Source organism: Diorhabda sublineata, chromosome 3 (genome assembly GCF_026230105.1).
Source record: "Diorhabda sublineata isolate icDioSubl1.1 chromosome 3, icDioSubl1.1, whole genome shotgun sequence".
Taxonomy (NCBI): domain Eukaryota; kingdom Metazoa; phylum Arthropoda; class Insecta; order Coleoptera; family Chrysomelidae; genus Diorhabda; species Diorhabda sublineata.
In genome coordinates, this window is record NC_079476.1 from 5,895,412 (window position 1) to 5,967,500 (window position 72,089).

Consider the following 72,089-nt stretch of genomic DNA (forward strand, 5'->3'; position numbering starts at 1 on the left):
TAATTAAAGCTAATTCAATAACAAATTTTTATTGTATGTATTCAATTCTGCTCAGCTCCAAAGATAATTTTTTCACATATCGTTGTTACAATTCATCATTACTAATGGCACATCCTGTATATATAGTGTAATATATATAGTATAGTGTAATAATTATAGTCCTTTGTAAACCAAAATATTATTTCTATAACAGAACCTAAGAATATATATATTATAAACAATGTATTCATATCAAAAACATAAACAATAGTTTTGTTGTTTAATAAAATTAAAAACATTGAAGAACATCAAAAGCATTGAGGTATACAGTATATTTTGCATTTGCAACAAGAAGCATATTTTCACGACATGGACATCCAACAGCCAGTCAGCTTACCCTCCGCATAACTCTTAGAGAAAAAGAAGATGTCTTCATGGTGACTTTGGGACTACTAGGGAAGTGACAAAGTTTATTTAAAATTAAAAAATATGATCCTGGTTGAAGTGAGAGAACGTGTAAACAGGAGAAGAGCACGGCGAACACTGGAAGCTGTCAGTAGTTGAGAATTAGAGACACGAAGTTGAAAAACTACGGTCAGAATTCCACTATACATGTTGCCAAATTTCATTTATTCATTTCAATGGTAAAAAGATTTTTAAGATACATATATCGAAAGGAGGATAAAATCTAAAGACTGTTTAACTGAACCATGATTTTCCAATAACACTTAACATCATCTCCTCCACTTACTTAAGCGTTATATACATAGTTAAATTTGTTTGTTCATTTTATTTTGAATCAAACAAAATAGCAAACGATCCATCCAATACATCAAATTGATCAAACTTGTCCATATTTCGGATTTGTCCTTACCGTGAAATAACGTTCTTATTTTTGTTATTCTCAACAGTAAATATTAATGAAGATAAGGGATTTTAGCATTGACTCTAACGCTATGTATGAAGTAGAAGGTAAAGCGTTGGTCTAGACCTAGAGAGTAATTGATACGAGATAAATAAACACAACTACTTGGGCGTAGAAACAACGAGCAGCAGAAACATAACGGACGAGGTAGATAAGCAGATCAAGAAAGCAACTAGAATATCGGGATTTTTACGGGACATTATATGGAGAAATAAATATGTGAGCATAGAAAGTAAGACGCGAATCTACAAGAACTGTATCAGACCCATACTAACCTATGCCGCAGAAACAAGGGCAGACACAACACAAACAAAGAGAAAAATGAGAACAGCAGAGATGAAGATATTACGAACAATAAAGGGTACCACACTCCACGATAGAATACCCAACACAGATACCTTAAGAGAACTGGGAGTACAAGATGTCGTTAGATGGGTAAGAGCAAGACGCCGCCAATGGAGAGACCATGTAGAACGAATGGCTCCAGAACGGATTGCCAAATGGGCCAAAACACAGAAACCAGACACAAGACGCCCAATCGGTAGGCCCCAAAACGCTGGTACGATAGCTGGACATCGGCGTCACAATAAGTCAAATGACAGACCTGACAGGACCTCGTCCTACTACAAGAAGAAGAAGAAGAATAAATAAACACACGAAAAAGTGTTCAGAAGAATAATCGCATGAACCATAAAACATTCAAAGATTCATTGAAATTCTCCATCCTGTTGTTCGTGGAATATTATTCATCTTCTTCAATGATTTCCAGGGAGACATTTTGTAGTCTTTTTGATTTCATTTACCACACCTTAGGCTTGTCGATTTTTCAGTTTCCGTTCTTATTTTCCTTCACTGTCAATAAAAATTTCCATCAAACACGACAAACATTTCGAGGGAGACATTTTGTAGTCTGTTGATTTCATTCACCACAGCATCGGCAAGTCTCCATCTCAGTTTCCGCTCTTATTTTTCTACACTTTAAATCAAAATTTCCATCAAACACGACAAACATTTCGAGGGAGACATTTTGTAGTCTTTTGATTTCATTCACCACAGCATCGGCAAGTCTCCATCTCAGTTTCCGCTCTTATTTTTCTACACTTTAAATCAAAATTTCCATCAAACACGACAAACATTTCCAGGGAGACATTTTGTAGTCTTTTGATTTCATTCACCACAGCATCGGCAAGTCTCCATCTCAGTTTCCGCTCTTATTTTTCTACACTTTAAATCAAAATTTCCATCTAACACGACAAACATTTCCAGGAAGACATTTTGTAGTCTTCTGATTTCATTCACCACAGCATCGGCAAGTCTCCATCTCAGTTTCCGCTCTTATTTTTCTACACTTTAAATCAAAATTTCCATCAAACACGACAAACATTTCCAGGGAGACATTTTGTAGTCTTTTGATTTCATTCACCACAGCATCGGCAAGTCTCCATCTCAGTTTCCGCTCTTATTTTTCTACACTATAAATCAAAATTTCCATCAAACACGACAAACATTTCCAGGGAGACATTTTGTAGTCTTTTGATTTCATTCACCACAGCATCGGCAAGTCTCCATCTCAGTTTCCGCTCTTATTTTTCTACACTTTAAATCAAAATTTCCATCTAACACGACAAACATTTCCAGGGAGACATTTTCTAGTCTTTTGATTTCATTCACCACAGCATCGGCAAGTCGCCATCTCAGTTTCCGTTCTTATTTTTCTACACTTTAAATCAAAATTGCCATCTAACACGACAAACATTTCCAGGGAGACATTTTCTAGTCTTTTGATTTCATTCACCACGGCATCGGCAAATCGCCATCTCAGTTTTCGTTCTTATTTTTCTAAACTGTAAATCAAAATTTCCATCTAACACGACAAACATTTCCAGGGAGACATTTTGTAGTCTTTTGATTTCATTCACCACAGCATCGGCAAGTCTCCATCTCAGTTTCCGCTCTTATTTTTCTACACTTTAAATCAAAATTTCCATCTAACACGACAAACATTTCCAGGGAGACATTTTCTAGTCTTTTGATTTCATTCACCACGGCATCGGCAAGTCGCCATCTCAGTTTTCGTTCTTATTTTTCTAAACTGTAAATCAAAATTTCCATCTAACACGACAAACATTTCCAGGGAGACATTTTCTAGTCTTTTGATTTCATTCACCACAGCATCGGCAAGTCGCCATCTCAGTTTCCGTTCTTATTTTTCTACACTTTAAATCAAAATTGCCATCTAACACGACAAAAATTTCCAGGGAGACATTTTGTAGTCTTTTGATTTCATTCACCACAGCATCGCAAGTCTCCATCTCAGTTTCCGCTCTTATTTTTCTACACTTTAAATCAAAATTTCCATCAAACACGACAAACATTTTCAGGGAGACATTTTGTAGTCTTCTGATTTCTTTGCCATAGCATCGGCATAACGCTTTTTTTCTTATTTTCCTGCACTGTCAAAATTTCCATCAAAGACGACAAACAATTATATATGTCTGAAGGACACATCAAACAAGCTTGCATATCTTCAAAAAAATTGACAGGCACGTGAAATTTTTCAAATCACCCAAACATTTTTTATACGAAGTTCTGCAAAGTACGAATTGATATCTTCCACCACCCCTTCATTTATCTGACAATAAATGCAGTTTGTTTCTTTGCAACAATACTGGGGGAATGAGCAGACGTATGGTCATGATGAATCAGAATTCATTTTTTCACAAAATTTCGTTATTTTTTCGTAAGTTTTGCATTAAAATGTGTCATCGTATCAGGATAATATTGGCCAGTTTTCGTTTTCCTTTTCTATATAATCCATAGGGATTAAATTTTTGAAATCACTGGACATGATTCGTCCCCTAATGGCCTTCTACTCTTAAATTCCGCATTCCAATCAAACAATGTTGGCGCGAAGATTAAGACCATACAAATTATCATTTTACAAAAGATTGATGAAATCCTTCTCGTCTTCGCGGTTTTTGAACATCAATCGAATTCCAAAATCACCTTGTATGATATTACAACTCAAGATATGATCGCTTGAGATACGAATTTCTTCATAATTGTGAAATAGTAATAACAGTATGGTGAACAATATAGAAAGTATCAATGTTGGATATGAAAACAAACATATAGTATAATCTGTGATTAAAATTTTGAAGTCTTAAATAGCAGTTTTAATAAAGATGTTTCGTTGAATATGAATCAAATGATGGAATGTTACCAAAAATCAATGGATCTTCATTTCTAATTAAGACCACCTGCAAATTATGGTCGAGAATGAATTTCATGAGCTGCAAGATGTGAGAAAAACTATGATATGAGTGGCTTTAAAAATGGTTGCTCAAATTTTATTGTGATCAAAGCCAAAGATTCAAGTGAAACCAATTCTAAAACTCGGTTAGATAAACTGTAATAAATCCTCTTGATGAAGGTCTTAATCCAATTTAGAATCTATAACTTGTTGGTGTGGTCATTGGGTGCAAAACCAATGAAAAAGTAAAGTTTAAACAGCTTGCAAATGAAAAATTACACTGGTATGCAAAAAAATGAATGAACCCCAGCCGTTATCCGCCAATATGCTTGCAGTACACTCCCCTGAAAATCTCTTCTGCATCTTGATGTCTTGATGGAACCGTTTCCCGTGTTCATCGAAGAGTGCTCCTAAATTTTCAGTTAAGAAGTCCAGGTGCGAGTGACGGAAGTGTATTTTAAGAGACATCCCATGACTCGACGTGAGCGACGTAATTATCAGTTTTGTGAGTAATCAAAGTTCTAACACACTTTTTGGAAAGCAAGCCGAGCACGATTTTCTTTTCGATTTAGGTGTTCAATAAAAGTCGAATCTTGGAAAAGTCTAATTTGAGGACCCACTAAAATTCCCTCATAAATTTTAGGGAAGAAAACTTTATATTCCGAGAAAAGTTATTTAAAATTTGACTGTCTCGTACCTGTAAGAAGGTGTTTTTTAGACCCCTCAGAGATTCCTCTGCTGAAGTGGCGATCCAAAAAGTTGTGATTTAGTCTTAGGTAACTCCAAATCTCTGACGAGATAATCTTATTTCGATTGAGTGAACAGGTGAGATTGCAGAGAAACTGAATACTCTTCATCATAGGTGAACGTATCATTCGATGCCCCAGGTTGTAACTCATAGTCTTTCAAATTCATTTCTGTCCCTAGAGTATGAGTTTATCGGGGCACTGTGATTGGGAAGGACTTGTTCTGAGAAACAGGTCTCAAAGCTGAATGATGGATCAATGGGATACTGAAGTAACTGTAAGATGACAGCGACGGCAAACCATGGGTACAGCAAATGGCATTGATTTGAGCCATTAGGTCAATCTACAGCTAATTGATGGAGCCCAAGTCTTATCGTTCTTTGTCAATTTGGCATTTAAACTAAAATTTATAAGCAATTTCAAGAAGCGGACAAAGGTGTATTCGTTGTGCTTTTCAAGAAAATTCCTCGCAGACATAGCAGAAGTTATAGGGTTAATTTTTCGTAATAAATCAATACCCAATATTAACCACAAATCACACTTGAAACAAACTCAGAGTATAGAGATGTTTACTGTTTTATACAAATAAACACACAGAAATTACGCTGAAAACGTCGACAAGTTACCTGTACAACGGCAATGTACTAATCGAAGCAACGTAAAATTATAACAAAAAGAGCACTGCAGGTTTAAGCTTGTCAAAAATTCCTCCGCGAACATATGCGCTGGTGGTATTAACAGCGCAAGCGTCGTGCAGTGAATGTGCCTGTTTCTTTACATTCTTATTAATGTTCTCACATATTGGTATTTCATTGTGGTTTCTATATACTTTAATATGTAGGGTCCGTCACGGGAAACGGACGTTTTTTGAGTTGGTCTGACCTTGCAATTTATGCTTGTTCATCGCAAAATGGTGCTTCGGCTCGGTATGTCTCCATGTCGAGGAACGTTAAACCTTCGACGAAAGAGGCGTTGAACTGATTCGCCACTCCGCACAAAACTGGCATACACGAAAACGCGATGCTCTACGTTCCACAGAGGCACGATGGCAACTGAACAATGAACAAGGATAAATTGCAAGGTCAGACAAGTGACGTAGGGAATCCCCTACAAAAAGAGGATGCTTGGGGGAAACTAAGGTCAAGAATGGAGTCAGGGCTGATTTTCATGCAGACCAGTGATATCTGACAATTATGATATTAAGGAAATTGGCTCACTAAATCCCCGACTAAGAATCTCTAGACTCTCAGAGAAGCATGGACCAATAGCTTAACTAGTTTTCTTAAGTCGCCAAATCGAAACATTTTTTCGGATACTGCTATTTACTGCTATTTTTGACGTAATACACATTTGCCCTCTAAAAAAGACGAATAAAATCTTTCATCATGCGAATTATATCTAGATGTAAGCTCCAACAAGAAGCTATGCAAGGAGGTAGTTTGATGGTGTATGATTGCTGCCCAGTTTATGATGCTATTGAGTTCAGAATGTATTTTAAATGTTGTGATTTTGTGCATTTCGCAATAAATCTCAATAATATCCCAAATACGCTGGTTATCACAAAATTGATGATTGTTGTCTATTCTCCTTCAATAAAAATGCAGTCGAAACAAAAGACTTAATCTGAGGAATGTGCATTTTGGTTGTTTAGACTGTTACGACAATTGTGTCAGAAAAATTAACTGAAAAGTGCTATGATTTACTGCCTCATCCTCCTTATCAACTTGATCTAACTTCCTAAGAAGCGCGTATTTTACGAAAAGATTATTTTTTGGATGGTTACAAACAAATTGGGAACTCTCTGGACTAACCCTGTAGAGTTGAAAGGAGGTTCCGATGTAAAATAAAATATTTTTTATATTACTCATATAGCTTACTCATATTGAAAACTACTATTACTACTAGTGCCTTCGAGTTTATCTGGAATGTTCGATTACGGCACAAAAAACCAGCACGGGCACACGCAGAGACCGAAACGTTTTAATAAATAATTAGTACAAGTGAAGATTGTATAGAAAATTTGTTCCTGTAATGTAATTGAATGATTATTAAAAGATTAACAGGAAATAAAAGGATCTATTTCAAACTATCTTGATTAAATTTTTAAAGTTTCGACTTGTTTTTTTTTGAGTTTATCTGGAAAGTTGGAAACTGGAGAAAATTATTCCATAGTTTACAATCTACTCGGATGTGGCAATAGAATTATTTTATAAGGATGAAACTTGACAACGCCGCTCTTCATATCCTGACCCAGGACGATCAACAGACATGTTTCTGAGTGTCGAGATACACCGAAAGGGGAGATGGATGAAAATTTCAGTTTTAATTGAAGAACTCGAGGTAGTCGAGAACTAAGTCGAATTACAGAATGTGGAACTCTCGACAGTAACATCAGGGGCGTCGACAATCTTTTGAGAGTAGATTAATGAGCAGGATTCAATCTATAATGGTTTTCTTTAGTTTGAATGGTTTCTATTTTCTTTATTTCGTGTTATAAGATCAAGTATTCGGTCAATAGACATCGAAAGCGGAAAATTAATTCCTTGAATACTTCTAAAATCGTAGCATTCGTCAATATTCTGGTGATGTCTGTAATATACATGCCCAACTCTCAATCCAGAGGATTTTCATTTCATTCTACCGACAATCTGAGTGATAAATTTTTTGATTTTTAAAAAAAATAAAAGTGTATTTCTTTTATAAGATGTATTTTTACATCATTGTCCAGTTATCAAAGATTTCAGAAATGTATAATGCATCGAAGTTTTATTTTATATCTTTTATTTATTTTAAGTTTTATGGGAATAGTAAGAAAAAATAAACACCTCAGTCACAAAAAAAAATATATTCATTAGTTATTATGTAAAATCAAATTTTCAGTTTTTCTTTAACTTTGCTTAACTAGAATGCAAGCATTTATTATTATGTAACTCGATTTATAAGAATTTTTATTACAAATATATAAAAAATAACATTTAATACCACTCTGTCACATTTTTGCTCGTTAAGATAATAATTTTTGAAATATTTTGCAAATAATTGAAATAAACATAGTCGAAATTCTGTCAATACCTCATATGGTCAATATGTAATAATATAATACGTTATTTTAGTATATATGTTTTCAATAAATAGAATCATATGGTACATTGACGTTTAGTTACAAGAGGGACAAAATTGTGACAGAGTGTGATAGAGTGGTAGATATTAATAAGCCAACATTTGAACTTAATTTTTTAACATTTTTAATGTTTTTAAAACGACAACAAAACATAATGCTTCTCTTATAATGATACATAATATATTATGTCTTGGTAGAACTATTCTTTGGATCACGTAAAATCAGACTAATTTTCTCTTTTCCTTATTCTACTTTTCAAATACTTCTATTGGTTTATCAAATTCGTAATAAACACGCTTTCCTCTTTTGACTTCTTTAGGATTTGGAATTATTTTTATCAAGTTTTCAAACATCACATCTGATAGATCTGATTTTACTAATTTAAATATTTTTCCAGTGTCATCAACAGTTTTATAAAACATTACCTGAACATCTCCATCTTCATCCACACAACTTTGTGCTACTTATATTATGTAATAAGTTATCTTTTTTATTTTTTTGACGTTGAAGTCTTTTCTTGTATTTTCGTATTTTTTTCTGTAATTCTTTTACATTGTCTTGGAGTTTCATATTTTGCCTATAAATTTTCGATCTGTCTCGTCTAACTTTTTTTCTACCCCTTGCTCTAGCAGTGGATGAGATTGAAGTTAGTGAACAAGATCTAGGACTTAAAGGAAGTAACCTGGGGCTTGAAGGAACAGTTGTAGAAGCCGGAGCATTCATTAGAACGTTCTGCAAAGCTTTCTGTTGTTCTCTTCTCTTCTTGTTTCTAACTTGCCATTTTCTTTTCATTTGTCTGTGTTCCCTAGGTGTCATATCTTTGACTAGCTTTTTGCGAGTATGGTATCTTTCTAAGTCTTCTCGTTTCACTTCTGCAGCTTTTTCGGGGTCTTGCTTCCTTTTTTCACGTCGCTGCCTTTCCGCCGCAGATAACGCCATTTTTAATTACCCCGATGATAATACCTTAAATGAATAAAATAATCGATAATGTAATATATAGAACACAAAAAATATTAATTAACTTTTGTAAAAATCAATCAATGCAAAGTTCAAGACGAAAATTACCACTTCGTCACGAGTTATGCCACTCCGTCACATTTTATTTGTGACAGAGGTGCCTTGTGACAGAAATGTAAAATAATAGTGTTCGAGAATTTTAGCGTTCACAAAATTACAAATTGTTCGTAAAAGTGGGTGAATATGACAGATTTGCTGGAAAATAATAATATTACATATATAAATATTAATTACAATAAAATTTTAAAGTAGTAACTTACGTGACAGGGTGGTGGCCGAATAAACACACGCACCTTTGTTCACTTCCTGCGGGCAAATAACTCGGCTCGCTCCCGGGTGGGGCCTCAGGGCGTGAGGCCAAGGGGGAAGAGGAAACCGTACTGTTGCTTAGTGTTGAAGGTCAAACAGCTAAGAAGCGTTTTTTGTTTTGCGAAATGCGTGACAGAAGATAGCAAGAAAAACCATACGTAGCCGGACCCAACGATAAAATATTTTTTTGTTTAATAATGTAAACCTTTACGTTTATTATATTCTAATAAATTTAATATATATACTATGTCACAATGATTTTGTAAAAAGAAAAAAAAAATAAAAACGAAATTTTAGTATTATTATAATCTCTGTATGGTCCAAAAAAATCTTGTGGAAGTAAAATTTGAGAAACTGCAATTTTGGACAAATACCGATTTTTTTTCAAGAAGAGACACGTCATTGTCGGTAGAAAAGTAGAACGCCCCATATGTATGATTGTATATGGCTTTATTCTTTTTCCAAATACTCTCCATTAAGATCAATACAATTTGCATGCGTTTCACCCAATTGTCGAGGTATTTTTTCTATTCCGATTTAGGCTTCTTCAGGTGTAGAAAAACGTTGACCTCGCAGTTTATTTTTAATTTGGGGGAATGAGAGGGATTCAAAATACGAGTTTATATCTTCCATCACCTCTTCATTTGACTGAAAGTAATCAGAGGAAGCCAGATCAGGTGGATATGGCGGATTAGGCAATTAATCGTAGTGCAGTTCGTTTTTTTTGCAACAATACTGGACGAATGAGCAGATGTATGGTCATGATGACACAGAATTCATTTCTTTACAAAATTTCGTTATTTTTTCGTGAGTTTTGCATTAAAATGTTGTTGGTGTGGTCGTTGGGTGCAAAACCAATGAAAAAATAAAGTTTAAACAGCTTGCAAATGAGAAATTACACTGGTATGCAAAAAAAATTAATCAACCCCAGCCGTAATCCGCCTATATACTTGCAGTCCACTCCCCTAAAAATGTCTTCTCCATCTTAGCGATGTCTTGATGGAACCGTTTCCCCTGTTCATCGAAGAGTGCTCCTAAATTTTCGGGGGAAAAGAAGTCCGGAAGTGTACTTCTTCATACATATTACATATTACATCCCATGACTAACAGCAATGCCTCGACGTGAGCGACGTAATTATCAGTTTTGTGGGTAATCAAAGTTTTAACACACGTTTTGAAAAAGCAAGCCGAGAACTTTTTCTTTTTGGTTTAGGTGTACAATAAACGTCGAATCTTGGAAAAGTTGTTTAATTTGGGGTTCCAATAAAACTCCATCCTAGATTTTAGGGCAGAGAACTAGGCCTTTATCTTCCGGGAAAAGTAATTTTAAGTTCGACTATCTCATCCTGTAAGAAGATGTTTTTTACTGTTGAAGTTGTGATTTAGTCTTAGGTAACTCTGAATCCCAGACGAGATAATATTATTTCGATTGAATGAACAGGTAAGATTGCAGAGAAACTGAATCAGCCAAATACTCTTCATCTTTATAGTCTTTCAAATCCATTTCTGTCTCTAGAGTATGAGTAACAGTCTGTAAGATGACAGCGAGGTTCACTGCAAACCATAGGTAGAGAAAATGGCTTTGATTTACGAGTACCTTTGATCCATTTGATCGAAATATTGCAACAAGTCGTACAGCAAACTGATTGAGACCAAGTCTTGTCGTGGTCGCCAACTTGGCAATCAAAGTAAATTGCCGACAAAGCAGAAAATTAACTCCTTGAATACTTCTAAAATCATAGTACACAAAAATCTTTTTAGATCGCCGAGTATGTAGACTCTTGATTTAATCTTGGAGGTCATCTTATTTTCATTGAAATGATATATAGATTTGAAGTTAAAATAAAAAGTTATATTTTTTATCCAACTTTTTTAATTTAACTATTGTTTTTGAATGTAGTGCGAGAGCTGCTTCTCGAGTTCTAAAATAGATAAATAAAAACAAATATTCATAATTTGATATGGCTTTATTCCTATTCAAAATATTCTCCATTAAAATCAATACAATTTTGCATGTATTTGAATCAATTGTCGAAGTATTATGTCCATTCCGATTGGGGTACCTCTAAAACATGTGATTTGAACGTATCAATCGCTTCTTTAGGTGTAGAAAAACGTTGACCTCGCAACTAGGCGGTATCGGACGCGAACAAATATTTTGACAGCCAAATGTTTATATAATGTTATATATGTTTATATTGGAAGTATGCAAATGGAACTAATGCCCAAATATGCCTCAATCTCACGGTGTACCACATGACGATCTTGCAATATAAGTTTACGCACAGCATCGATGTTTTCTAGCACAACAGCCGATTTTGGACGACCTTTGCGAATTTTATCCACTAGCAAAGTACGATCACGACTCCAAAGAAATAGAAAATCATCGCTCGAAAATGTTCGCGATTTGATTCCATTTTTTGACAAGGTATATGTAAACAACTCAAATAGTACTAGTACGACACGTTGTTAGTACGTTCACCATAAAAAACATCAAACTTTATGATGACAATGTCAGATTTGATGTATTCACATCAGTGTTGCCATATCTCAAAACTTAATAGCAGCCCTCGGAAAAGGGAAAAATATATTAAAGATTTCTATAGTCCGAGTGCCGTATACTTATTGACAAGATAAAGTGATTTATCACAATTAAGTACTTTGAAAATTAAAATTGTGTAGTTACTAAATTTGATGTGTTACTACTCGTCACTAATTTAAACTAGAATATCCTCTGTTCCTGAGTCGCTTTTTTGTGATTTTAATACCAATGTTAGTTCTTTTATGTATATCGTCCTATTTATTTTCATCGGTATAAGTTTTTAAATATCGGTATCGATTGACTAACATTCGCCTTTGACGCATTTATTGATTGATAAGTTTTGAATGGATCAAACTTTCTCGGTTCAACTGAAATTGATCAACATAAGTGGAGGACATGGTTCGCAAGCATACATTTATTCCATTTTGTTTGATCAATAAAAATCGTTGAACTAAAATAAGTTCACGAGAATGCGCCCTTAGAGAAAAAAAAATGATGATTCCACTTCTGTCATTCATGAATTTGAACTTTTTACCGACGATTTCGTAACATTCAGGTCAGATTGTAAATTTGAATCAACAACTACCAAAAGTGGCGGTGGAGTTTTTGTTTACATTGAGAAAGTACCCCACTACGCCAACACTTTCGACCTGTCGGAACGTGCTTCCTGTGGTTGATGTTATTGGAATCAAGACTGTTTTGTTGGTATTTTTTTTTAATCTATTTCCCCCAAATTTGAGCTCAGATGTATACGATACATTCTATAATACTCTCACAAACTGTGTTCACTTGTTGAATAATGATGGTCTTGTTATTATTGACGATTTTAATAATCCCAAATACTAAAGGATGCATGCTGATTCAACTAATGATGATAGTTTTGTGACTTCCTGAAACAACTTCACCAAATTTCTTAATGTTACAAATTGAACAAAGTTATCAACTGTCACAATCGTACTCTTGAGTTAGTTTTCAGTAGGAACTTTCCGCTTCACCAGCGATTCCGAGGTACAGTTTTCGAAGGGCTAATTTCCCCCAACTCCACAGCGATTTACTCAATATCAACCGGTATCAATTATTGTTTCAAAAAATTCCCTCATGGTTTGACAACGACATTATTTGCATCTTTAAGATCGTCGTCGGTTATAAAAATTCACTAATTACCAATAATAATGTTGACTACATTGAATTTAGTAATCTGCGAGCCAAAATTGTTATAAATTAATTTTATCATTTTATAATTAACATTGAGGAGTATAAATTAACTTTTGTTTATGGGAATAAACTAAAATTGTTATCAATATTTATCCTCAAACCTCACAATAAACCGTTAGAACGCTTTAACCAGCGACTAGACGTTTGTGTTCTTGCTTAATACTCCTTCACAAAGAGTATTAGAGTGAACTTTTTTGAAAGTCATAACTACTTCAAAGAAACTATTAATATACAAATTCTTTCGAACATTGTACATAAAATATATAACTGCTGAATTCATATCGTTTCCACTGGCTACACTAGCGCTATTTTGGCGAGTCTTCGTATTATAATTTGCTGCTTACAGCTGGACACTTTCTCAACTAATCCCACATACAAGACGGTTCTACTTACCTCTCATCTCCACAGTCTATTGGATTAGTATTAGATTTGTTCTTGTTAGCAGCACTGGCAGAACTAGTTCAGGAAGTGTACACTGAAGCGTTTTTTGTAGCAGAACCCGCGCTAGTGTCGCTGTTCTTAGTAGCAGTGCAAGAGAACAAGTTCACCCAGTTCACTGTACTGCTTACAATGGATCTAGAGTCAGTTAAGCCAGTGCAGTTCACGACAGTGCAATAAGTGTAATCTGGAAATGATGGCACTACATCTTCGTCATCGGATGGATGTAAAATATCAAAAATCGTTTTCCATTATTGTTAATACTACGATGCCTGAATCACATCAAATAACCCCAAATACAACAATCAACAAATGCTCCATTGCTCTCTGCACTATATCGTTCTTTGTATCCGAACTAATTCTATACCTTCATGAACTGGCCTGCACTGGTTCCGTTCAATACAGTTCTAGTGCAGCTACCAAGAACAAACCTATTAAACAAACAGACCTTACCAAGTCTGGATATATTTTATAACGCCTAAGATCCGTTCCAAATAGGTACTACGTCATCAGCGCTGATTGAATTGTTGATCCTGCAAATTCCTAAATTTTTTCGAATAAAAATTTTTGGTTGAAATGTTCGAAGGAGGTGTAGCTTGAGGTAACCCGAATACATGTTTTCGGACATATTTTCAACCCTCGATAAAAATTCTAAATATTGGCCATGCAGATTTTTTTAAGGAAATTTCCTTCGCTTTTCGAATCTTTTTTTTTTCTTTATTTGTTTTATAACTTTTGTAATTTTTGCGAGCGCATCCTCAATTTTTTCAAAAACTTCTTACATGCGATTACGAATCGAATGTTACCTAAATCATATTTTCAAAAGCTTGCGAAAAAGTTTTGACCTAAAAAGCACTTGTTGACTAAACTTTACTTTGCTGATCATTTGTGGTAAACTGAACTTTCATTTTAAGCGCTGTTGCCGCTTTTACTAACAATGTTTAATATTATACACCAACAGTCTGTTTTGACATAATAATTTCATATTTAAAATTATTCAATTCTAAAAACAATGCACAAATATAACCCACACAGAGATACAACCTCTTGTGTGTAAATTTACTCACATCCTGTTGGCAACCATTAGGATCTGTTAATCATCGTGTTGGGTGATACAAAGCGTTCCTTAGTAAGCTACATAACTTAAGGATTATTGTATTCATTAAGATTAATGATACGCGATCCTAATGGGGACCCACATCATAGTTAATTGACTCCAAGTGTTCCTTAGAAACTTGAAGTTCCATTAAGGTATCAAATTACTTTTATTTTATATCGACGTGACTTTAACGACCATACATATAATTATTTATAGCCTTTTGGACAATAGGAGTTTAGTATTTAAAATCGGTCTCTAAACATACGCGAGGACTTCAATAGTCTAGCATTCGTCGAGTATGGTCGTCGAATTATTGCAATCAACTTTAACTAATTATTTTATTATTTAATAAATAGTTTATTCGAAAGTACTTTTAATGTTTCAGTACAAAGAATATGGTCAACCATCCATTAGTTTTAACATCCATAATAATACATGTAGGGAGTACAACTATAACCCAGTGATCATTCCCGTCCATTATTCCCGATTGGGGTTAGTCCTTATTTAGATTAATTACCAACGTTATCCTTCCACATAATCATACACTACAGTGGTGATCCTGCAATAATTGTTGGGTAGGTTCTCTTAAAAGATTATAGTGAAGTCATGGGTAGAACTCCAAAGTTCAAAATATGATCAGAACAAATTGCTGGAACAGACCTATTGAATCATTGAAAGATTCTCGTGCTAATCATAATTCATGAAAATGTATTTGAAATAAAATGCATTTTCCTGAAACAAATTTTAATAAATCAACTGGATTCAAATGAATAACATAATAAATATATATTGCACAATAAATTATGATGCAACCTTTATTGGATTCAAGATTAAAACCAACCAGAAAAATAACCTTTTTTTACAGGCGACTTTGGCGTTTCTGGAGGGGTTATACCAAGTGTATTATTGAAAATTCCATTATCTCCTCCGCCGTCGTTTCCAACCAATGTCGAAGATCCACCACCATCTACAAAAAAAAAAATAGAAAAGTTTATTAATTTGACAGATTTTGAAGACAACAAGAATATTGTTGCGGGTGGTCCCGGAATTTTGGCATAAAAAAAAACAATAGAACGTGGAAAAAAATCGTGTAGTAGCGAAAATTACAAGGATTGTTCAGAAGTTCATGCTCTTTCAGATAATCGCACAACAGAATTTGTTTCTAGAGCTGTGAAAACTTAATTTCCTTTGACAATCATCTTTGATCAGTTATCATTAGTAGGTGTTTCTACATCAGGTAGTTGATATTAAAGAAACAAAATGGACGACTGCGGAAACGTTCCCTCTCCAGAAAGCGACAGGTACGTGTCTAGTGCTGTGAAATTTTTTGAAATTATTATTGTATTGTCAATATTATTGAGCATGTAAGGTCTGCTATACTGAAAACTTTTATCAATAATAATATTTAATTCGTCTTGAAAGTTTAAAAGAATATTTGCCTTAATTTTTAGTTATAAATTAGTTATTTTTTATTCATAGAAAAAGTGTTCTTTTTAATCTACAAAGTCTGACAAGATTTTGGTAAGAAGCAGAGGTGACAAAAAATGTATACACAGCCTCTCGTGGTGAAAAGGAAGATTTAACAGTCCTGGTTACTACAACTGCTGGGAATATGGTGTCACCAATGATTATTATCTCTCCTTACAAGCGTGTTCTTGGAGACATTGCCTCAAGTATTCCAGTTAAATGGAGTATCTGAACCTCAGACAATGGTTGAATATGTACAGCCACATTTTAGGAATACATTAATGCAATTTCGTCAATCCATGGCTAGAGAACTAATTTTCGTGCTCAAAATGGAATACAGTTAGTAGCTCTTTCCAAATTCCACTCATTTACTGCAGCCACTTGATGTAACTGTATTCAGGCCACTGAAAGTTGTACAAAATGAAATTCCAAAAAGAAGAATTGAAAATTTAGGTATTAGAATGCAAAAAAATTTTCATGAAGTTTTTTAAAAAGCACTTGCCCACATAACAACCGATATAGTCAAAAATGGATTCCGTTGTACTGGATTTACCTTTCGAGGTAAAAAATATGCAATTTCGAAAAAAATAGTTTCAGTTGTGTGTCTTAGGAAGACAACGTGAATTGGAATAAGGCAATCGAAGATACAAGTGTTTGGAGAAGACCTAGTAATGAAGATGTATCAGAAGAAAAAAAATCAACAGACAATCAAAATAATGAAAATGCAACCCAAAATCGAATAAATTAACAGGTCAAGTACTAACTTCATTTACAAAAAACTTTATTTTGTCCGGATCCAAAGCCTTCAACATCAAAGAAAAGAAAACATTTCCAGCAGTTGTAACATCTGAAGCATTACGGTAATATTACTATAAAAAGAAAATTAAAAAAAGAAGTTAGAAGAGAGAAAAAAATGAAACTGAGGCAAGAGGAGATTCGGGACAGAAATAATCTTAAGAAATCTGAGAATACATTAAAATGGAATAAAAAGCATGACGAAGAGTCTGAGTTCAGATGAAGAGTGGCAAGAAAGTGGCAGACATTCTGTGAATGTTCACAGAGTGGAAATGTTTTTGTAGAAGATTTTATTCTTGCATCGTTTTTGGGAGGAAAAAGAAATAATACAAGCTTTAGATATGTATCTGTAGTTCAAAGGATCTTCAAAGAAGAAGTTGAAATTATTTGCATGAAATCTGTTGAACACAAAACAATTTTTGAATTTAATGGGAAAGCCATTTCTTTCATCCATAAAAAGGCAATATTGGGAATTTTACCAATCCCTGAAATTTATGAATCAAAGAAATAAATATTAATTTTCTTTACCAGTAGACATATTTAAAGTTTAGGGATTTTTGGTCAAAGTTTGGATGTTTTATTTATTATATTTGATATATTTTGTCATATTTCATTCAAATAAAATTGTTTATTTCAATAAATTGTCAAGCTTAGTTAGCTCACCATGGTATTATTTTTAATTTTGTTAAAAACTAATATGTCCATGTATAGGATGTCAATAAATAGTTTCCCATTAAAAATTGATGTCAATACGAGAGTTGTTACTTAAGATTTGAGATATGGCAACACTGAAGTGAATATGTCAAATGTGACAACGGTCAATTCTGGTACATCGTTGTTTGATTGACAGAAGTGTTAAAAAAATCAGGAAAACCAAGCGCAGAAGACGAATCATTCTCCACCACGACAATGTGAGCTCTAATGATTTCTTATTATTCCCGCAGATCAATAATAAATTGCAATGTCAATGCATTCAATTCACATGTTTTGGAGGTACCTCAATCGGAATGGAAAAAATGCTTCGACAATTGGTTCAATCGCATTCAAAAGTGTATTGGATCTCAATGGACAATATTTTGAAAAACAATAAAGCCATAACTAATTATAAATATTTGTTTTTATTTGTCCATCGTAAAACTTAAATAGCAACTCTTGTAATAGACTTTTTGTAGTAAAATTTTTCTGAATCAAAAAATAATTTCAAAAACAAAACAAATGGAAAATCATTATGGCACATCTACAGTGAAATATCCATCAAATATTGCAATTATTTGTGTGCAATATTTTGACACACATTGTTCATACGCTAACCCAAAAATACTAGCAGCTATTTTATTTGTGTAGCCTCCAAATACACTGGTATTCTAAGGAAGTTCTAGAAAAACGGTACCTGCAGCTGTTATAGGCGTTTCTGCTTGCTTTAATAGAGAATTTGTTTGCTTCTGTAAATTTGCTTCATATGTTCTAACATCTTCCATAGTCATATCAATCCATTCATCTATCCAAGCAAATGCTTGTCTATGACCTAATAGCAGTACTTCTCTTATACACTGAAATAATAAGACATAGTTCTTTGTTAATCAGAAGAAATATATTAAATGTACAGTTTTTCAAAATAGTAGCATGCTAATTGAAAGTAAATAAATACCTCAAAAAGCAAAATCTACTTTACTAAGGGTGAGTTTCACTTTAACTAGAAGATGAAAATTTTTATGTTGAAATTGATAGAAAACAAAAAATTTTCTTAGCATCTTTTTTTAAATCAATAGTTTCTTAATTATGCGCGATTGAAAACTTGAATGTTTTTAAACAATGTTTCATGAATAACTCAAATATTTTTGATTTTATCAGAAAAAGTGCAAGAATCTTGAAAACTGGAAACAGAATAAATAGTACTCAGTAGATTTTAGTCATTTATAGAGAAAGCATAACTGAATAGAAGTCCATTAAAAAATATATCCAAATTTATGAATAACCATCAGGAGCACTTTGTCTTGGATAACTGAAATGACTGTGTCGAACGTTTTGTATATTTTATTAATTTTCAAATATTCCACTAAATCCAGGACTTTTTTATTCAACTTTTTATTATAGCAGGCGGCTTATTTACATTGCTTCTTTTGAATAATTTCTAAGAAAGTCTACTTATTTATTTGTTTGGTTTGTTTATTTTCTAGAATTTTTGGAATTTTTTAGAAATGTATATATATATATATATATATACAGAAACTCTATATATATATATATATATATATATATATATATATATATATATATATGTATATATATAAATATATATATACATATATATATATATATATATATATATATATATATATATATATAGTTCTGTTTATAACAAATAATCATAGTAAACAGTCAAAAAGATGGAAAGTAATCGAAGAATTTAAATAAATTATTTAAGTTAGTTAAGTGAGAGTGATAAGTGATTTATATTATGAGTTAGTGTAGTGTAAAGTATTTCAATAAATTAAGAACGTAGGAGACAGTGTTTATCAATTCACCTCACAAATAGAAACCGTTTAAATAAAGAATAAAATATTACAATACTTACAGAATGAATAAAATCTTCCACTTTTGTTTGTAAACCAAAAACTTCAAAAGAAGCATGAACCAATTTATAAGAACACATAATTGGTTGAAAGTTGTTTCTCCATCCTTCTACTAAAGGTCCTCTTTGTGTTTTTCTTGACTGAAAGAACCTGGGATCCTCCTCTTCTTTGTAATGTTTGGCAGATACTTCATCGTAAGCAATATCTATGTAATCAACTGTTCTGTCCACTAATTTTTCTGGAGTTAAGCCAAGACACTGTAATTAAAAGTATAATTACATCCAAATATGTACAGGGAATCCCGCATAAGAATCGACACAGAGCAGAGTCGTATAGGGGACACTATTGGGATTTACCAATTTACCTGTATACCAAATTGTATCCCTTGTAGTTTGTTTGGAGAGTCGTTTTGGCTTTACAGCCGCTCTGCACCTATGCCTAGAAGATATTTTGTACAAGACATCTCACTATTCTACTTCCAAAATGCGAAGAATTCTTCCAAAGGAGGACTAATGACAAATTGCTAAATTTTATTCAATTAACATTTTTAAAAATGTCTTTGAATATTCGATTTTTAGTTGAAAATGACACAGTAATATGGAAAATTATAATAATAATAATAATAATAAAAGTTTAAAAGCCAAAGTATCCACAGTACAAAATAATTTTTTTAAATGAATTGAGAGATAAGAAACTTCTGTGAAATTTTTACAGGTCACCCCTAATCAACTTCTCAACATGGTTCGATGGCCTTCTACTTACAATTACTTAATACCCTTAACAGTCTCATAGTGTGTGACAAATTCGGTATTTTTAAGTTAAAGGGTTGTAAAGAAATTTATTTTTTGTTTCAAAGTTTCAAACCACCTATAACTCCTCAGGGATGCAACTTAGTATAAAGGATATTTCTGGCGCATCAGTATGATGCAAGATTCAATTGCTCTTAATGTTTAGTCCCATGCACATTATTGTTTTTCGAAGTCTTAAGAGCCTCATGGTAAAAGTGTTGGTTTACTGGATCGTAAGAAAATAATTCTAGTGAGTCATTCCCTGCCTGTCAAAAAATTAAAAATCAGGATGGATGCCTTGAGGTATTTTGCAGGGGCCATTCCCTATCAAAAGACTTACTTGTTCATTTTTCATGGCCTTGAGGTATTTTGTGTGGATCCTCCTTTCCTGTCTAAAGGATATAAAACAATATGCTTGCCTTGTGGTATTTTGTACAAGCCCTCCCCTGTCAAAAAAATACAAATCAGAATACATTAGATCTTTTTTTGACTTTGAAGTATTTTGTGTGATTCCTTCCTTGCTTGTCAAAATACAAATGAGATGCAGTAAATTATTGAGTTGCTCTTTTCTTTTGTTTTTTTGTCCTTGAGATATTTTGTGTGGACCATTCTCTGCTTGTCAAAAGAATGGAAATCAGGATGCACATCTTGAGGATTTTTGTAAGGACCCTTCCTTGCCTGTCAAAAGAATATAAAACAGGACGCTTGCCTTGAAGTATTTTGTATAGGCCCTTCTCTATCAAAAAAATACAAACAAAGATGCATTAGACCTTTTTTTGGCCTTGAGGTATTGTGTGTGGGTCCTTCCTTGTCTGTCCAAAGTATACAAATCAAGAAGCATTAAATGTTTGAGATGCTCATTTTTTTGTCCTTGAGGTATTTTGTGTGAACCATTACCTGCCTGTTGAAAGAATACAAACCAGAATGCATTAAATGATTGAGTTGCTAATTTTTTTTGCCTTAAGGTATTTTGTGTGGGCTATTTAATGGTTTGGAGTTTTGTTTCATGGGGTAAACGTTTCAAAGAATGAAAATCTTTATTAATTGATTAAAAGATGTCAACGTAACTTTCCCTAGCTAAAATCTATTGTACGGCTCAAATTCATCTGTTACTCAATCAATCTGATCGTCAAGCAACGACCTGAAGGAACAAGTTAATAGGTTTTGACTATATTTCCGTCGGTATTTGTAGTTCAAGATCTTCTCTATCTTGCATTGATTATCATCCTCTTGTAAATACCTTAAAACTTACTCGAAATTATACCACTCATTTTTAGAACGTACTTTAAAATACAGTTGAGCGAAAACAATGCATAACCTATTGACTAGATAAACTTCAAACTTATAGTAAATGTCTAGCACATCCCCAGCTATTGCTTCTCCAAGTTGTGTACTATCCCAAATCATCAAATTTTGAGCTCCCTGATATACCTCTGCTCTATGTCAGTTCTTATGGGAGACACTCTGTATATGTCATTAGTTTACAGAGTACTTACATTTTCAGTACATCCATTATTGTTATCATATTTGGTTTCAATTGATATGTTAAATCTTGGAATGAAAGAACACTAGAAGATAAACAAGTATTAAGTGATTAAAATTCAGTCATTCACCTAGTTACTTACTGTATATTCAGTTATAGTGAATGGATAGAAATTCCATGATTTTTCAGTCACATAAAATATTTTTGGTATGACGGATTGTATCCAATAAGGGAGTCGGCTATAATAAGAAATTTTCGATTTAAATAAATGATGTGGTATTTTGTCTTCATCTACATTAACCTATGTTTTAGATAGTTTATAAATAATTTATTACATATATTATAAATGTACCTAGACAGATGAATTCTCTTTTCTGTAAACTGCCCTTTTCCATGTTTGTCATCTAGACATTCTCTGTTTTCAATTACTTCTACTCCTTCCCCATCTCCAGATTGTTCTAAACTATGCCTTGCTATCATATACAGTTGTCCAATATGATACTGTTAAGAATAAAATTCAAATTATTTTATTGATACAATTAAACTTTATTTTTACCTCTTCGACACTCATGGGCATACATATCCTGTATTCTTTAGTTAAAACCATTATAATAACGAATCGTCAAGCAAATATTTTATATTAAAAAGGGATATATAAATAATTAATCAATATTAACCCTGCAAAATTAAATTCCTTTATATTTCTTTGTTGTGAATAACTCTCCTTCTGTCAGTGTTATTCACAAAACATACTAATGTATAGTGTGTATACTAATGTTTAGTATGTTCTGTGGTGTTAGTAACTGTCAGTATTGTCAACCGAAATAATCCAGTAGAATCCATAGAATCAAAGTACCATCAACCACAGAATTATATATAAAACCTGGCTGTGTTCTCTAAATGTGCTGGCCACCAACTAATCAGACACATAAACTGTCAATACCTCTAAAGCCATTTGTATTGGAATTTAATTTTTTGATTTTTAGTTTGAAAATATGTTAAGTTGAAATGGTTAGACGGAAGAAATCTAACGCAGAAGAATTATCTGCAAATATATCCGAGCAATATGTAAGAATGGATATTGGTAAGTTTATAGAATGCAAGGTGGAATTTGGGTATATACACATTCATATGATGCCTCAACTGATTTATTTAACTTTATGAACACTAAACAAACAATTAAGTAATTTATTTGGCAGATGATTTTAACGTCATTATATGTATTTAATCTTTTTAAATATGTAATATCCTATTTGGTTACGTTTATTATTATTTGATATTTATTAGTTGAAATGAATCAGACACAGAAGCAATGAATAATGTTGTTCATAAGTAATAGGTTATCTAATATATATTATAGATTGATACTTATGCATAAATTTCATCTTTTTGTTTTTGGTAGTTAGCACAATGCACAAGATTTCATATTATAATGCTGCTGACTAATACTTTTGAACAATATTTTTTTCATCAACAATAAGATACATCTTGCTAAAGTTTATAGAAACTGATGTTCAAAACTAGGAATTTGCATGGTTTTAACCCCAAACTTCACTAGTAGATTTTCCAGACAATTTTATACAATATTTTGGTATTTTAAAGTGATTAAAAGTAATTCTTTTTAATAATTGCATGTTCTTTATACATAAAAATTGTATTCAATTAGAGAGAAAAGTATATTGATAGGGAATATTTATTATGATAATTTGTACAATTTGCTAACAAAATGTCAACAATGCTGCTAAAACTCAATGAATCATATTAATGGGTATTCTAGAGAAAGCTGCTAGAACATCTCAGAAATATTATACATGTTTTTAGGTAATCTTTTTTATATTTGTTAAAGCATATTGGAATCATGCTACAATATCAAATATCGTAAAAATTATTTTGTGCGTATGTAATATAATATGTTTAATACTCATAGATCTCTGAAGTACCTTATAGGTTTGACATACCATATAATATATTGGAATTTATTCTTTTCTTTTCACATTTTCAGGTGTCTGATTAGAGTTTTGATCCTTTCTGTATTTCTTCCACTATCTTCTGAAATCTTTCTTTCCATTTTATTTATTTTTGCTTCATATTGTGTATTAACAGTTTAATATACCAGATATATCTCTTATTTTCAGATATACAAGCTCTGAGAGAAAAGAATAAAAATTTGGTACAAAGTGTGGCAAAACTTCAAAAAGAAAAGGCAATGATTCAGAAACAACTTAATGAAATGCAAGAAGAATATTTTAAATTAAATTCTAAATATGTAGTAAGTAAAATAATAATAATAATCACAATGTTTTAAAGAGACTTCCATGGAGTGAATAAGATAGTATTTAGGTTTCAATATTTTCATTCTACTGCTTTAATACTCCCTTAATAATTAAATTAATTGGATGTATATACAAGGCTATACATGCTATTTAGAATTGTAGCCGCTTAGTTTGAACTATGTGCAATACTTAATTACAGCTTATCACATTTTTTGAAGCATCTACTTCATTTCTTTCTGGCCTGCATCTTCATCATGAATATCAAAATAAGGATGAAATCAACTTAGAACTTAGAATCCTAAATTTTAGGCACTTTTTCTGTCCAGTTTTTCATATAATTATTTACTTTTTATGAATATAAAAAAATTGTAAATGAAAATCAGAATTTCAATAAATTACATGGGACATGATTCCAGCCCTTGCAGTGATCTTGGAAAATTCTTAATCTGTAAAGATGTCGCTATTGCATTGACCTTAGCCAAAAAACATCACAAAATGGCATTGACATGAAATATCAATTTTTTCTGCCACTTCTTTGGGACCTTTTCGAATTCTTTAAAAATACTCTAAATTAAATATCGAAGGCAGACGGGATAGAGAGATATATAAAAAAGATTACAAATTTCAAAGGAATTGGTTGAGTAAAACTTGAAATATCATGTCAACCACTTAAAAAAAAATAGTTTCCAATAAAAACGTGTTTAAAGTTTGAGAAACAATTCTAGTAGAATAACTCGTTCTACTGGGCAGTTTAAGGACAATTCTTAAGGGTCTAAGTTTTGAAAAAACTTTCAAAAAAAATTTTCAAACAGCAACACTAGAAATAAAAACAGTATTTCCGATAAAATTAGAAAAGTAAATTGTAGGAAATGGAAAAAAATCACAGCTCCTAATTAAAAATAAATTATTCCTCAATACATTTTCTAAAAATAATTTTCTGTATTTTATGAAGCACACCGACATATATTCAAAGCTGTTTCATTGTAACATTTTATTTAACAAGACTCAATTCAATTAAAAAAAATAACAAAACTTAAAAAAAACAGTATTTCCGATAACATTAAAAGAGTAAATTGTGTAAATTGAAAAACATCACAGTTTCTAATTCAAAACAAATTATTCCTCAATATGTTTTTTAGAAATTATTTTCTGTATTTTATGAAGCACTCCGACATATATTCAATGTTGTCTCATTGTAACATTTCATATGTGTAGACTCAATTAAATTTTTTCTGGAAATAGTGGATGTCCAAACATTATTTATTGTTTCAGAATTTAAAAAGTATTTTTAGTACAATTGACAACACAACCAGATTGACTGTGCCAAAGATGACAGATGGTGTTAAACACTTGGCTAAAATAATGCAGTTGTGTGCTGTTGGTACTGCAGTTTGTGGCTTAAATAAGGGTGAGTGTAGTTTTTCTCAAAGTTAGTTGCCTCAAATAAGTATTACATTACCCAATTTACAGTTATATTATATGATGAGTATACGTTGTAGAACCACAAACACTGACAGTGAAACCTCATATGGTTAATGGGACGATAATAAATAATCCAACGATAACGCTTTCTCGATTTAATTATTTAGATTCCCCAAATAATTCTGAACAGCCATCAATTACACCACAAAGACAAAGCCGAAGTGACGACCAAGTACCTGGCCATGCAACTCCACTAAGAACAAGTGTAGATTTGAATGAAAGCTTTTCATCTTTTTTTAATAATAGTAATAATGAAAATGATGGGGTAACTGGGATAGTGGTAAGTTAATGATACATAAATATTAAAATATCTTTGTTACTTAAAATGATCAACTAAGCACAATAATGCAGAATGAACTCTTCATAGAAGGTATCGTAATGTTAACCTACATATTAAAAGGTTTTTGTGATTTTAGGATTCTCTCCTATTCTTCTTCATATTTTTTCTAGATTGTTTTATTATCTATGAGCCTTGCTACCTGATATCTTCTTTTTTGGTCGAACCTTTTGATTTTTCATATAATTTTTTTTATTTGTTACTGAAGATAACTTTAGTATGGGATCCTTCATTTTTTACACTGTGATTATTATCGACAGATCCATTTCCTTAATCTCTTCCATCATCATGATCAATGTCATTACACTCATTATCTTCATACTTAGTAGTATGAAGGTAAACAATTTACTTTCCTTCTCTGAAGACGATAACTTGGTTATCAAAACGCGCATTAGTGTAATTGTGAGTGTGGGTGTAATGCTGGTGTAAACAGTGTATTCAGTATGAATATTGCCAACGGTTCCATAATGTTCAACTTAATTTGTCTACAGTATATTCCTTGGTAACTATTTGAGTTTCTAAAACCACTATGAGTTGCTTCTTTCTGTAATGCTCTTCGAAATATAATTCTTGTTCAAGTAGAAACTCCTGTATGTCTGCTTTGGAAGAATATTGAGTTGGAATTTTAAGAATTTGCCTTGATTGATTCAACACATTTACACTTTGCATGTAGTGCTGGTACCAATTTTTCTTTGAACCAAGACTCAAAAAGGGTCCCTTCAATATCCTGGTGGTAATCTAAAGAGCTATTCTTAACATGCTTTGAACTTAATGTTAATTACAATAATTTTTTTATGAAATTAATTACTATTTTGTTGAAAACCAAATCCAAAAGCGTTGTTCATGCAATAAGCTGAAGAATTTTGTGGTTTTTTGTAGAATTAGTTTTGTATTCCATTGATCCCTAACATTTAAACATTATACACTACTGGTCGAAAGTTTTTGCCAACCCTATAGTTTGGATGATACACAACAAATAAAAACAATACGATCGATTTTGATATTTATATTTTAAAGAATATATTATATATATTTTACTTTTATTATTTCGGTGCACAATGTTGGCATTCTCTGTAATAATTTTGACAAATAATCATCTATTTAGTTCCATTTGTTCCACAACAAATCAATTTAGTTGAGGTACGGCGACTGTGATGACCTTTAACCAGATACGGGGAACACATGCGATCGTTGTCATGGTGGTAGCTAAATATTCTGTCGATTATGCACTGGACAGAACATACTAGATTCCTTTAAAATTTCAATTTCTTCAATGTTGACCAGGTTTCCAGTCACTCATCCTCCAGAACATCCCCAAACCATACCGAGGCCTCGCCTTATTTTACACATGGATCTAACATCCGCTCTTGCACACAAAAACCTCGTACTTTTATTCATTACTCCATAAAACTCTCTTCCACTCTTTATGCGTCCAATTTTAATGTTCTTCAGTCCTCTGCAATCTCTTAATTTTATTTTGACGTCTTCAAAGAGTTTCTTCACTGCCACCCTTGCAAAAAGACCAACTTGTCTCATTTTTTTTTTCACCGTAGAAGTACATGCCTAGATTCATTGATCTGAGCTGCTATCTCTGGGTCCATGAGTCATCGATCACGTTTACTGATCAATAAAATACGTTACTCTTCAGTGGTGCTGGATTTTCGAGGCCTCCTTAAACATGTTATATCTCCAAAGCTCCTAGTGGATACATATTCTTTCACATTGTAGTCTACGGTACTTCCAGGTATTTCTAGTCCGGCTGTATTGGTACGGTTACTTTTGCCTAGATTTATGGTTAATGCACGAGTTTCAACTGATAGTTCCTTGGTATACTAACTTTACAAAAAGATGTCTTGGTGCAAAAAGTACGTTCTTGTGTCTCACAGGGCTAATTGGGACTAAACTGCAATCATAAACGCCAAATAAATCATTCACAGATAACAAATTATGAAAAAATAAGCTAATACTTGCAATTTTTAATCGCACTCGCCGATAAATAACAACGGAAACTATTATTTATAGCTGATAAGAAGTTTTCGTTTGACAATATAGAAAAGAAATTTGTTAAAATGTCTTATTTTGAATTGCAATAAGTGTATTATGGAGTGTGCAAAACTTTTGGCCGGTAGTGTATTTCATTATTATATAATCTTGATACATTTATTAAATATTTCAAACACAGGGTATAGCTATTAACTCTTAATATTACATTTATATATTTTTTCAGAATGATAATGTCTCTCAAGATCGAAGAAGAAATACTTTATCAGAAAACGACGAAATGGAGGATGTACAAGAAGAAAGTAAGTAGTTTCATGACAAATAATAAGTATCTATGCATTATGTCAGACGAAACTTATTGACATTTGCTATAAATAATACAATTTTATTAAAAAATAGAATTATCAACTAATTATTGTAATGTTACGAACTCGTTCACGGCATGGACCGCGAAGCCGGTCCTGTTCGGTTATGATGCAAGAGTCTAAAGTTTGGCGAATGCGGCATCTTTGATATTGTTTTTTACATGTTTGTATATTGCTTTTAAAAACTAATTTATATGAAGGTTTTTTCATTTGTGGTTTTGATTACTTTATGTTTAGCAGCGAGTACTCAGTATCTAATTTAATGTTATATTGAACGAAAAAGTAAATAGTAACCAGTGAATTTAAATAAATTATACAAGTAGTGAACAATTAAATATTATAAATAGTGAGTAGTGTAAGTGTGATATACTGAGTAAGTAACACACAATGTGTATAAATTCATCCCACCGTTAGAAATAGTTTAAATAAAAAGAAAAGAAACATCAAAGTGCGTGATAAGTATACACTAAAATGGACATGATTTGGTTTCCAGGTATATATAACAAAACTGTTTGCCTCCATTTAAACTTTATCATCAGAAGATTTTCAGACACTAAGCTATCCAACAAAAAAGCATTTGGATCCCAATAAAAAACAAACGTAGTGACAACAGTGTTAACTGAAGAAAATGAAGGTCTTAATATTGCTATTTTTAAAAGATAAAATATACAAATAAGTAAAACACTGCAATATATCTAATTTTGTCATTACCTACTGAGGAAATGTAGTATTAAGGTTAGCAATAAAAATTGCAATAGAGAGAATGCTTGGTAAAAATTGATGGTACATAGCTGAGGATTTTATTTTTTTTTTTTTAAAAAAAAGGAGAAGAAGAAAGTTTCGTCTACCATATCTTACCATAACAACAAAAGAAATCAGAGCAAATGAAAAAAGATGGAACATAGAAAAACTGAAAGATAGTTCACAAGAATTCATTAATAAGATGAATAGACTTTTAAAGATAGACTCCGATGGAACAGACACGAACATAAACTGGCAAAAGTATTTTGGACATAGCAGATAGCACACTACAAATTAAAAAAAGCAAAAGAAAGAAAAATGGCAAGAGTAACATGGCTAGCTACCAAAAAGATTGAAACATTATGAAACAAAATACTGAGAAAGAGAATTGCAAAGTTAAATAAAAGTAAAAGAGAAGTGTGGAACAATAAAATAATGAAAGAATTAGAAAACAATAGAAACAACATAAAAATCAACAATTATCAAACATGAAAATAGAAAAAAACTACATTGAAGAGAGATAAATTATGGGAACAACAAAAATATTTTAAGAGAAAATGATTTGAACAAAGAAGGGGCTTTTATAGACGGTGAAGAACAGCCACCATGCTCAATGAAGTAGATGATACCATTAAAAAATTGAAACTAAACAAAGCAGGATAACCAGATGAGACGGTAAAATACAGAAGAAAGTAACTACTGAATAGACTACACCAATTAATAGAGCTACTCTGAAAAACAAACAAATGTAAGACAGATGGAACAGTGGAGCCATATTCAAAAAAGGAAATCCAAAAATGTGCTCTAATACAGACTTGTCACCCTACTAAATACGGTCTACAAGATTTTACTTCCATCGTTAATACAAGATTGAAAAAGTATACGGAAACTCATCTTGAAGAATGTCAATATGGAGTTAAGTCCGGGATGCTATTTATATTTTAAATAAAATTATAGAAAATGTTAGGATCAAGATATGGAAAGAGACATACTACGAAAAGACATGCCAAAGTCCCAAAAACATTAATAGAACTCACCAGAATGATGATGACTGAGTGTAAGTCACATGTAATTAGGAAGGACGAAAAAATTCAAGATTTCGATATAAATCGCGGAGTCAGACATGGTAACGGACTATCAACAACTCTATTTAATATAGCACAAGACAGAGTAATGAAAGACTGCAAGGTGACAGCTAGAATTTTTACTAAAAACGTCCAAATATTGGTATAAGCAGATGAACTGGCGATAATAACGAAAAGTGTAAAGAGCCTAAAAAACATTCATGAAGGTCAACAAAAAGCTAGTAAAAGATGACTAGAATTAAATGAAGGGAAAACTAAGTATATAGAGTCGAAAATAAAACAAAATGACGTTAAACATGAAAATAAAGCGATAGGAAAATATATATTTGATGGGGTTAACAATTTTAAATACTTGTGAGTAACAGTTAACAAGCAAAATGAACAAGGAGAGGAAATTACTCAAAGGATCCAAGTATACCATAAATTCCGAACTCTAATGCTAGAACAGCAATAACACCAATGGTATAGCCATAGGGAAATATATATTCGAGGGGGTTAACAATTTTAAATGCTTTTAAACAGTTGACAACCATAATGAATGATGAAAAGAAATTACTCAAAGGTTCCAAGCAGATTACCGAGCATACCATATGCGGTAAACTCCTACAATATGCGTAAAGGGCACGGTATCAGCATATGACAGCCAGGTATAAAAAGCGTGTTGACTCAATCATAGAATGGTGCTAATAATTCATTATTTTGTCGTTTCTTGTGAAGAAGAAATGTATGAGATATTTATCATAATTAAAAAAATAAATGTTACCACCAATAGTGCCTTGATATTTATTATTCGACTATCCAACTACACATAAATTCTGGCTGCTAATGCCAAGCAAAAAATGCAAATATACAGAACAGCAATGAAGCCAACGGTATCCTATGGTGGAAAAGGGATGAAGGGAAACTTAACGCTTTCGAAAGCAAAATGATACGAAGAATTTATGACCCAAAATAATTTGGAGGTGGACAATATGAATAAATACTATCACCAAATATATAAAATACTAATTAATACGATAGCTAGGACACATAAAACGAATAAAATAAAAATTATAAAATAAAAAAATAGTAGTGAAGTTAAAACAATTTCAGAATGGAACTCTTAGGAAACTGGTCTATAGGAAGACCAAAAAGCAAATGGAAAAGTCAAGTAATAAATGATCTGAACAAAATGGGAGTCCGCGAATGGTGGAGCAATACCCAGGACACTTAAAAATGGAGAAAAATAGGAAGAATCGAATACAGAGATATTACACGTTAAACTGTTAAAATGTTTCAATGTACAGTAAACTACAGAGCATTGATTTATCCTCAATATTCACATAAAAGTATCGAAACTTTTTAACTAAAAATTATACAATCTGTATAGTTTGAGATCATTGCACAATATTCATTTTTAAAAACATTACTTTTTATATCGATAAAATTTTTTTAAGCCTCGCACAAAAAACTACATATACACTATTCACACCACCACTATACCAACACGCGCGTTTCGATATCGTCTTCAGAGACTGAAGGTAAATTGTGTGTACAGTCTCCTCACCCACCCACTCCCTCCATTTCTGTCTTAACAGAACCTGGATTGCATAACCATCGATATCTCGTTGAATAACGAGACAATCACCTTCATTTCCTATTACAAACACCCCCACCAAACACTTTCTATCGACCTCGTCGATAGAAAGGAGCCATCATAAAGGGTGACACTTCAAGTCCAAGAATTCTCCCATATCCATCAGATAAAACTCCCATACCCACCCTACACACTCTTCGTCGGTGTTGCATGCTTTCTGTGGTTTCCCTGCAACCTGGTGAACCGGTTTCTGAGCCAAATGGCCGACCATAGGGAATAACGCAGCTGCAGTTGTACTCCCCTTTTTAAGTTTAAAATAAACAAAAAAAGTTTTTATAGTTTTTTTCTAGCCAAAAATCCTAAGTCTTCACTTTTCCTCTTCCAGAAAATTTAGCAAACTAAACGCAACCACCACAACCCCTGCCCTGCAGAGAAGCAATTCCTATGTCAAGGCCCACTCCAACAAACCCTATAAAAAAATTTCCTTATCCTACCAAATTCTATCAGACGAATCTCTCTCTCTCTCTTTATCCACGACTATCAGTTAGCCATAAAACGTCAACAGATACACATCTCCATTAACAACAAAGAAGAATTATTTCTGAAAAAAGACACAGCAAGTGATAAAGTAGCTCAAGCTGTCACCCTTTTGTGACAAGGCCAGAATTAGCTAGAAGTGGCGCGTGCGCTCATTATGAGTCAATCTACTATTCTCATAGTTTACCGTCGTTACCAAAAGACTGATAACTTTCATCAAAGAAGCGGTTCCAGAAGGAAAATGTGCACTTTCTAGAGAAATGACCTATTAATTGTCAGTACATCACAGATGTTAAATCCAACAACGCAAGGAATGGCTGTGAGTGGCTGGACAGTCAGAAGAAGACTTAAGGCAGCAAATCTTGACCCAAAAAGGCCAGCTATTAGTCCCAAATTTACCCACCGAGCATCCCGCCTAAGATTTGCCAGAGAACACACGTTAATTATTTTAGACGAACGCAGAGTGTGCTGCATGATAGCGATAGAAGAGGACGAGTCCACTGAAGACCTGAAGACAGATTCACGCAATGTTGCATAAAAGGAAACGTGGCTTTTGGAGGAGGTTCTTAGTTTGTTTGGATTTCAATGGAAACAATAACCGACTTGATTTTATTAAAACTAGTGGCGAAACGAAAAGGAATCTTAATATTTTCGTCTGATTTTTTTTTCTACAAAAAAAAATAACTCAATAACAACGTGGATCTCTCATTATGAAGTTGAAACTAATGTCTTTGAGATGCTAAAATAAAAAAAGAATGAAAGCTACAGATTCTTTGCTAGAGACTTTTGACCACGAGCGTGCGACTTGAGTCGATTATGTTGCTCATAAGATTATATGAAACTGAAACTCAATGCTTCGGAAAAGTTTCAATGAGAGTTAGCTCTTGTAAATTTTGAGCTACACTTAATGAAGCTTATAAACGACTATCAACTAAAAAAGTCTATTCCATCGAGATTAGCGGCATCGAATGGTCATACTATGGCTCTGATATCGAAGTTATTTTGGATAAGTCCTGTGGTAGAGTATTGTCATCCAAGGAGAGACATTTTTTTCTCCAACGAAAGCAAAACGTATGGATTCTAATATGTCAAAGATGACCTGGTACACATATCTTGGCCTAGTCTTAGTACAAATAATGTATAGAAAACTATAGCAGCGAACTTTAATGTACTGTGATTAACGGAGCTGCAGACAATCCGTTCTTAAAATCAAACTAAGTTATCCCCTTTTCATATTATTGTTAATTTCTTATTGATAGCGGTATTTCTAATCTTGGTAACCGGAACTAGATCTAAAAAATCCTTGACTTATCGCAAAAGTTACCAATTTTGCCCCTGATTTGCATCAGTTATATACTCATGGTATTCTTTGTTGTCTTACCGTCTCATGGAACCTTCCTGGTGCTTTAGAAATCATTCATGATTGTGTCATATGGAATCTTTGTGCCACTGGTACTTATGAATAACGTTCTCCAAGAAAACGCAATAAGCCCAGTAGTAATATAATTTTTGCGACCGTTGGAGTTCTTTTTGTAATTTTAGTTGAGTGACTGAGCTAGATCGTGAATTTTATACTCAACCATTGTATTTAGCCGAAAGAAAATTTATTTTGATGCGATTGAGTTGAAATTAAAGTTCTTTATTTAAAAGTTTTATCGAAATAACAAATGATACGTTAAATTTGTTGCGGTATTCTCTATGCACACTATATTAGTACTGGAATTAAATCTCAAAAAAGGCAAAACCTCGCAATTTTTTCGTCCTGCAAAGATATCAAAAGTTGGGATTAGGCTCATTTCACCCTCTAGTTCATTTTCTATAGAGTGCCGTTGTACATATTAACACATACATAGTCACGCATTACGTGCAATGTACTTTACAAATACCGGTGGACTATTATTGCCGAGCACACAGAACACACATCAAGTGGAATTGCAGTACAATCCAAGTTTTGTACACCCCCATAAAGCGCCACATCCTTTATTGCATTTGCAAAAAATCATATTTAAAAGTTCATCGGGTGCAGCCGGTTTGTTCATCCGTACGGGGAGTAATAAACCTCCATGAAAATACCATCCCCAATCTGTTGCACCACTGTTGAATTTGATAATAGAAATAAATACCTCAATTCACCAATTTGCTTTTTAAAAACAATTTATCTATCAAACTGAAGCTTCTTTATATATGTTTATATTTATGTTTCATTTTAGACACATTGATAATAATTAAATAATAAATAATTGAAGGTAATAACTTGATAAGGTTAAAGTTGACAATCTGTAAATATGAAATACAATTTATAGTAATGATAAACTTAATGAGGTTAGAAATCATAGTAATAAATAAGTAATCGATATTGATGCGCCACTGTGATAAGGGTTGTTTTGGATGACTTATCTATAGCATCTTTTTGTGTGCTCGTCGAAGGCATCAACAGCGGGTAGAAGGGAAGATGGCTTCACTGTACTGTTTTTTGTTGTGTCTTTGATGTAATGCTCATACCGAATCAGCTCGAGAAGAGCTTTCAAATCTTTTACTTTTTTTAACTTGTTGAGCTGTACAAAGTCACATGAGTCTGTTTTTCGATTTGAGTACAAAAAGTGGAACGTATTATCGCCGAATATAGCGGTTATGTAGATAACTACGCTCCGAGACGGGCTATTCGAATTTTCGAATATCTCCTAATTTTTGAATGGGATGAGTTTAAAGGAATCGGATAAGATGGTGTTCCCTCGTATTATTATCTCGCCAAATATTCACTATATATATATTTTAGTCATTAAAAAAGCTACAATTTAGTATCGTATCATTTTATTCGTATTTTGGAGTAAAGGGTGAAAAATATATGGAATTGCAAAAAAATCGTTTGCTCTTTAAAGTCCAATTTTTCTAAAGTTACCCATTTTAAATTGATCAAACTTTTTGAGTGTATTGATAATGCATATATAAAGAGAATCACAGGAGGATAAAGATAAACCACAATTTGGCTTTCTACAGATGTTTTGATAAGAATCAAATTTTTCGAGTCATTCGCAAAAATATCGATTTTTACGTTAAAAAACTTACTTTCAACCGCAAACAACTCAAAAAATATTAGTTTTACGAAGAAAACGTGAAAAACATTTTTTACTTTTTCATAGATTTCTGTAGTCAGAATATAAAAAAATGTCCACCCCTGTGAAGTAAATCCAGGCAGGACGAAAAAATTGCGAAACAAAATGCTTCATTTCCTGGATTTGTGAAATTTCATGGCATTATTGAATTTTTCTTATTTTTTTAGATGACGAACTTGGCGTTGAAGATGAAGAAGCTAGCGACCAAGATTATTGGTGAGAACAAAGATTTGTTTGGGTTTCTAATCTAAAGACCAGCAATTATCTAAAGTTATCGTTTTAAATTATTTCATTTGATATTAGATTTGCATCATTATAAACATTTTGCATTTTATTACAGATTTTATCTAAGCAAATCTACAATTTTTCACTGTTGATTATATCGTTCGATTTCCAGAATTGTGATATAATTTTCTTGTCACCAATGCGGATTTCTGTTACTAAAACTATTTTTGACTTAAAATAACGTATAATTCCACATTTTGTTGAAGAGTTTGATCATAATATTCATATAATATTTCTTATTGTTCAAAGAATTTGTAAAAGCGAAATGCTGATAGAAAAATAAACAAAAATGGATGTGGACATACCAATAATATTACATAATTCTCGAATTTCAGGAGTGATCTTTATATTGACATGATTTTCATTAAAATACATCTTGTAGGTATCTACTTGAAATTACTAAATCGAGTAGAAGTATACTTCTCAGTATTGGTTATTTATCGCAGCAGACTTCAAACTAGCATTGGTAAATTGAAACCACCATCGTGCCTGAAACAATTTTTCTTTTTAGGCCACGATTGAGGACGATCACAGAAGAATCTGAAGAAAATAACAGTACAAATTCAAGTGAGACACTTACTGATCGACCTCAGGAGGTAATAGATACTATTAAATTAATATTAAGTCGGTAAAGAGTTTTCCAGATATTTTATTTTTTTTTCTTTAAACTTGAATAAATTTTGGAAATTGTGAACTTCTGAAATTTATTGAACTAAAAATCCAAGTTTGCGGGAAGTGTTCTTCCCATCATCAGAGAAACTAAAATATAAATGGAGAGGAAATGAAAAGCTGAAACAAATATAAAATGATTCAAAATAGAAAATAAAAACAATATGCTTACCATCAAGAACACTGTTGACACTAAGACACTCACTGCCGGTGATGATCTAACTGAGGAGTTAGTCGCCTGTACCTTGTAATTATAGGAGACCTATTCACGGGTTTAGAGATTTTTGGCGCGTGTAGGAAATACATTGTTGGCGGAAGGGGTGATTAATTTGTGGAGATCTGCTTCACGGGGGGTTTTAGAGGAAGTGTTGTTGGCCGGAGTGGTATTGGGGCGAAGTGGATGAAGAAGGTGTTTCCAAGTTGCCGGCAATCTCTGATTGCCTTCAGAGAGTTGGGACGTTTCTCTATTTCGATAGCTTCCCGAATAATCCTGGACTTGAAGTGGAGCGATAGTTTTGGTTCTATTGTGTGTCCGGTATAGACACGATGTTGGGCAAGAGTGGAGGAAATATCGGAATTATTGCCAGACAACAAGTGATCCTTTGCTCTGACAAATACGCCGATTTGTCTGGCCAAAATAGGGACTAGAGCGATCTGAGCAGGAGATTTCATAGACTCCGTGGTGTTCATTGGATATTTTGTCTTTGACGGATCTAATTAGATGGGAGAGTTTCTGATAGGGTTTGAAGATTATGCGAATACCGAGAGGTTTGAGGATTTTGCAAATTTTGTCTGTTACACCTTTGATGTGAACCTAGTCCTGTTATTCATAATCCTGACCGCGGAAACGTTTCCGAACAATATATAATCTAAAAGTAATTATTTTTTGAAACATACAAAAATTGCATCTAACTCATCCAAAGTGTAAGTCGTCAAAGTATATTGCACTTTTTATTTACAAACTTTTTTTTTAATAAAAAACTACAGCACAATTAAAATACAGTACACATTTATATTAATAGAATGAATGTGTGGCATTTTAATGCCAATCGGTGGTATGATCTCATTAATTTTATCTTCGTCGATATCGCCTTCTTTTTTTTTTAAATTGTTTTCTGTTTTAATCATTTTTGTATTTGTATAATCAAACTGTTTTTTTTTCTTTTTCATTTTTTGTTAGAGCTATTGCTTTTTTTGTTATATTTGTGACTCTTTATTCTATTTTCCAGGTATTGGCTTGTTTGGCCAATATATGGACCTTCACAGTTATTATAAGGAATTTCATAAACATTATGGCTTTTTGATTTTGGTGTTATGGATTTTAGTATAAAAAAGAGTTTTGACAATAGGTTATTGCGTTTGATGAACATTTTAAAATCATATTTCTTGAATAAATGTTGAAATTAATATAACAGATCATTTATGATAGGAAGAGATATAAATTATTGATTATTATCATTTTGTGAGATAAAATTTTTTATTCAGTCTTTAAAAATTGTATTAATTAGTTTTATAAGGTAATCGTTTAATTGCAATGCATTTTTTTGCCTTGGCGATGTTAGTTTTTCGGTATTCAGTATCTGAAGTATAATAGCACGATCCGCAAGGACTACTACTCTTGAGTAGAAGGATGGTTGGAGTTATTGTTGAAATTAATGTATCTAGATGACCAGGCTTCCTTGATGAACCTTTCTGTTTTATATTGTTATTTTTATGATATAAAGTACTATCTAGAAAGTTGATTTTATTACTTTCTTCAACTTTCATTGTAAATTGTAATTTTTCATGAAAACTATTGAATTGTTTTAAGACATCTTCTTTTTCATTTTTAGGTATTGTTGTTATGCAATCATCAACATATCAAAAAAATGGATCTTCATATTTAAATTTTTTATTGCTTGCTCTTTAAGTTCTTCCATTACTATTTGCGCTAAAATACTGGATATTGATGAGTCCATTGCACATCCGTAAACAGTTTACCTTCATACTCTGAAAACGAAAACTTGGTTATCGAAACGCACAACCGACAGTGTAATTGTGAATCTTGTTGATGTAGCGGTAGTGTAAACAGTGTGTTCAGTATGAATATCACCAACGGTTTCAGTGAATCCAACAACAACCGAAAAATACAACACAAATAGGACATTCCTATAAATTTCCTACATCTCTGAACTTAACAACTATATTAACAAAAATCAGACATTAGTGAAATTTACTCTCTCTTTCTTTCTTTTATTAGATCCCCATGGATCAGTTGGTTTTAACCGTAACAATACATTTTTAAACTTAACAAATTAACACACGGTGATAGTTACCACCGCGCGACCTTGGACCATTTAGGACTGATTTTATTTTGTAATTGATCAAATGACCTGTCGAGGTTTATTTCGGGGTGTTCTCCCACTATACCATTTACTTATCATACATGTACTGCGGTAAGGTCTCCTTTTAATGGGTTTTCTATTCGAAAGTGACTGATTTACCAAGCCCTTCGGTTAAGTTTCTCTCAAAGTAGGTTAAATGTCCCATAGTTCCGGTGATCGAAGATTTTTGAAATTTATTCTAGAATCCATATATTTTGGATCGCAATAATTGAGTCTAACTCATGATGCTCTTTCTATATGGTAGCTCCCTGATAATTGGAAGAGGACTTCCCTAAAGCTTGAAAATATAATTTATTTAAGGGTTCTCATTTCAAAAGTTGCTGGAATCCTTATTATTCTAGTCCTTGTATACCAACTCTAATATATTTCCCAGCTTTTGAATACTTATGTGCTGGAATTAAATTAGTTAAAAATTGCAGTTTGTTAAAATTTGTAATATGTTTTAAATAACATTAGGTTCATCAATTTCAAAATTCAATACTCTCATTATTTCTATCCAACGTCATTTTTAATATTATTATGAATATCTAACTATATAATTCCCAGACGATGAATACATGAAGTATTCGAAAGCTGGGAAATATATTAATGTTAGTACACTTTGGTCTTTAATTTTGCGATAGTGTAATTGTGAATGTTGATGGTGTAGTGATAGTGTAAACAGTGTATTCAGTATAAAACAGTGAAAACTTTTTGTGGTATAACCGAACAAAAAACCAAAAAAAAATTGAATTTCTAAAATATATTCTAATTTTATGACCGGCAGTGTAGTCAGACATTTGTTTCCAAAATTTTACATGTTCAACTTTTATTTAAATAGAATAAGGTTATAAAAATAATCCCATTTCTGAATACAGAGTAATAGAATGAAAACTAATTGGAATTTTCTCGAAATAATCATTTGATAATGTTTTTGTTTTCAAGAATCGAATATGCCTTCACCCAGTGCCAGTAGAGCATACCAAAAACATCGACAACTCCTCGGTGTCGGTTGTAGAAAGAACGTCTTCTTTAACTGCAGAAGCGAGCGAATCAATTTCGGATGATACTTTACTTAACGAATTTTACGGAAGTCCGAGTAGAAGGATGCCGATTCTCAATTCTTCTATTGACATATCATTGCCATCACCATCCGAATCAAGATTTGATAATTTTGAAAACACAAACATGGAGATGCAAAACGTGAATCAAGCATCTAGTAGTGTAAGTGAATATTTAGTAAAAAATCACACACATAATTATTAAGAATTCTCATTAATTAATTATATGTACACATAGGGCAGTTTTGTTATCTCCTGTCATCTTCAAAAATCTTGCCCCTGCAAATGTGGTGTTTATTTTTGTCCCAAAATTAAAATGTATAAAAACCCAAATAAAAATAATGTGGGCGTTTGAAAAAATCTAATCTTTATGCAAAAAAATACCAAAGGCTAACCTAAACGAGAACTTATTTGGCGATGTTGTCAGAGAATCCTACTGAAGTTGATAATCTGAAAGAATCACGAAAACGAAATGTTGTGGGCAATTGCTTAGAAAATACGCCACCATAACCATCATAATTACTTGGCAGACTTTAAAGACAAATAATCTATATGATTTTTTTCCAAAAACATTAACTCCTTTAAAGTCATCAGGTAAAATATTTGGTACAACGTATCAATGTATTGCTCTTCATCGTTATCAAGGAAATAAATATCACAAAAATCAATACTTACTTTATAGGAAAGTGCTACTGATTCATTAGATGATGATTCGAAAACTTTCCTTTTGACAACCCGAATAGATTTGATCTTTGAATTCTTAAGTAATGCTTCCTCTCCTTCTCATTTTCTGCTTCATTCTTTTCTTCTTCTTATTAGGTGTCGATGTTAGTTGGGTTAGGTAGGTACCGACCGTTCTGATTTTGTTGACAGCTGGAGCTCTTGATAATTGAAGGACCAGGTACAGAATGCTTCGATTTTAATGATGACTGGGGCTCTATCGCATCAGGTTCTTCTTCTTGCTGAAACTGGATGAAAACATAACCTTCATCGACTAAATCTTCACTTAAATCTCTCTCTTATATATTTGTTTATATCAGTTTGCAGATAACATTTCTTCAATAGTAAATGAACATTCACTGGAAGTAGATGGTTTATCTAATAAAAATCTAAGCAAAAATGAAGATGAAAAAATCGCTGCAATGCAAAGGTAAGTATATTAATGTTATTATTTATCCTACTGAAATTAACGATAATATATACAGTGCTTTTCAGATAAAAGTATCCACCTTCAATAACTTTTGTAATACTGGTATTTAGAAAAAAATCCAAAAACACGTCAATTTATGTTGGAAGGGGCAAGCATTATGGCTTATTTAAACTTACTGGAAAAGCCACCCCCTCACCCCTAGCAGCATCCCCTTTATTTTTTTAAATTACTTGTCATATTTTTTATGTAAAATTTGGATACTCCTCTTTGAGCTGATTTCAAAAATGTATAATACTTGTAGGTTAAAGTGGTTAGTTTATGAGATAAACAATTTTTCTTTTAAGAGCACAAATTTTACTTATTATTTACTTTCACCTTATTTGCCTGTACTAAAATGGGTTGTACAACAGTTCAAACTCTTTAATCTTTTTAACTGTCCTATTTATTCTACTTAAAAAATCCAAACAACAAAAAACTCTACTTTTTATTAAAGTTTGACATTGTCAACTAGAATTGATATTGATAGTGTAATTTGATGATACATTATTTATTTTGTTTCTCTGAAATGGTTTACTCTTTGCAAGAAAGAATTGAAATTGTAGGTTTATACTACCAAAATAATAATTGTGCAAGAGCTGCTGCTAGAATATTTAACGAATTACATGACAGAAGACATGCAACTCATAAGTATGTAATTCAACTGATGGAGAAATTTACCACAACAGGGTCTGTTTGCAATAAAGTGCATAAGCGAGAGGGACTCGTAAATAACGAAGCAATCCAAGTGGCAATTTTAGGGCAAGTCAGCTTAGAGGCTCAATAATCCCAATCGTTGTCAACAATAAGTAGAGCGATCGGTGTTTCATCTTCTACAGTTTTCCGAGTTCTACATAAATTCAAGTACCACCCATACAAAGTTAAGTTGGTGCACGAGTTGAATGAAGATGATTTTGATCGTCGTCTAGAGTTTTGCGAATCAATGACGCAAATTATCAATAACAATCCACAATTGTTAAACAATATTTGCTTTTCTGATGAATGCTCATGGTCATTAAATGGCTTAGTAAGTAGGCATAATTGTAGATATTGGGCTGAAAGTGATCCACATATTATGCGTGAATTCCATACACAACATCCCCTAAAGTTAAACGTTTGGTGTGGTATCCTAGGTGACCACATTGTCGGACCTTTCTTCATCAACGGAAATTTAAATGGTGAATCAATCTTGGGTTACTCAGGGAAGGGGTTGACCCACGTATTACAACAATAATAGAAAATGATGATAACCTTTCCGAAGATTTACTGGTATTTCAACAAGACGGAGCTCCCCCACACTATGCTATGCCTGTCCGACAATTTTTAAACGAAACATTCCCCGCTCGTTGGATAGGTAGAAGGGGGCGTGGCCACCTAGGTCACCGGATTTAACACCCCTAGACTTCTTTTTATGGGGGTATTTAAAAACAAAAGTTTATGCTACCCAACCAGAATCTCTGGATGATTTACGAGAGAGGATAGAAAATGAATGTCGACAATTAAATCCAGCCGTATTAAGCAATGTCAGAGAGGCATTTCAAAATAGATTATACCATTGTATGGAAGTGAATGGTACTCATTTTGAACACTTATTGTAACTTCATAATAAATAGCACAGTTAAAAAGATTAAAGAGTTTCAACTGTTGTACAACCCATTTTAGTACAGGCAAATAAGGTGAAAGTAAATAATAAGTAAAATTTGTGCTCTTAAAAGAAAAATTGTTTATCTCATAAACTAACCACTTTAACCTACAAGTATTATACATTTTTGAAATCAGCTCAAAGAGGAGTATCCAAATTTTACATAAAAAATATGGGAAGTAATTTAAAAAAATAAAGGGGATGCTGCTAGGGGCGAGGGGGTGGCTTTTACAGTAAGTTTAAATAAGCCCTAATGCTTGCCCCTTCCAACATAAATTAACGTGTTTTTGGATTTTTTCTAAATACCAGTATTACAAAAGTTATTAAATGTGGATACTTTTATCTGAAAAGCACTGTATATATATACACATAAATCGGAATATATATTTACACATACAGAACTAATTATAGATTGGGTGTTCAATTAAAATTGGCGCAGAACAGACTCAAGTTTCAATTCCTATTTACCACTTCTTTGCGAGTTTTCTAAATTTGTCTCTATAACTTCTTTCATCAATATTTCTTCTTCAGATCTTCCTATTATTGTATCAAATCTGATTTCCATTTTATCTGTAGTTATGCCACTTCTAAGACTTTTTATTCAAGTAGGAATGCTCTGAAACTATTTCTCCTTCTTTGCGATCAAAAAATTTGGGGAAGTTGTTTCTATTTCAACTAGTTACGAAATTTTTCCGGAAAATATGTATGAAAGTTGAATAATAATTTTATTTTCACAATTATTCAGGTATTACAATATGGTCTCCTTAAAAGTACTCTCCCTGAGACAAGATGCACTTCTGCTAACGTCCTTTCCACCGTTCATAACATTGCTGAAAGTCTTTAGTTGTCGTGTCTTCTCTGCCTTGATACCTTCCAAATCTACCGCAAAGCATCATTTTACATTTGTGGAATAAGAAAAAGTCACAAAAGGCTAAATATGGTGAATAAGGCGGGTGGTCTGTTACGGTGATTGAACTTCGGTCAAAAAACTCATGGATAACGAGCAACGTGTGGGCAAGCACATTCTCATGATGAAGAATCCACCCGCCTCCTTGTCCTAAATCCAGTCGAACTCGGGCCACACGAGCTCCGAGATGTTTCAAAACTTAAACGTAAGAGCTTACGTTCACACTCTGGCCGGGAAGAACAAATTTCTTGCGAACAATACCCCTAGAATCCAAGAAAACAATCAACTTTGGACCTTGATTTTGGCGATTTTTTTGTTCTTGTTTCTTCAGCTAGCCTCCATTCCTTGTTTTTTTTCTATTTGAACTCCACGTCGAATTCGTAAAACCAGGGCTTATCTCCAGTGATCACTCCGTTGAGAAAGTCTCTTCCTTCCTTCCCCTGATTCCCAACCAATCCTCACAGAACTCAACTCTCTTTGATTTATCTTCTAGAGTCAACAGCTTCGGTTAGATTTTCGCACACAATTTCTCCATTTCAAGTTTTTGTGTCAGTATTTCGTGAACACTTTTTCTCGGCCTCCCTGCACTTAGCACTTTCATAACAGGTTGTAGTACTACCTTAAGAGATAATCTGCATCTGAAAAATCCAGCTTCACTGGAAGATGCAATGGCCTATTTGAATGAATTTGAAAACTTTGAAAAATTATACGGCAATCTAAATGACAATAGCAGAGCATCAACTTCAGATTTAATAGTAATCATCGACAATCTTACCAACAATCAAAATATTGTCCAAAAGACCAAGACAACCCTCTTACCAACAACCATATCACTCCATTGACAATAATAAACCAGCTAATCAATTCCCTAGTCAACCTGTTAATATCTAACCTACACAAATATCCCCCAAACAATATCCGACCAATAGACAAGTATTGTGACCTTCACAAAACGTTTTCAGACCAAACCAAAAATCCATGAATCAACTTCCTAAACCAACACCTATGTCAACCACTTCCAGAAATCCCTCCACAAAATCACATATACAAAGATGACCAAATAATAACAATTCTAATCAACCATTTGGATATCATGGACAAAATTCAAATTTTACATCCGAAGAACTATTCACAAACGACTATGAACAATCAGACGAAAGACATAATTATCAGAATCAGATTACAGGTAATACTGATCAAAATCAAATGTACATAACTATGGCAAAATAGAAAATAAAAATTTTATACAAACGAGCCTACGACAAGAAGTAATTTAGTAGAAATTAACATTTCATCAGAACACGCATTACCTTACATCAAAATTTATAATCCTAAATTAAAATTACTTGTAGATACCGGTAGTTCAAGTTCAATTATTAAACCTGATATTATAGAAAAACTTCCAATCCAAATTCCCTTAATCGAATCAACGCACAAATCCCTTTAACCACTTGTTCACGACCTTCCTGGAACTTCCTTAACCACTTGTAAACTTGTTTCGAAGGATAAAAAAACTTGTGGCCATTCTTATCTAGCGTTGCAAGAAACTTGATGTTGATGCGCTGTTCCTCAATCAATGAGAGCTCCATGCCGATGGTAGGTGAAAAAGGGTAACTGAACAAGCAGCCTCTCACTCCCACTTACACGCAGAGCGCTCTGGCTCTAAATGAGCTTTGATGGGATTTCGAATCAATCTCGTATGTCTCATGACCTTCCTGGCTTGTTAGTCTGCAGTTATGGCCGTGTTTGCAGTGCTTGAACAATGCTTTAAGTTTTGTTTGATGTTAAGAAGAAAGTGTCAAATACGAAAAAAAATCTTAAAATATACTCGTATGTGTATGGTGCTAGTTTACTAACGTTGAAGACTGTTGTGTATGTGATTTAAAAGAGGAAATATGTCAGGTAGAACGAAGAACGCTTGGGATGTCCTTTGGCCTCAAAAACATTGAAAAAAACCAAAAATTTGCTCAACTTATTCATCATAGGCGAAAGGATGCTTGCATTTTTTAAAAAGTATTTATTGTTTGTTTATTTTATAAGATCTTGATATGAAATAATTGAACAGTTGTCTGCTTGATGATCACGAGGTTATCGTTGCCGGCAATATGGTGTATGTTTTTATAATACAGTTTTTATTTATTATTTACGTATAAATAAAACATTTTTCTATATATAAGAATAAAGTGAATAAACCTGTTATAAGTTATATTATTACATAATCACGTTATAAATTAAAAGCATAATAAATTTAGTTACTGTAAAATATTAAAATAAGTTAAATTTGAATCTTACTCATATTGACGTGATCCTGGCAACAAAAATAATTACATCTCGCAGAATCGACAAAATAATGAGACTGAACAAAACTTCGTAAAAGACTGGAAATATTGAAATGTGAAAAGATGATCTAAGATCCTCTAAATTTCTTAGTTTGATATCTTAATATCTGAAAAAAATCTCAATTACTCCTAGGGACGCAAGACATAAATTTCAGCAGGGAAATTGAAATCAATTGGAAACAAAGAAACACTATTCAGTTGTATATTGTTTCATCCAATGAAAAGATATATGAACACACATAAAATGATTTAGGAAAATTGAAAGCAATGAAAGTGATTAGAAAAGTGATTCGGGCATTAAAACAAAATATTATAAGAGTCAAATCCTAATTCCAGGCTAACAAGAGAAAATAAGAACATTACAGTGCTGCATGTACAATATAAACTTTGCAAAGCACTATCATACGTTCCCCTGGTAGCACTTTCAGACGAAGAGAAAATACAAGATTAGAGATGAGGTAATTGTGAGCTTCCAAACCCTTGTAATTTTTCATAGCTTCTTTGGTTATGAAGCTCGTGCGGAAAACAGTCTGTCTAATTCGGTTACGCGTGGCCACTAGTTCTTATCTTCCTCCATATCTTCGTACCGTCGATCAAAAGGATCACAACCACACTACTGAACTTTCTTCTGATAGCTCTTAAGAGTCAATTTCTCACTATATCCACTCAAAAAAGCCATACTTCATCAAACAATAATCACTAGCAATGCTCCAGTAAGTCTTCTCTCCTAGAACCATCAACAACATGACCGACCCCTTGTTGTCATGCAGCTTATTAGATGATTGTCATTGCATTACATTCTTTTCTTTTTAAAAAATAATAAAGTAAATGGCTCAAATTATTGTTTAATATGTAATATATTATTTATTCATTTTAGGCTGGGTTTAATGGAAAAAACCAGGGAAGAAATGACGACGTGAGTATATTCCCTACCTATATATAGAATTTATTCCATTGATCGAGGCCTTTCGAATCTACCTAAAGGTCTTGTCACTCCATTGTAAGGCTAGGCACTGACACTGCAGCTTTTGAAGCTGGCCAATACCAAGACTTTAACCCTCTGTGGATTCTATATATTTGAAATGCCAATTCCATAAAAACACTCTTAATCAAATATCATTCATTAAAGAATGCGTTATGACAAAATTTGACCCGGCCCAGACATATCGATATGTCCTGGATGACTTGATAGGCTTGCTATGGTGTAGAAAAATGCTTCTATAAAAGGTTTTGGAAGAAGAGAATCGAAATTATAGCACCCTCAGCGCCTTCCCTGTCTGGATTATATTAAAAAATCTTTCAAAGACTTTGATATCACTAGATTCAAAAAATATTTATTGTCTCAAGAAACATCTATTATGATTAAGTTCAGCGGAAGCTGACAGGTAGCAAATGGTCACCTGAGTTTTAAGAATAACTAGCCATGCCGTCATGGTTCCATTAGTGCATCGTAGAACGGTTAATTCTGAATGGTACACCAGCAATTGTGTGCCAGAAGTGTTCGAAAAAATCAAGGAAACCTAACCTAACCTAACCAATCGCAGAAAACGAATGATTCTCCACAATGACAATAGGACCTCTCACACATTAGTTCTATCAAAAAGTAATGTGATGATTCAGTTCAAATATTAACTGTCAACATATATCATTCAAGCTTTCAAAAAATATAAGTAGGGGAAATTTCTGAAAGGCTCGCATGTCTGCAAACAATTTTTCTTATTAACTGAAATACCGTTAGCTTATCATAAAAAATCATAAAACTTCAACTATTTTGTCTAAATTAAGTATTTTGTGATGTCTCTCTAATAATTCATCTACTTGTTTCCTAAACCTTTCTGAAATGTTACAAGTTTTATTACGAATATTTATAAAATATTCTGTACACAAAAATTTATTGTGAATCATCTTTGATATTCTCTTGCAGCTCTACACCTGTTCAAAATCAACGAAAGAGCAGAAGGATAAATGATAAGTCACAAACAAATACGAAAATCAAACGTTCAAATGTCACAAAAAGAAAAGGAAGGTAAGCTGTTTAATATTTGTAATAAAACACAAATTACAGGTAATCTTTTTGTTTTTTTTTTTTTTAATTTTATTCCAATCAACTACTGCTAGTATAACGAAGTCAGTAGTCTTAAAAGCTAGAAAAGGAGACTCTAAAATGGGTACTAGTGGAATTGAAAGACGTCACTATTTAGTACTGCCATTCATATGGCGATTTTTTGGATTGGTTTAACACTAAAAAAATGAAAAATTTACGAAAAATGTTCTTATTGCATATTTCTCGGAAAACTCAAGCCAATGTCAATGGAAATCATCAACGTTATAGTCCCATTATTCAATGTTGAAAACTCTCACAAATTTAAATTATAATTCTGTTTTCAACAAAAGTATTGTTTTAATATAGTCGTAGATAAAATATTGTATCGTGCGTGAAGTACTTTTAAGTAACTCGTGCGTAAAAGTATCACTTCACGCACTTGTATAATAAATAACTATTATGTTACAGCAGTGGAGCTAAAGTACCTCAAATAATAATCCAAAGATTGAGTCTTGACAAACATGACAGTGCAACAGAAAGGCTTAATAATATTTTTGGTACTTCACCCATAACATCGACAACTGATATTAGGATTAGGAGAAGTAAAGAAATGAGATTGTCGGAACCAAACTCTAATTCTGAAAATGAACACACTGTTCAAACAATAGGAAAAGAAAACAGAAAAATGTAAGTAACTTGTTCGTATATAGGTGAAAAATGGAAATCATATCGAGATGTTGCATTTTCTTCTTCATTGCTTTTTGTTAGTTGAATCATTTATCTAATATTCACAACTCTACTCACTTTTTTGTAAACTATTTGGTAACTCTCCTCTTAAAATTTAGTACTTATTAGAGAATTTTTAAGAGTTTCTACACTTTCACCTAGTAGGTCATCAGCGGATGGAAGTTATTACAGGGAATTTCTAGGGCGGAAAAATAGCAATGATATTTTACTTTGGATCAAACGCTCTTTCTCTGAATTTTCCAGTTATTTGATTGGCTGAATCTGAAAGCATTCGGTGTAGAGAGTCTTCATCTACAGCATCATCTATGTAGCATACAATTCGGAAGTCGCTACTTCCCATCATGTATCCTTTTCCTGCAGTTTTGACTCCGTTTATTTTGATGTCTAGGTGAAATCTTGGCTGCAATATGTTCTGTAGTTGATAGTTTTCTAGAACTTATTAAAATTCCACATCCATCTTTGTTTTCCATAAAGATCATACTGCATTTCGATTGAGAACTTCTCCTAATACTCTCGTGTACACTGCTTGGTTCAATAATATATCGTTGGTGTTCTTCTGTTTTTAGATTCCGATATTTCAGATAGGCTCTTTTTTTTCTACATCAGGGCTTTATGTTTTGCCTTGCAATTTATACTGTATCTTGAGATGTTCGGTATGATTATTCCCCATTATACTCAATATGTTTGTTTGTGTCAATGGAACATAATTATACTGCACTACATTTTCATATATAGGGTGGAGTTATCAAAGTGATGGTCGCTCTTCTGATAGCTTTGATTCAGGGGAACACACTCATAATTCACTATATTAGCTTGTACCAGTAGAATACTTTCCATTGTATTGTAACCATTTTCTCATAATTCTTACACCAAAAGACCTTTTCACCCTTCAGAACTCTTTTGGTATGATTATTCCCCATTACACTCACTATGTAGGGTGGAGTTGTCAAAGTGATGGTCATAAACAACGTAAACTTAATGGAGAAATTGGCTATAGAGAAGCATAAAATAATCATTTTACACGATGTTAGAAGTAGAATTGAAGATAACAAAATAATAGCTACAACAAACCAAAAATTATTGGAGCTTATATATCCTATTCAAAATATTCAAATCAGAACAACTTATTTATTACAACATAGAATGGTAGAAGTGAATGACATATTGCTAAAAGAGAAAACAAAATATGGTTTCATGAAGGATGAATATTATTATATCACATAGTACTGATATACATTTAGGGAAAGAAGTTTCTCCATAACTAAAGCTCCAGTTTTAGAATCCAATAGCCAAACTTGCGGTTACTAATTTAATTTATGTTACAGCCTCGGAACCAAAGTAGCACTAGTTATACTCGAAAGATTGAATCTCGACAAATATGGCAGGGTAGTACGAGGGCTGACTAACGTTTCTGATAGTACGCCTAAAACAACGGTGACTGATCTTGAAATTAGAAGAAGTAGAGAATTGAAAATATCTGAAACAAGTTCTGGTTTTGAAAGTGAAGAAAATTTGGAGAAGAAAAAACTTGTCGATTCAAAAGGAAAAGAAAATATGAAAATGTAAGTAACTTGTTCTTTTATTTTGTTAAGTCGAAAATAGTAATTATTGTATTGTTTTCTTCCACATTTTCTTATGTGCGAGGAAATCATGTTTTTCATGTGTGGTCCACAGACCCGCTCTGGACTGGAGGGCAAGTTTATCGATACAACTTTCCCCAAGATTCAGGTTGGGTCTATGGAAATAAATCTTTGTATTTTTTGAAATTATATTCTACTTGCAGTATGAAACTTGCAAAATATTTTTTCTCTTTTTTTATTTTAAAACCTATGCTTTTATGTAAAAGTATAAAAAATAAACTATATGTATTTAAAAATTTCATTTCATATAAAAAATTTTTCTTGGAAATTACACCTCACCGGGAAATATATTTTAGTTTTTTTAATACTTTTACATAGAAGGATAGGTTTAAAAACAAATAAGCAAAAAAAATAAATTTGAAATTCTCATACTGCTAGTAATTAAAAAAAAGAACTTATTTGAAATAAAAAGTACGAAAACATCATGTTTTTTATGTATGATCCACAGGCCCACTTTAAAACCAAGATCAACTTTATCAATACAACTTTTTTCAGAGCCCAAAGAAAGGCTATGAACCCCACAGGAAAAAAATAAATCTTTTCGCTCTTCACATTTAAAATAAATCTTTTCGCTCTTCACATTAAAATAATTCTTTTCGCTCTTCACATTTAAAATAAATCTTTTCATTTTATTTTTGAAAATATTCTCTTGCATACTTGCAGTATGAAACTTGCAAAATATTTTTTCCTTGCTCCTGTATTTTTAACCTCATGCTTTTATGTAAAAATATAAAAGAGTAAACGATGTGTATTGAAAAATTATATTTCATATAAATAATTTCAAAAAATGATGCTTATTTTTCTTTGAAATTACACCACATATGGCGACTAAAATAGAAAGAAAAAATTGTTGGGTAACCAGGAAATTACATAGATTATATTTTTTACCAAGAAAAGCAAAAAAAATTATTTTGCAACTTTAATACTGCTAGTGATTTAAAAAAAATATTTGAAATAAAAAGTACGAAAACATCATGTTTTTTATGTGTGCTGTACAAGCCCAATATGGGCACGAGGGCAAATTTATCAATACAACTTTCCCCGTTGCCATGAGCGGGTCTATGGAATGGAACTTGTAAAATAATAATTTTTTCTCGTTTTTTTGTTTTTAAACTTATGCTTCTATGTAAAAGTATAAAAAAAATAAACAATGGGTATTGAAAAATTATATTTCATATACCAAATGTCAATTATAGTGCTTATTACCATATAGAGACTAAAATAGGAAAAAAATTGTTGGATCTCGGGAAAATTTCATAAATTTTAATTTTTTTAATATATTTTCACATAAAAGCACGAGTATAAAAATATAAAAACAGGAAAAACATTTTGCAAGTTTCATGATGCAAGTAATTTGAAAAAAAAAAGAGAAGAAAATTATTTGAAATAATATTTTTTTTATGTGAGGTCCTCAGGCTTTGGGCTCGAGGGCAAGTTTATCAATACAACTTTTTCCAGGGCCAAGACCGAGTCTATGGACCGCGCATGAAAGAAATAAATATTCTCGTCCTTTTCATTTGAAATAAATATCCCCGTTTTTATCGAAATTACACTCTAATTCAAGTATAAAATTTGCAAAATATTTTTTTCTTGCTTTTATGTAGAAAGGTAAATAAGAAAAATTACATTTCATACAAAAAATGTCATATGAAGATTAAAGCAGGGAAAAAATTGTTGGGTCATGAGGAAATTTAATACATTTAATACAGTACATTTACATTTTTTTAAATATTTAATATGAAAGCATAGGTTTAAAAATAAAGAAGTTAGAGACAAATTGTTTTGCAAGTTTCATACTGCAAGATATTAAACAAAAAATATTTGCAATACAAAGAGCGAAATATGTTTTTTATGTGTGGTCCACACGCTCTGGGCTGGAAGGCAACTATCCTCAGGTCCCAGAACGGGTCTGAACCGTAGAGAGAAAATACTTCATTGATTTTGGTTGGGTTCAATGTGTTAAGCGAATGTATTCCCTTTTTTTTGTGAAATAAACTACTCTCTTGTTTCAGGCCACCCAGATCTACACAAACAATTATGTCGTAAGTACAGTCTCTAAATCTATAATTTTCAACTTATAAATCATGGGGGTTGTTATTACTTGTTATCAAGTGGTGAAGTGGAGAGGGGGGGGGTTCAAATGACGTGATCTGACTTTTATTATCCGATAGTGGATTTATTCACTTTGGAGACTTGTCCAAGTTATTTTTTATATCAGGTGATTGATATTTCGACGTTCTCAACAAATCTATAATTGAATAGCTGGTCCAAGCCTATAACCCAACAGTTTCTTTCTTTAGCACGCATAACACAAATCAATCTGGAGGATTTATATTAAATTAAGCTTTGAAAAAATTTTTGTGACTAAGCTGATTTTTTTTATTTTAGCCCAAGACCTAAACGAGCAGCTAGGCCGAAGGTTTTAAGAGAAATTAGTTTAAAAAAGTAAGTACGGCATGATTTAAATACATTTTTTATTTTTTCATTATAATATTATAAGTTAAATTCACGAGTCAATTGAAAAATCATACATATTTTATTATTATGTGATATTAATATTTTATTATATATAAAGACAGAAGAAAGGTTCATTAATGAGACTAAGTAGTCGCCAGATACTCAGTGAACACTCCGAAAATTTTATTTACACGATATTCTCGAATGCATCTTTGAATAGTATTTTCTTAAACTCCAGCAGTAATCTGCCATCATGTGCATATCTCATCGTCCTTGAGAGCGTTCCTCCATAATTTTCATATCCCGGAGAATTATTTCATCCTGTTCTTCACTGGAATCTCCTAAATTCTCTGGAAAAAGGCTGTGTAATATGAAACTGTTAGGCATTTCATTTACCAGTTGAACATAGTGTTCCGCTTTAGATATGTCTAGAAAATTTTTGTCAACTCCATGTTTTTTTCTATTGATATACCTAGACAAGATCTGTTCTTATTTGTGGACCGACAAATATTCCTGCTTTAATCTTTTTCAATAGCCTTTACCAACTGCTTCATTAGGCCGTAATACACAATCGACACCACAGGAACACAGTAATTTCGATCTGCTCAGATAGCAGAGCTGCCATACAAACTATAACAGCTGAGGTATGCTCTAGGCTAGTGCTGGAGTGTAAGGGAGTCCTTCAAAATCTGGTGAGTGATGGCTGCAAGATAAATAGGCTCAAAATCAGACTAGTGACTGGACTTCTATCCAGAGTGCTGGTGCACGAAGGAGGACGAAACTACAAACCACGTAATCTGTGAACCCACAATGCAAGTTTCTATAGATAGATTTAATCTCCCAGCAAAATTTTTGAAATTGATGTGTGAAATAAAAAACTTTGATTTAATCCGATGTTTTTCTGGAATCACTCCATCTGTCTATTTCCCTCTTGTCTCGTAGATTCTTTCAACATCTTATAAAACATCAGATTATTCCGTAATTTTATAGTTAAAGATACAAAAAAATAGTATAACCAATCGATTTGATTTTCATATTTGAATGAATAAATTTAGAAATTCACTGAACGATATCAATTTTCATGATTTGGTATTTTTTTCTATCGTATTGTCTCAACATCTTGATTCTTCAGGTATGTGTTTATTAATTCTTTTTTGGTTTCAGGAAAATGAGAAGAAGCAGATAAGATTAAAAGTAAATTATTATAGTAATTCATTTCTACAAATTTTATTGGTAAATTATTTATTTGTTAAGTGAATTCAACAAATTTTATAGCAATTAATAAACCCTTTCATAACTTGATATCTCTGTAACAACAATACATTTATAATAAACTATTTATTTCATACAAAATTGTAAAATTGATGACTCTTATTTCTAAATTATATGTATTCCATTCGTATTTCTATCTACGTTCGATTTGTTACCAGTGTTGAAAATACTCGTAAATCTAGTATATAAGTTGAAAATGATTAAAAATGGAGTGTAAGTTCGTGAAAATGCGTGCCGTAGATCATTAGGTCCGCAATAATGCCAAGAAAAAAGTATTGCTGCAATAAAATAATTTCAAAAGTAATAAAAAAATTGATGTGAAAAGAGTTCCTCATCCAAAAAACGATTTTTATGATGTATTAAATATTAACCCTTGGAGTCCGGAAAATAAATATTTTGAAATAAACAAGAAGTGCATAAAATGAAACTAGCTAAGAGAACTCAACCTGTTTAAAAAAACTCTAGTGGTAAAAGTGAGAATTGTCACTAGTTCCCTCAATTTAATTTGGATGATGTGGACTGTATTTTTATTGAGAATGGGTCTGTACACGATGCCTGGTTTATATTTTTAAATGATTGGGTAAGCAAAAAATATATTTTGCAATTTACCGCACATCTAGGGGCAATGTCAACCTGCCCAATTACAACCTAGGTGCTATTGAATCTGCTTCCTCTTCATCTCATAATAAAGAACGAGGCATTTAGCGACTCCCAGACTAATCGAGATAAGTAAAACTAAAGCCAGGAAATTTCTTAATAAAGCTAGAAAGCTGTGACAAACCAATAGACCAATGTCCATGTTGAAAATAGATACCCCATTCGAAATGGTAATTAACGACCACCAATCATGTGCCAACAAAAATCTCGAAATGTATCTTTCTGGTACACAGACGGTTGGTTCGTAGTTAGCGCTGGATTGGGCATTTCTGGACCAAAGCTCTCCATACAACCAGGAACGTCACTTACCATTTTTTAGGTAAAGTTGCTGGCAATAAACAAATGTGCTCAGGAGTGTTTGGATAGAAACCTCTCTAAAAAGCTTTTAGATAGTCTAACGACCTTGAAAGTTCTGCACGCTATTGAGCGTGGGAATGTAAATATACTCTAAAATCACTAGGTAACAAAAACAAAGTAACCCTAATATAGCTTCCTGGCCACCAGGATATACCAAGAAATGAGGAAGCAAACAGCCTTGCCCAAAAACGGGCAACGACTCCATACCTTGGACCAGAACTCTACTGTGGCCTCACGAGATGCCGCATCAATAACGCACTGAATGAATGGCTAAAGAATCAGATTGAGTCTTAACGGAGACAAGTCTAAGACAATCCAAAATACTCATAACCGCATCAGCTATCTGAAGAACTTCTCGTGATAACCAGAAAAGACATGAAACTGGTGGTCGGTCTTATGACAGGTCACTGCTTCGTCAAATACGATGGACATGGCAGATGAACACAATTGCAGATTCTGCAAGTAAGCCATGGAAAGAGCAGAGCATCTACTCTGCTAAAAGACTGAAGTACCATGAAGGAATAGTATTATTACTTAGGGAAGTGGGACACAAGAATTCCCAAAAAATCTCTTTTGGTAGAAGTCTATGTATTTTGGAAGCAGAACAAGTATTGTACAAAATATCTTCTAGATATAGATGCAGAGTGACTGTAAAGCAAAAAAAATCTACAACCGCACGTGTCTAGTACTCATAATAGCGCTGATATAAATGGAATATTTTTACTTCGCCCTCATTTTTTCTTGCAACGCTCAAATCGCTTGTATACGTCACCAGCGCCGATTTAGTTTCGCTATCCAGTTTACAGTAGCATTCACATCACGCCGTTCTGTTTTACCATTTTACCGCCTCGTGTCGTATAAGCATAGATAGACAACGGTTCGTTATAAATATTGTATGGTACCAAAATGTAGCAATATCACTATTACTGCACCAAATGAAGTATTATGAGGTATGTCTAAGGGAGAAAAATTACAGAAACAAATGATGTGATACAATGAATAAGGACAGTAAAAGGAATATACTGTTTTATCAAGTACAAGTAGTTTTGTAAATCTTACGATACAGGGTAGCTTGAAATATTATTGTAACAATGAGTTAGTTTTAAGGTATTACTTGAGATTTGATTTTTTTGTATTTTTGCATTGACGTGGCATCCATACGGGATCTAATCTGAATATTTGTAAAAAATAGGGGCGCTACCAGTTTTTTAGAACTAATAATATTTCAAATTCACGTTGAACATGAAGCAAATTTGACTACTTGAGTAAAAAATAAAATCGGTTGATTTTCAGGACAAAACCTAGAGATACTATAAAATTTACAAAACCGTATTTCCCTACCTCATCTTAATTATTTTGTTGTAAAAATGAGACACTCTTTTACTTTAATAATAAGTCCAATAAAATCGAAGTCTAGTAAAGTAAATTGAATGTAATATATATTTTTCAAATTTTAACACTTAACGTAGCTCAAAATTAAGAGGTTGACTGCATATAAAATCTTGTTTCTGAACCATGGATATGTCATTCTATTGCCTGTCTATTCATCTGGTACATCCAGCAGATTTCAACAGTCATAAAATTACTATTTGTGCCAAAATAAGTAGTTCCAGCTCTATTTTCATCAACAAATCAACAAAAATAGCAACAAGTCACTCTAGCCAGTAGCATTTTATCCAACAGCCGGCCGCTCTCCTACACAATCGGCGTTGATGACGTAGTACCTATTTGGAGCGGATCTCTGGCGGTATAAAATAAAACCAGACTTCCAAACTTTGTAAGTTTGTTAATACTAATCCTATCGACTTGAAATAAACACCACTATTCTTATAAAATTGAGTCACATGTATAATTAATACTAGATGAATGTTGAATGCTGCGGAAAAAATGAATTTTTCGGAAACTGGAAAAATTACTTTTCCAGTTTTCTCGGCAGAACATTGTTATTGGTGAAGAACTACATATTCGTGTGGCCTCGGTAGGGCCTATAAAATTAATGCTTGCCACATGAGTCTATAATTCTTCATCAAAGATAGCAATATGCTGAGAAAACCTGGAAAGTTATTTTTTTAGTGACGCTTCTGAAAAATTCTTCTTTTTCTCAGCATTTAATTAGCATTAGTCGAGCACTTAATGATACCGGTCATCTTTGTTTATTTCTGCACCACAAAACAAAATATAGTTTATCAGAAAGCCGAAATTGAAATCTTATAAATAGTCAGTATTTCAGGAAAATAAGCAACATCGTGTGTAATTAATCGAAAATAATTAGCAAACTTCATTCATTATCGAGCATTTTTTTATTTGTTTCAATAAAAGAAGGATTCTTATTGTTTGTTTTAAGTTGTTTATTTTATACAAAAGTTCAGATTTTTTATTTATCGAATGAAGCAATACGAAGTTTAACGGGTCGTTTTTGAAGGGGGAAAATCAGCACTATGAGAATATTACCTGGCACAATTTGTTTATTTTAATTTTTTGTTGATTTTCTCAAAGTGCTTCGATTTTCTTCATTCAAAAACGTATTAATTTGTTTTTTAATCAGTATATATTATTTGCTGTTGTAATAATTTTAAATTGTTAAAAAAATGTTTTCACTGCACTGTAATAAAAAGCAGATACTCAGAAGGTCAGAAAAGGGTCGAGCGTCGGTAGACGCTTGGGGGTTTCACCAGTACAATACGGTGTTTCCTAGGGTTTTATTATGAAAATTATTCTACATTCGTATGCTCCCCTTCAATATACTCCCCTCCTCTCGCCACACACCTTTCCATATGCTTTTTCAATTGATCGGTGCAGTGCTGGAAGTGTTCTTTGGTGAGCGCCTTTAAGAGCTCTGCCGTTTTTTGCTTTACCGCTTCCATGGACTCAAATCGGGCCCCTTTCAAAGTAGATCTTTTTCTAACCTTGGCTCAAGAGTTTTTGGTCAGTGGTCAGTGGTCAGATTTTTTTGCAAACTTCGCAGACTTTTGTCATGTGTAATTTCTCGTGTAAAATTTTTCTAACCGTCTCTTTATCGGCGTTTACAGCCTCAGCAATCATATGGATGTTCATTCGACGATCTCTATGGACAATTTGGTTGATTTTGTTCAATGTTTTCGGAGTTGAAACAATCAAAGGGCGACCTGGGCGCTGGTCATCTTCAGTGCTCTCTCGGCTCTCACTAAAGCGCTTATACTACTCAAAAACATGCACGAGATAGATAATCGGCCACATAGGCCTCTAGCAACAATTTATAGCACTCAGTCGGAGTTTTTTAATGTAACAAGAAATTTGAGATTGATAGGTTGCTCCTGTTTCCGGCATGAGAAAAAAACACGTTTGTTTCAAACCGCTACAGGACAAATACTATAATAGAGACGGAAACGTGTTTTAGGACGTGCAAAGACAATATATCTAGATACTCAACGCACTACTCGTCTAGGGCACCCTCTAGACGCGCAGTCTCGTTATTTAATAACCAGACCTCGTATATTCACAACATTTTTTACAGTTTCTTTAGCTTAGTTTTGTTATTTAAAACGTTTTCCAGACACAGCCATGATATTCACAAATATTGTGAGCATTGTGTTTACGCTTTCTTAATTCACGAGGTAGATTTTTTAATGTTGCTCGGTGATTCCGATAATCACACATGTGCTAGCTGTAGAACTTTTCCTCCCACCAAATCTATGTTTCGATTACTTGCACAAAAAATTATATACGTACTAATTGCTACCAAATTGAGCAAAGAATACTACCATGAATCAGCGTCTAGCACAATTGTACATTACTGCTTTCTTATCTAACTCATAAACTCCAGATTTAGTTGCATTGTAAAGTTACGCTAGAAGGTTTGGCATTCTCTTTTGTGGCTGAATCTATTTCGTCATACTAGTGCATTTCATTCTTTTTTGGTACATAAGCCAAACAAGGATGGATTCATGAGTAATAGTTTTATAAACTCCGAAGGTAATTACCGCTTAGTTTTTTTTAGAGTACCAATAAGCGTCAGCCTAAGATCTAGAAGCAAAACATCCATGAGTTTGCAACTGGTAAACCAGGTATCAGTTATAATTTGTCTTACCGTTCCAGAAATAGATCCCATGGGTTGTCCAACGTAAACTTCCAAATTTAATGTATAAATCATTCTGGCATAAGCGCAAAAATCTTGATGCCGTACTCGTTCGATTTTAGACGGTATATTCAAAACTACACTTACCTCTGATTGCTTCAAGTTTTTCATACCGTAGCATAATCAGAGATGGTGTAATGTTATTGGCAATTTATTGTAAAATAATTGAATATCTCTCGAATCGGTACGAGTTTGGCATATTTTTTGTGGTTTTTCCTAGCGATTTATCATTTTTGTCATCAGCACGGATTATGCGCATTGGGAAAAGAAATCGTTGCAATGGAATGTTAGGCCAAAATATACTAATTCCGGTACCGTTCCATAGGACCGCTCTGGGCTATGGGGTAAATTGATTAGCGGCTCTGGACCGCACCGAGGCTTAACGTGTTAGGCTAGAGAGCTAGCTACTTCTTCTCTTTTATATGAACAAGAAACGAGATCGACCACACTCAACATTGATTCTGATCTTATTAACCCTTTCATTCTAGCCGAGTCGGGTAAATCCTTACCATTTCAAACCCATTTGTTCGTTACAAATTACAGTGGTGGAGTATCCTTTTTTCTTCTGAAGACTACTAAAGGGTTAAGAGGTAAGCAGCATTTACGAAGATATGTTTAATACCCTTGGTGATCAATGTCCTTCGTATGCGACCGTGAAAAATTGGATTGCAAGCTTCAAAAGAAGTAAATTTCCCATTGAAGATGATAACCGATCGGGAAGGCCAGTTTCTGTGTCACACCGCGATAATATCGATGCAGTTCATGATATGATTTTATCAGACCATCAAATTGGGCTAAAACGGATATCTGAAGCACTGAATATTTCATACGAACGCGTTCATCATATAGTTCATGTCAATTTGGACATGAGAAAAATTGCTGCGAACTGGATCCCTAAATGTTTGATTGTTGACCAAAAGCGTGCATGGGTAGAAGCATCGCGTTCGATCTGTGCTCGATTTGAAAACGATATAGACTTCTCCAAACCGAATTGTTACTGTATATGAGACTTGTGTACATTTCTACGATCCAAAATCAAAGCAACAATCGATGGAATGGCGACACTCTGGTTCTCCAAGACGTAAGAAGTTTCGTGTCCAATCTGCTGGAAAAGTTCTTGCTTCAGTTTTTTGGGATTGCTATGGAGTAATAAGGGTAGAACAATAACTGGAGATTACTGTTCGACATAACTGACCACTCTACGGGAAAAAATTGGAGAGAAAAGACGCGGAAAGATATCCAAAGGTGATTTGTTTTTGCAGAACAACGCCCCTGCACACAAATCTCATGTTGCCATGAAAAAAATTCGTGATTAAGGGTTTGAATTGTTGGAACACTCTCCTCATTCACCAGATTTAGCTCCGTCCGACTATCATCTCTTTCCTCAACTGGAAAAAAGTTTAAAAAGTTGTAAATATTCTTCCAACGAGGAGGTAATAAAAGCTGTGGAGGTCTTGTTTTCAGAGCAAGAAGAAACATTTTTTTTGAAAGGTCTAGAGACGTTGCAGGTTCGCTGTAATGAATGTATCCAATTAAGAGGAGAATATGTTGATTGATAAAATTTTTTTACATTGAAATTTTGTTTGGTTCTATAGCAGGCTAAGAATTTTTCAATATATCCTCGTATACATATTCTCGTATATATAACAACAAATACTCTATTTCCGAATCAAACTAGAAGAGATTGAATTAAGATGGACACCTGGTCAAAAACTGTGTTCCTTGCGCATAATGAAAAATGCACTTTGTGTTCTACAATGAAATAAAAAAGGTAAGGCGATGAGTTCTTCCGATGTTATTACCAAACATTGAAACAAATCGTATTGGTTCATACCATAATAACGAATTCGGCTGCTTTTCGATCTGATTTTAGTAAAGATCCCGGTAATGATTTGGCGGATAAAACCGTCTCCTGTACTGGAAGGTTTAAGATAGCTTCCCACGACCTCTTATTACAAGCCGCGTCATAAGTTTTAGAAGAATCCGTCATAAAATTCGAAAATATAGAATAGAATTAATACTTATAATGAATTGAATTCCGACAAATATCTTCATTTATATTAAGGTCTTCCCATGCTGTTTCAGTAGCTTCCCGTAGCTCTTCTTGATTTCTAGGACGATAATTCCTTTTGTCATTTTTTTTACCAACCACCTTCAGTAATTTTCAATCAATTTATTTCAAGAATATCAAGAATATTTGCCCGCCATGGTAAAGTTTCAATATTGTTTTGTCGAAACCATTGTTGAATCATGCGTGCGGCGTGGACAGGACAATTATCAAGTTGGTGAATAAAATCGTTTCCATCATAAGATTTACCGATAGCAACATAATATTGTCTAGAATATTGAGGTAAACTTCAGAGATGCACCTTGCACTAATTACCCAACAAACGCCAGGCCCATTGATACTCATCCAAGCCAAATATTTACTGAAAAAATTGCCGGACTTATTGTATAAACATATTACTAGAATTTGGTGGTCTATGAACGCGAATTCGTCCATTATTCCACGACTGGAATATTTTTAATGCTTTCTTTTACCAAAGTTTTGTCCGTTCATCATGCTGTCTGCAGCAGCGAGATCTCACAGGAAGCATGTAGCGAGCTTGGTTTTTTGCATTTAATTCTTGTATAGCTGTAGGTGTGCCGAAACGAAAGAAATTTTGGTCATTATTACGAAAAAATTAACCAAAATTTGATCCTAGTGATCCCATTGGCCAAATAACCTCAAATAACACGAATTGAAAATGACAATAAACGTCAATTGGCTTCAATGGACGTCAATTCATGTTATTTGGGGTCTTTATCATTTTATAAACCAATTATTATGATAACTGTTAAGAAATAATGCGGACAAAATTATTGAATAAATAAAATTATTGAAATTTTTCATAAAAACTTCATCGAACTTTTTATTTGTTTCATCTTTGAAGACAATTCGTTCCCAAAACTCCGGATAATGATACACATAATTAAGTGGAAACATAACTCTGGATGCTTGCACTCATTTGAAAGTGATGCTTTTCTAGGTCCTTTTTAGAACCCGAATCCTTAATTCGTCTACATGCCAAAGGACGGGATTCTGGGAAGTTTGTTGCATATGCAGCACTAGCAGCCGATTCAAAAGGATGTTCTTTTGAAAAATTTATCAATGCAACAACTTGTGCGTCATTTGAAATTTTCCTTCCAGCCTTTAAGCGCATGGTCCCGTCTTGTTCACATCGCTTCGTTACTCTCGTTACGGTTCTCGAATTAAGTCCTAGATCAGTCTTCTGATAGACATTAAGTATACTTTTATATTAACTGAACTCAAATTAGTTATTGAATAATCTGTCACTGACAATGACAGTGACATTAGGTAGAAACTCTGATTCACGCAGACAAAATGCTTCTTCAGAGAACAGAAGAATAAACACATTGTTTATTGGAAGCATACCAACTTGGAATAGCAACAAAACAGATCGGAGGCTAATCTACTTACAAGAAATATTGTATTGTAAAACCGTTAGTGGAGCAAAGATCAGAAAATATAAATGGAATTCCTACGTACTTAATACTGGGAATGGAGTCAATACTTGGTAAAAACTTCGTCATATTTGCTGTTGCAGAAATCGCCCCAAAAAAATTTCAAAAACTACAATAATTTGTACCAAATGTAAAATTTTTTCTTGTGGGACTCATTCCCAAAAGTCTTACGTGTGTTTGGCTTGCTACAGTAATTATAGAAAATTGCAATTGAAATTTTCTTCTTTGTTTGAAATGAAAATTATTTTTTTTAATTGTATTTCTCTTTCAATAAATACGTTTCATTTGACGTATTTTTACATAATATTTTACTACTTCGTACTTCGTACTGCACACTAAATAGTTGGTGGCACTTTTTATCCAACCTTGGTACAACATGAAATCAAAAATAGCTTGGTCTTTCGAAGGTTAAAGCTATCCCACACTCTAGACCTTTTAAAAGGAGTGGAATTAATGGATCAGCTGTAAACACTAGGATTTCCAGTATCGCAGTGTTTACAGCTGAGAGAGGAGCAATAGATGCTTAGGGTCGCAGTGTATACGAGACCCCAAATCCATACATAAATAAATACAAGGCCAAATCGGCTGCTTGCTTTAGGTCTATCAACGGACCAGCAAAATGTACAGGTACTTTCCCAGCAATTGCCTGTACAAACAATGTTTGCTGGGATTTCTTTTTTTTCTATTTGCTGATTTCAGAGAGGATAGAATCATTTCTATTAGATAATTTTGAGGTCGTTAACTGCTTGTTGAAGACTTTTACAGGCAAGATAACAATTTGAGTGATAATTTATTATCTGTTTCAACTTTATGAGGTAATCTTCGACATTCGTAATTGTATTCTCGTTACAATGTCAAGAATTAACTAAATATATTGAAGATATTCAGGATTAGGGAATCGGGTTTCATTCGTCACTATGGTATATAATGGGAACAAAATGAAAAAAAATGCGTGTATTTATTTATTTTATTACACCAACAATCATATCGTATATTCATAAGTTTTAAATAACAAAACTTATCCTTAAAAATAAAATTTAAACAAAAAAATAATAAAACTAAGAATAATGTGGAAGCATTTTGTATGGATTGTTGCAGCTAGAATAGAAAAAGTCCCGTAAAGCATATGAAAATATATATTTACAAAATAGTAAAGTACCCATATAACCAATTGCGTTTTAAGAACAAAAAAAATGTACACTTGTTCTATTTCTGGGCATTTTGCTAGCAAGTTTCCATAAACTATGATTAGTGTGTTCCCAAAAAATTTGTATAACCTCAAAATAATTCATCTTTAACATCAAAAATTCAATGGTTAATCCACAAACATTGTTTTTTCTAAAAAAAAAATAGGTATATGTAGAACAAGTTACAAAATATGTAGATAATTCACTCTAACTTTTAATAAGGTGGAAATTGAAGACTTAGAAAATGGAAATAATCAAAAAACATCTTTAAATAATATCTTTTGACTACTAGTCGAAATATATTCCAATTAATAATGACTGAAATATATTATTTTTAGTTTTGAGAGAGAAAAAATCAGGTTGGTTCAATGGAGTAGTACCTAACATAATGCCTCATCAATAGATCCAAGATATAGAGCATATTACTAAAGCTAAAAATGTTTCAAGTTTTTTTCTTATAGCCTAAATACAATACAATATAAGTACATCTGTGGAATTTTTTCTGAGTATTGAGGTAATACAGTTAATTTATCATTTTGTTGTAAACAGTATGTGTTGTACTGGTTCAAGGCATCTTGTTGCTTAAGGTAGTTATTAAGCTAAACGCCGTATTGCAATTACCTGTTGTAACCTCTCCTTTTATATATTTTTTTATTGCACAACGGTCGTCTAGTATGTCTGGATAATCCTCCAAGCCAAATAAAAAAAATTCAGAAATCAGTTACTTTTCTGTTCCATATTAATTGACTTGAATTTCACGTATTGATTTTGCCAGCAACAATTCTAGGTTGGAATCTGAGATATTAACTTCAGAACTAATTTTTTATCGAGTCGGTTTTTTTGTTAGGTAGGTGTAGCTCAAAATATATTTTAGTTCAGATAATCAAAAAGTTCTTTTATTAATAAAGAAAAGTGAGCTTCAGAAAATTGATCCAATACTACTTAAGCCTTAATACAGGGTGCAGCAGTAAATCTTGCACCTCAAATAATTTCAGTCGCCATGGAATAGTGGTCAAAACAACACTCAGCGTTTGCTGTGAAAGCGTTTTACCAAACCGGTAACTATGTATCAGCTCAGAGTTGTTTTTATACTCATTATGAAGTTAATCTCAATCAGCTAGTAAATTCAATAAAGTTATGGGTGATAAATTTCGAAAATATCGGTGCAACAAGCAAAAGAGGTGGCGTACGAGATCCGTTCGAACTTCTGAGAATGTAGAGCGCGTGAGTGTTGCTGTAGGAATAAGCACGCGAGGTCAGCGCGTCCGCAGAGTGTCGGTCATGAAATTTTCGTCATAAATTGAAGTCAGATTAGCACCATCAAATACCACCTTACAAGATTTAAGTGGTTCAGGCCTTCAACGAAAATGATTTGAAGAAGAAAAGAAGAAGTGTTTGTTCAAAACTTTTGGATAAGGAATGATACACATTTTCATCTCTCGGGATTTGTGAACAAAAAAAGTGTTTAAGTATATTATCTAAAATTGAGGCTATGAGAAATTCAGGGTAGCCATTTCTAAATATGTGAACGAATTACAAATGTCTATGCGCCTTGTGAAAGTTCTGCTGACATAGTGTTGAACAAAAGATGATTCAGCCATAGCTGGTAGTAGCGCAGTAAGAGCAGAGAGCACTCAGTTGGTGAGTGTTATGAGAGATGGAAGATAATCCATGTTGAATCATAATAGCCGGTATCTGAGGGATAAATGCGATGGAAGTCATAGTGAATTAGTAGAAGCCGTTGGGATTAATGCCATACCGTGCAGTATCATGCTTGATAGGAAAGTTTCAGCAAAATCTTGTGTTAACCAGTGATAAGCAACTTTCAGGACAACCGGTCAGTATGCGGAACCACGTGGCATGTTCCACCATTGGGCAGTTTATGGATAAAGACAGACTAGAGATGTTACTGTAGGTAGAGGCATCGTAAAACGCATTGTCCATAAAATATTGTGTGATGAGCTGTTTCTATGAGAAATCACATCACTAGACACCACATGCTCTTACGGAAGTTCATAGGTGAGTTTGTCGTCCAATATGCTCCATGCCAACAACAGGATGGTGATTAAATAATGGATCATAACTAAAATGTCAGTCCGTGATGTGGCCAGAATTCTTCCCCAGTCAAATTGATGGTGATCGTCGCGTATGATATCAGAGGTGTCATCGCTCTATTCCTCATGTGATAACAGTGATCACACGATTGGAATGATGTGACGTTCACGTTCAACGTCCGGATCTTGTGTACAGTGCAATAATAACCACTTAATATGGAAGGATATTGCTAGTACTTTAAGCCAACGGGTGATCCGATTCACATATGATGCGGCAAATACTGAAGCTAATGGTATTCATTATCATGTAAATTTTTTGTCCACACATGTAGTAAACATCTTTTGGTTTCGAATATTTATGTGTCACATTTTCCAGCCGGACTCTTAAAAATAAAAATAGTTGCCATGACTTGTCACAAAGGATACATGTGTATCTGATGGATATTTTCCAATTTTTGAAGCAAATACTAACTAAAATTATTAAAAAAACTCAATTATATAAAATATAAGCTATAGCTTCCCTTTTCAATAAAAAAATATGTGGAACAATAGCTATAAAAGTTTTAAGTAAAGTAATAATCCATTTCTAGTTCTGAAATTAAAATTGTAATTTCCAACTAAGAACCCGTTCATTCTTGAAATTATTAATAGAAATATTTTGTGATTATATTTCGGGAGCATTTTTTCTGGTTTTAGAGGATTGTTCTATTTTGTCACCTTCATTAATAAGAAGCGGAACACCAACCAAATTTCATTTGTGGGGCAGTGCAGTTATATTTATAATCATATTTTGTTTGAAAATCTACCAATCTAACCTCAAATTTTCTTCCGTTGTTGAGCTGAGAGATTCCATTTGTTAGGTTACATGCTCCTAGCTAAGCCCAGAAAAAATTATAGTGATGCTTTTATATAAAATACGTTCCCTGAGGTTCAAATCTAGGCCCAGTTTGATTCGCTAACTTCATAAAGATATATTTGTATACAGAAATATAAAATAGAATTATTTTAATACTATTGGCAGTTAATAGAGATAGCTTACGTTTATATTTATGTAATATGAGGTACGATCTTTTAAAAAAATATTTAATTATGTTCAAGTTTCTATAAACTATACACAGTGTTGATAGAATTAAGTTTCAATTGAAAAAAATATTCATTTTTTTCAAAAATAAAAACGAAATTGTGATAAGCACAATAAAATAATCGTTTTTTCAAATCAAAACTTAATTTTTAATGTTGAAACTGATTATATTTAAAATGCATAATCAATGTTGTTTATCCATTTTTTTTAAAAAGAACTACAATTTTCATTTGGCAAAATTTGAGGGTAAAGAGGCAATGAGAAAAATTTTAAATTTTAAAATTTAACACCACATACACTATATTCTAGTTCACGCCAATTTGTCCATCAGTAACAAAATCTACCGTAGATTAATTTTAGTTCAAGATATCCGGGGTTACTATATAAATAATCAAACTCTCAACTACATGCTATTGAGTTCAATATTATCCAACTGTTTAATTTTCGAAATATATTAAAACCTCCTACTGAACACACTATCTTCACACCAACACTCACAATTAAACTGTCTGAAGCGCGTTGCGACAACCAAGAGACTGAAGAGTTTACCTTCAGTGTCTCAGTGTAATTGTGAGTGTTGGTGTAGTGGTAGTGTTAACAATGTATTCAATGTGAATATCACTAACGGTTCTAAAAAACTCACCATAAGAATATAAATTTCAATTGGATTTTAATTCATTCTTTTGACGATTCTGTAATTGATGATTAAACCAATATCTCAATAGTGAAGGTTATACTGTATTGTGAATCATGCTAATCAAAAGTGCTTTTACCATGTATCTCTGAAATGCTTATATGAAAACTAGCGAAATTTCGTAGCAGTAATCTCAATCCTCAGTGAAATTGGAAAAATTATAAGTGGGAATTTTGTTAGCTTATTTGACGGAACTACTTCTTTGAAAGTCAGAACTCTATATCGAGTGTACATGAAAAATAAAATTCCCCCTTATAAATGAAAATATCTCAAGTAAGTCTCGGATGACGAAATAGATTCGAATATTGGTATTTTGTGAAAATGTAGTCACTCATGTTAACCAACAATCAAATAACGAAATTTTGTTCTACCACCACACCAATTGGTGGGAATTGTGACTAGTCAAATTGTAATGTTTCGAAGGGGTCTCAAAAAGGGGATATTTGAGCAGGTTTTATGTGAAACTACGATATAGGACCTGGAGGTGTTTCACAACCAATACAGACGAAATTTTGGAAAATAAAATGAATCCATCATTTGGGAATCCAAAAGAATCGTCCAATTTATAAAAATCGTAGCTATTCATCATGAATCTTATGTAACCGAAAAATATACTGTTGAAAAGAGAAATCTCTGGAGTTTCACGAGGTTATGTTAAGGCCCAGCAAAGTAGTTGTCAGTACAACAGAAATCGTTTGGTGTTTTGCTACGTAGATGGGAGTCTATGATTTTCGTACAATGTGAATCACGTACTATACAAGTTGTTATTCATCCTATTTCAGCTCAGAGCATGAGTATTGTATAAGCAATTTAGTGATACAGACTTTGTATCACGCATACTGTATAGTGACGAGGCAACTTTCAATTTTAGTAAGATAGTTAATCGCTACAATGTGAGGATATCACAGACCGAGCAAACACACCAAATTATATCAGGAGCGAGATTCACCAAATGTTGTTCGTGCAAACTCAAGGAATAAAATCTATTGTTCCTTTTTCTTTGTTATGAAAACTGTCACGGAAATAATATATACCGATATGTTGGAAACTGTCTCTTCAATTAGATGGAAGCAGAATCAATCACTGGCCTCCAAGGTAACAGGACATTAATCTTCGTAATTTTTTTGTAAGAGGTTATGGAAGAAACTGTTTGATTCCCACTTGATTCCCACCTTCCAACAACTTGAGTTGAGCTGAAGAACCGTATCAGAGCAGCCATTCAATCTATCACTCAAGATATACTAATTTGTAAAATGAATCTGAGTACCCGTTAGACATGTACTTCACGACGAGCTGAATCGATATGTATATGGGAAAGTATTGCGACTAGTGTTCTGAAAATTTGCTCGCATGGGTTTTCCGAAATTCTCGTTTCAGCTAAAATAATTTCAGTTTTCTGAAAATTCAAAAACTTAATTTTTTCAAATGGCAACCCCCATTTTTCTCTTTACCATTCTACGCTTGAAATTAAGGGGACTTCGTTGGTAAATTTATATATCGCAAATTAAGGGTTTTTGTAGAAACTTGAAAAAACTGACATTTTTAACATCTTTGCAACGCTTAAACGTCGAGCTGTTTTCATTGTTTTTTTTCTTTGTTGATATGCTAGCTTTTGTTTTTTTTTGGTCGAGACAACCGACAATTAAAAACCATGAAGATTTCAGTTTTTTCAACTTTCTACAAAAACTGTTAATCTGAGATGTATGAATTTACTAACGAAGTCCACTCAAATTAAAGCGTAGAATCCAATGGTGAAGAGTAAAATGGGAGTTTTTGAAGTTTTTAGATAGCGAAATATTTTCTGAACACCCTATATAAATTTTTGTCAAGGTTTTCACAGATTTTTAAAGCTGTAAGTGTAATTTGTCCAAATCTCAAAATATTAGACCTGACTCACTTAAACTTGGAAATATAATTTTTTAGTGGAGGGTTTGAAATTTTGCGTAGATTCCAAAAATTTAATAAAAACCATAGCATTCCGGTTAAAATAATGAAGTTTGGGGAAAACCCAAGCAAGCAAATTTTCAGTCAGTAGTCACTAGTCCCAGTACTAGTCTCATATGCATATCGATTCAGCTCGTCGTAAAGGACCTTGTACATCTAAAGGAGGCCATATTAAGCACTTGTAAATGTAAAAAGTAACCTCAACTCCATATAATAATTAATTGTGGAAATGGAAACTGAATAAAGATGATTCGTTTTGAAATGTTTTGTATTTAAACAAGAAGCATTATTACGCTGTAGTGACGGTACATTGAGGAATTCTCTGGTAATTGGTAGCGGGTAGGACGATGATGACCAGCTCAGTCACCTTCACATGTTTGGATTTTTGGTGAACAGCTGTCGCAGAATATTTGAAAAAGTACGTTACTGTTGTGGATTGTACTATTTTGATTTTACTGTAAATAGAAGGAGCACATTTCTAAAAATTGTTATCGATCAGTAATTGAGATAATTATTTCAATGATTAAATCCGTTTAAACTATCAAGATATTGGTATCATTGAATAGGTTTTTTCAATATCTTTTGTGTTGGTTGCTATTTGAAATGATTCGTCTCAATGACTTTAGAACATCTGTGATTATTACGGCGCCTAGGCCATTTTACAATTGCCAATAACCCTTTCAAAAATACAAACTAGAGGGCAGAATCAAAATATGTACTTGTTAGTGTTAGTACAAACACCTATATTGAATTTGGAGGATGGTTATTATTATCCCTTGTTATTTTGATTTCTGTAGAGTTATAAAATATATATTGCAGTGAGATTTTAATTATTTTTATTGTAACCCCATATTTCTTATGCTACATTTGTCCAAATATCGAATTTTATCATTAAAAAGATAGATTTTAAATATATGTATATATTTTTTTTTATAAAATATCTAAAATTGCTACCTTTAGGTACAAATTTTAATACTGTTCAATTTATTCAATATATATATATATAATTTTTTTCTTCGTAAATTATCCAAAAAATTGTATGTTGGCATGAATATAGATATGCAAATTTTATTTGTCTAACAAATTATATTTAACTAAAAACTTACACCTATTTACTACATATATATAACAAAAATTATTTACAATGGAAACCCTGTTATATGGTTAGTTATTTTTTTCACAGACAAGAAGAAAAAATAGAATAAACATTTCCTACGTTGACAAAAATACTTACAAGACCTATGTGGAAACAAATTTTTCATATAATTCATAATATTTTCTTGTGTTTCCATTTATTCTAATCCAATTCTCTTTTTTAATAGATAAAAACCATAAAACTTCTTTTCTCTAAACTCGATACATTTCATATCATATTTTGAAACAGTATTAGTTTACTGCTCGGTATAATATGTTTTAATTAATCATTAAATTCATCCAAATTCCCATTAAACAATAAGTCACAAAACAGTACCTGTTAAGGTGATGTTTATTTCACTCTTTTTAGCTCTAGAAAAGGGTAAAAACAAATACTTTCATGATAAGCCAGAAAAAGTTAGTTAAAATATATAAAAGATGCAAATTATTGCTTCTAAATGTTTTTGATTTTTGATCTCTTTTATTTTAAAATTAGTTTTTTTTAATAATTTTTAATAGATTGATGAAAATTTGACGTTTCGACTTTTCAACAAAATTTTGTCATAAAGACTTAAAAAAAGTCGAAACGTCAATTTTTTATCAATTTATTAAAAATTATTAGAAAAAACTAATTTTAAAATAAAAGAGATCAAAAATCAAAAACATTTAGAAGCAATAACATATCAAAAGCTTTAAGAAATAAGAAATTAAAGAAAATTTAACACTTTACCCAGTTACCATACAAATAACTGTACATAAACAATTTCCCTTTTTGTAAAACGATTTTTTTTAGCCAAGACTTTTTTTTCTAATGCAAATGAAAGTCTTGTTAAGGGTCATTGGAAAGCTATTGATATATCATACTCTTTTACTTATAACTTCATTGGGAGACGAGAAAAATTTTTTTTCAACACTAAAAATACCTTTTTAGTGTCATCGGCAGGTGAATTAATATAGCGGATGTTGAAAATGTCATCACTTTCTTTATATATTGGTTTTTGAAGATCTAAGGAAGTGAATAGGCTCCAGTTAACATATGAGATGCAATAGAATAGACTCTATCCTTATATTTCTACCTGACCTAAACAGAGTCGGATTACATCTTTGTCTGTGTTAGTTCATTTCGAGCCAAGAAAGAGTGTGTATTAAAAAGTTCGTATGTTTTGTTCTAACAGGCAAGTAGAAAAAGAGTGAAAGAAAAATGAAAGTTAAATTTTAATATTAAATTTTACTCTCAACTGCAATTAATCAATCAGAATACCAATAGAGACAGCAGACATATTGTAAAGTACAGTCCACTAAACGAATCAACGTAACCGACTTTCAAGTCTTTTAAAAAATTTACCAAACAGTGCGAATATTTGCTCGTTGAAGTAAAAATTAAAGTTGAAAGTGTTTACTTGAAGTTGATAGAGCCACGCCACGAAGAAGACTTCAGCTCTAGCGAGGATCCCTGGAAAATTGTAAAAA

The 72,089-nt window shown here is 32.8% G+C and overlaps 2 protein-coding genes across 5 annotated transcripts; one reads left to right on the top strand and one right to left on the bottom strand.

Moving 5' to 3' along the window:
* Positions 1–15,371: 15,371 nt before the first annotated feature.
* On the bottom strand, positions 15,372–23,194 carry LOC130441409 (cytoplasmic phosphatidylinositol transfer protein 1). The gene is made up of 7 exons (XM_056775078.1): positions 22,307–23,194; positions 22,103–22,251; positions 21,893–21,989; positions 21,764–21,835; positions 19,482–19,736; positions 18,297–18,456; positions 15,372–15,611 (listed from the first exon to the last, which is right to left on the bottom strand). Exons 1-7 carry the CDS (start codon positions 22,355–22,357, stop codon positions 15,475–15,477), a joined length of 921 nt encoding a protein of 306 aa, XP_056631056.1. The 5' UTR covers positions 22,358–23,194; the 3' UTR covers positions 15,372–15,474.
* On the top strand, positions 22,636–53,961 carry LOC130441408 (peroxisomal ATPase PEX6-like). Of its 4 annotated transcripts, none has more exons than XM_056775074.1 (16): positions 22,636–22,834; positions 23,886–24,019; positions 25,296–25,431; positions 25,523–25,785; positions 28,070–28,145; positions 35,428–35,476; positions 36,057–36,141; positions 39,523–39,801; positions 40,679–40,788; positions 46,590–46,628; positions 47,637–47,738; positions 48,225–48,443; positions 49,829–50,065; positions 52,156–52,185; positions 52,532–52,588; positions 53,765–53,961. In XM_056775074.1, exons 1-16 carry the CDS (start codon positions 22,759–22,761, stop codon positions 53,784–53,786), a joined length of 1,914 nt encoding a protein of 637 aa, XP_056631052.1. In that variant the 5' UTR covers positions 22,636–22,758; the 3' UTR covers positions 53,787–53,961. The 4 variants fall into 4 exon arrangements, with proteins under 4 accessions (XP_056631052.1, XP_056631053.1, XP_056631054.1 ...); XM_056775075.1 differs by having other exon boundaries at positions 22,662–22,834; positions 48,228–48,443; XM_056775076.1 differs by lacking the exon at positions 46,590–46,628 and having other exon boundaries at positions 22,673–22,834.
* The last annotated feature ends 18,128 nt before the right edge of the window (positions 53,962–72,089 follow it).

What these genes read in the sequence shown, in the direction of transcription:
- LOC130441409 (XM_056775078.1), bottom strand. Translation starts at nt 22,357, where the DNA reads ATGGTTTTAACTAAAGAATACAGGATATGTATGCCCATGAGTGTCGAA. An exon ending in TCACTATAACTGAATATACA is followed by an intron (nt 21,836 to 21,892) that starts GTAAGTAACTAG and finishes TTTATCTTCTAG; the next exon opens with TGTTCTTTCATTCCAAGATT. An exon ending in TGGAAGATTTTATTCATTCT is followed by an intron (nt 18,457 to 19,481) that starts GTAAGTATTGTA and finishes TTATTATTTCAG; the next exon opens with TGTATAAGAGAAGTACTGCT.
- LOC130441408 (XM_056775074.1), top strand. Translation starts at nt 22,759, where the DNA reads ATGGTTAGACGGAAGAAATCTAACGCAGAAGAATTATCTGCAAATATA. An exon ending in TTACTGATCGACCTCAGGAG is followed by an intron (nt 36,142 to 39,522) that starts GTAATAGATACT and finishes TTTGTTTTCAAG; the next exon opens with AATCGAATATGCCTTCACCC. An exon ending in ACCAGGGAAGAAATGACGAC is followed by an intron (nt 46,629 to 47,636) that starts GTGAGTATATTC and finishes ATTCTCTTGCAG; the next exon opens with CTCTACACCTGTTCAAAATC.